General features: G+C 36.1%; 6 protein-coding genes, 1 long non-coding RNA gene and 1 pseudogene across 8 annotated transcripts; 4 read left to right on the top strand and 4 right to left on the bottom strand.

The window, feature by feature from the left end:
* Positions 1 to 9,930: 9,930 nt before the first annotated feature.
* Positions 9,931 to 13,316, top strand: LOC137708683 (SNF1-related protein kinase regulatory subunit beta-2). Its single transcript, XM_068447806.2, has 5 exons — positions 9,931 to 10,468; positions 10,680 to 10,810; positions 11,556 to 11,716; positions 11,831 to 11,993; positions 12,774 to 13,316. Exons 1-5 carry the CDS (start codon positions 10,465 to 10,467, stop codon positions 13,101 to 13,103), a joined length of 789 nt encoding a protein of 262 aa, XP_068303907.1. The 5' UTR covers positions 9,931 to 10,464; the 3' UTR covers positions 13,104 to 13,316.
* Positions 13,317 to 13,400: 84 nt separating this feature from the next.
* Positions 13,401 to 14,384, bottom strand: LOC137708682 (uncharacterized). Its single transcript, XM_068447805.2, has 3 exons — positions 14,136 to 14,384; positions 13,961 to 14,033; positions 13,401 to 13,723 (listed from the first exon to the last, which is right to left on the bottom strand). Exons 1-3 carry the CDS (start codon positions 14,302 to 14,304, stop codon positions 13,579 to 13,581), a joined length of 387 nt encoding a protein of 128 aa, XP_068303906.2. The 5' UTR covers positions 14,305 to 14,384; the 3' UTR covers positions 13,401 to 13,578.
* Positions 14,385 to 15,326: 942 nt separating this feature from the next.
* LOC137708390 (alpha-1,6-mannosyl-glycoprotein 2-beta-N-acetylglucosaminyltransferase) lies at positions 15,327 to 17,475 on the top strand. Its single transcript, XM_068447451.2, has one exon. The coding sequence runs from the start codon at positions 16,004 to 16,006 to the stop codon at positions 17,285 to 17,287; it is 1,284 nt and encodes a 427-aa protein (XP_068303552.2). The 5' UTR covers positions 15,327 to 16,003; the 3' UTR covers positions 17,288 to 17,475.
* A 4,086-nt stretch (positions 17,476 to 21,561) lies between these two features.
* Positions 21,562 to 26,169, top strand: LOC137749254 (phytochrome C-like; annotated as a pseudogene). Its single transcript, XR_015958169.1, has 4 exons — positions 21,562 to 23,905; positions 24,532 to 25,360; positions 25,575 to 25,832; positions 25,930 to 26,169. The product of XR_015958169.1 is annotated as a phytochrome C-like (transcript).
* A 1,388-nt stretch (positions 26,170 to 27,557) lies between these two features.
* Positions 27,558 to 28,580, top strand: LOC148689360 (uncharacterized). The gene is made up of 2 exons (XR_015958186.1): positions 27,558 to 27,676; positions 27,762 to 28,580. It is a non-coding gene; the product is annotated as an uncharacterized LOC148689360 (long non-coding RNA).
* An 11,811-nt stretch (positions 28,581 to 40,391) lies between these two features.
* Positions 40,392 to 42,363, bottom strand: LOC148689359 (uncharacterized). The gene is made up of 2 exons (XM_088689783.1): positions 40,885 to 42,363; positions 40,392 to 40,564 (listed from the first exon to the last, which is right to left on the bottom strand). The coding sequence occupies exons 1-2, from the start codon at positions 41,861 to 41,863 to the stop codon at positions 40,530 to 40,532; spliced, it is 1,014 nt and encodes a 337-aa protein (XP_088545909.1). The 5' UTR covers positions 41,864 to 42,363; the 3' UTR covers positions 40,392 to 40,529.
* Positions 42,364 to 42,639: 276 nt separating this feature from the next.
* Positions 42,640 to 43,588, bottom strand: LOC148689358 (uncharacterized). The gene has a single exon (XM_088689782.1). The coding sequence runs from the start codon at positions 43,432 to 43,434 to the stop codon at positions 42,802 to 42,804; it is 633 nt and encodes a 210-aa protein (XP_088545908.1). The 5' UTR covers positions 43,435 to 43,588; the 3' UTR covers positions 42,640 to 42,801.
* Positions 43,589 to 49,101: 5,513 nt separating this feature from the next.
* On the bottom strand, positions 49,102 to 50,369 carry LOC137709141 (uncharacterized). The gene has a single exon (XM_088689878.1). The coding sequence runs from the start codon at positions 49,958 to 49,960 to the stop codon at positions 49,313 to 49,315; it is 648 nt and encodes a 215-aa protein (XP_088546004.1). The 5' UTR covers positions 49,961 to 50,369; the 3' UTR covers positions 49,102 to 49,312.
* Positions 50,370 to 67,107: the final 16,738 nt, after the last annotated feature.

The raw sequence follows: 67,107 nt of genomic DNA, 5'->3' as shown, positions 1-67,107 counted from the left end.
GTACATTTGGTACATCCATCTTTGCAAGCACATTCACAGCTGAAATATGTGTTCTTGTCACTTATGCTAGATTAATGAAAGCATATGGCATGCTCTAAGCTATGTTCTGAAGGTCTAATATATCCTGCCCTTCAATTTTAGATTGAATAGTGCAAGGATCTAAATGAGACAAAGTGAGAGTCGCCTTCAGGAATGTTGACGCTCTTATCTCCCCCTAATAACAGGAAGATTGTCTCATAAAAGTGACAATCAGCAAAACGAGTAGTAAACAGATCACCTATCAAAGGTTCTAAGTAACAAATGATTGAAGGATAATCATATCCGACATAGATTTTCATCATTCGCTGAGGCCCCATTTTTGTACGTAAGGGTGGCGAAATCTGCACATAGACCTCACAATAAAAACCATGCAGATGCGATATGTCTAGCTGGTATCAAGTAACCAACTAACAGGCGCTATATGGTTGGGTCGTAACAAGCCTCAGGCAGTCCAACATAGATGCGTGCAATATTGCATGGCTCTAAGCAATGATAGAGAGCTTGGTACGTATGACCAACGATCGGACAATCATTTGTAAGCGCTTAATGAATGCCTGTCCCAAGCCGTTCTGGGTGTGAACATGGAGTACTGGATGCTTAACTTCAACCCCAACCGACATGCAATAGTCATCAAAAGTTTTAGATGTGAATTTTCCAGCATTATCCAATCGAATAGATTTGATCAGATAATCAAAGTGGTGAACCCTGAGCTTGATAACCTGAGCTAACAGTTTGGAGAATGCAGCATTCCTTGTGGACAACAAGCACATGTGTGACCAACTTGTGGATGTGTCAACTAAAACCATAAAATATCTAAATGGTCTGCATGGACAATGAATCGGTCCACAAATGTAACATCCCACATCGACCAACAGAGAGGGGGTGATGTGCCTTATATGTACATGCCCACCTCCATATAGCACGAGGCCTTTTAGGAACTCACTGACTTCAGATTCCATTGGAAACTCTGAAGTTAAGCGAATTTGGGCGAGAGCGATCCCAAGATGGGTGACCCACTGGGAATTTCTTGTCTAAGTTACTAGAAACAAAACCATAAGGGAGTGACTAGGGCCCAAAGCGGATAATATCGTGCTACAGCAAAGTCGAGATTAGGATGTAACAACAAATGTCCCCCTGAATCATTTGTAGAAAAATAGGAGGATTCAAACAAATCTTGTCATAAGAAGGCTTAATAATAAGCTTTCCCATGGAGCAAGTTTGACATGTGATTCTTGAATCAAACATAAACTTCGAGTTAGTGGATGCCTGTGTGATGATTTATGGATACGGCGCATCGTTGTTCGTCCATGGTGTCCCAAACGATCATGCCAAAGTGTAAATTCGTACGCGGTCCCAGAGGTAGGGCCGGCCACATAATGGCTTTCTATAGGGAGTATAGTCGTATGTAGACCATTCGGGATACACTCAATCTTCTCTAGAATACGATTCTGGCCATATTCGTAAGAAGTGATGCACAGAAATTCAACTCTATTTTTTTACATAGGTTTCAATGTGGTAATTATTATTTCTAATATCCTTGAAACTCAACAACGTTTTTCTGGAACGCGAACAATAGAGTGCCTCATCAATGGTTAAAATTGTACCATTGGACAACATTGTACGTGCCTTATCATATCCTTCGATCAGGTTGGATGGGTCGAATAAGGTTTTTAGAGGTGCATTCTTAGGTATGAAGTTAGTGAAATAGATGCGTTCACGCAAAATGGTTGCTCTATTTGCCAGCCAACTAACTTTCCCACTAGTCATACCTACAAATAAAAATTGATTTGAATTTGTCATATGCATATAAATTCTAAAAATAGATATCCTTTCAAAGTAATTTAAGTACTCAAGGATGGTAATTAATAAAAACTTAATATCGAAACACAAATCACCAACAAATAATCCGAACATAAAAGAAATTGTTCAAAATTAAACCAAAAGACAAATCGGCCACTACGTGGAATTCGGCCCCATTATTCTAAAATTTAACTGGAAATAGTTCATGTATAAGATTCTAATCTTCCATAGGGGTGGCATCCTCTTGAAAGTCATAAACCACCATCTTGGTACTTTCTAGTTCATCCACTTATACACAGTTTGATTCAAACTTCTTACGACAAGAATGATATTCAACTACAACTTTCTAGGAAGCACAGCAAACATATGACCAATGGTTATTTGAACCACAACAGTATCACATGTCTGCATCCATGGTTTCAGGTACTTTGCCTTTATTCTTAAAGTTTGGGGCCTTGAGAGCCAGGTTAGGGTGCTTCTGGGCTTGGTTTCCACCCTTAGATAGGCATTGGCTCTGTTGACCTTGACAGGGTGGCTTTTGGCCACCCCTACCACGCCTATGTTGGCTTTTGGGCGTTGGTTTCTGCTATAATGTGCTTCAGGCACAACAGTCGCCCCAGTAGGTCGAGCTTTATGATTTTTCATCAACAACTGATTCTGCTTTTCAGCAATAAGTAAAACAGAGATCAAATCTGAAAAATTAGTGAACTTTTGAGCCTTATATTGTTGCTGTAGGAAAATATTAGTAGCAGAGAAGGTTAAATAGGTATTCTCCCGGAGATTCTCTTCGGTCAAGGCTTCGTTACAAAACTTGAGAAGTGATTGGATTTGATAAACTTCAGAGTTATAATCATTCACAGATTTAAAGTTTTGGAAGGGCAAACGATGTCATTCATGTCTTGCTTCAGGCAAGAAGATGTCCTTTTGGTGATCAAAGCGATCAACCAAAGCAACCCAGAGTGCTCGTGGATCCTCCTTAGTAAGGTACTCAATTTACAATGCATCATGAATGTGTCTTCGGATGAAGATCATGGCAGTGACTTTCTCAGCTTCGCCAACCAGGTTGTCCGTCTCATCTTCAATGGTGGGACGCAAACTCTTTGCAGTGAAGTTGAGCTTCACATCTTGGACCCACTTAAGGTAGTTTCTTTCAAAGACCTCTAAAGCGGTGAAGTCAAGTTTGTTCAAATTCGACATGTTCTTATCACAAAATAAATGGACAAGATGTAGTTAGTGTAATGGAGAAAAAATCAATCCATTCACATAGGAGTAGAACATTCAGCTTCTAATAGACTTGTATTGGTTTAAATTTACATGAAAAAACTTTGGGTTTTCATGGGTGATGTTTTTAAAGAAAACTTCAGGTTTTCAAATATGTTTCAAAATAATTATGAACTTCAAGTTCATATAAACCCGACAATTTCTGACACAACATAAAAACAACACGAAAATAATAGGTTTCGGGTTAACACGATAACTAATCGGGTCATTATCGGGTGACCTGTTATTTATCCGTTAATAACGGGTATATACGGGGGTAACACATGGGTAACCCGTTTCAACCTGTTAAGAAAAAAATTATTTTGATAATTTTAAAGTTTAATTACTAAAAGATTTATTATAAAATAAAATAGCCATATTAATACATACAATATATTCTATATTAAATATATAGTTTTGTATTATTATTCTATATAAGTTAAAAAAAAAAAGTTTTAGTCATTATTTATTTTTATTATGAGAGTTCTTTATTATAATTACTAGGATAAATTTTACTTAACATGTTGTTGTCCAAAATTAAAATAAACTAGTACAGTATTTGTATAGGCAAGCAATGGCGTAGCCACCCACAAGGCTAAAGTGGCCTGTAGCCCAGGGAGGTTTTCTGTAAGGGTAGTGCTATCCATACACTCATTTTTACTTTTTACACACATCTCTTAATTGCCTGTTGTTCAGATCGAATGAATTGAAGATGATCACTAATTAATAAGGTTGTGTTGGAAGTAAAATGGGTTTGTGAATAGAATTATTCTTTTGTAAACTCATGCTTATAGCCTACTCAATTTCAATACAAATTATTATTTAACGTATATTTAGTAGATGAGAGGTAGTAAATAATACATTTTCTATTAAAAATTATAAATTAGTTCTATCTCCAGTCCCCCTTTATTCTATTCTTTAAAGAAAAAGATCATTTACCCTATGTAATTTAGCTTATGTGCTTCTTACTCAAGAAAAGATTAATAAAGTTCTTTAAATACACAATTAAATCCCTATCTCCTCAATTCTTGACTTTCCGTTGCAATTTTCCAATGAATGTCACCTTTGGTACGTTCTTAATCTCTTTATTTACTTATTCTTGATTTAATTAGTAGGTTAATTATTTATATGGTCCTTGAATTTATCGGTTAGGATTATGATTTTGAGAATAGTTTATATTATATTGTTGTTCATTTATATTGATTATTATATAATTTTATATAAGCAAAAAAAATAAACATATAATTTTATGGTACTATTTTTAGCTAGCCCACCCAAGAAAAAAATCTTGGCTCCACCCTTGTTGGCAAGAACTAAGAAGACATACATACAAGTATGAAAAATGTGAAAGAATATATAAACACTCGTGATTCATCATTATTCCTCCACAAGTAGATAATGGTTACACTTACATTATCGTTTAGATTTTTAAAATCCTCCAAACCCTCATGAATAATGTTTTTTATTTGAGGGCAAAATTAATAAAATTAATAATAATTATTGTAGAAGTGTAAAAAATGTAAAAAAAAATATATATATATATATATATATATATATATATATATATATATATATATATACAATCACTCATAGTGACAAGCTTTACAACTTTTATGAAGGGATCAGCTTTGAAATCCAACACTATAATCCATAAACCTTAAATTTATATTTAACCGTCAATTGTCATTTACGCTTTATTTTTCTTACTGAATTTCATTTTTAAAATTTTCTTTTTTGAAAGCATGATCATCTGGCGGATGTAAGAAGATGAACAGTTTAGATCTTTGATATCACGTTTCGATATTTACGGTTAACTGAAATATGAGTCGATGTCATATAGTTTGTAGAAACTTTATAAACATCAAGCAATATTTTCACTATCCGTAAAACTTTGAATATAATATCAACAATCTAAACCGTTCATCTTCCTGTATTTTTTAATAGATCATGTTTTCAAAAAAGAAAATCTAAAAAAAATAAAAAAAATTGATGAGAACAATGAAGCGTAAATGTAAACAACAATCAACGGTTAAATTTTGATCTATGATTTATATGATTATAGTGACGAATTTCGAAGTTAAGCTCTTCATGAAAGTTGTAAAGCTTGTCATTACGAGTGTTTATATTTTTTTTTCTATATTTTTTACACTTCTACATTAATTAAAAAACTATTAAAGACTTTACTTAAATAACAACCGTAAGATAAATGAGAGTAAATATGTACTGTTGGATTCTATTTCACTTATATTATTAGAACTTTTTGGACAAAAAAACCCTTTCTCCATTCCAATATTTTCCAATTTTATCATTTGATCAATTTAGGTAAGCGAAAATATAATTAAATGAAAATTGTGTTTTTATGTTTTGGATGTGACAATATAGTATTATGGTTTTCATTTGATTATTTATTGGTTTAAAATATATTTCTTAACGGGTAACGAGTCAAGTCATATTACCTGTTAATATTATCGGGTCGATTTCGAGTAGGGTCATTTTTACCCGTTTATTTTAACAGGTGCTACACGACATGACCCGTTAAAATATCTGATATGACACGAAAACGACATGAACACGGAAAACACGACACGAATGCCAAGTCTAGGTTCATATGTTCCTGCAAACAAACACAAATATGTATACAAAAATATGCAACAAGAAAATATGCAAATAGAACTTCAGGTCTAGAATTGTAATTAAATTAATTATTTAGACTTCGGGCCAAATTTAAAGTGTGGGTGAAAAATTATAAAACCCATAGGACCTAAAAAATAATTAGGCAATTATATTCGGGGCCCAAAATAAGGGGCCAAAGCCCTCAGGTGTGCTAATCAAATTTGTACTGTGGTCTAGGCCTAAAATTGAGTTTAGATAAACATGGGTTGATCAGGCCCCAAACAGAATTTAGGCTGCGAGCCTAGTAGTAGCAAACAGGCTGTAAGAACCCGGTTAAAAAATAAAGGCCCAGATAGGCACTGATCAGATGCAACGCGGTGCATGTGCACCGATGCACTAGTTATAGGCTGGGATCGCGTGTATGCAGAACATGGATGCACCAACACGGGGGCTGAGATCCGGTGCATCGCGAGCACAGGGACACCATAGCTCTATGGGCTGGTGTTGCGCTTTGGGTCGAGCCGTGGACTAAGGCCGCATCAGGTGAGCCTAGTCTAAACAAATTTCCATTGCAGGCCGAGAAGGCCAGCCCAATTGAGCTTGGGTTTCAACCAAAAGAACACCCCAGCTTCACTGGGTATGGTCATCAGGGACGAAGACCAGCGCTGCCGCTTCAGGCGTCCATGTTCAGGTCAAAATAACTAGGTGCGAGTCAAGGGTTTAACATGGAATTCAATTGTGTGATTGAGAAAAAGGGAAATCTCGACGTCCATAAGCCAAAAAACCCTCGGATTCGAATTTAGGGTTTTCGAATCCATAGAGATTCATACGAATCTCGGCCAAATTCAAAGTCAGCGACGATTGCAGGTCATTAAGGATGGCAGGGCATGGTTGCAGGCCATGCGTGGGACTCCGTGAAGGGCATCGGAGTTTAGCAGGTGGACGACGTCATGGGTCTGGGCTCCAAAAGCATGGAGCTTCTGGCTCCGGTGTAGGCTCGAGTCATAGGTTCTAAGAACCCTAAAAAAGAATTTCAATTTTGTTTTCAATTAATTCAATGCATATTTAATTAAATAATTTAATGAATGACCATATATAAGATCCAATTCATGGCAATATCAATTCACATAATTCAACAACTATGGATATAATGCATACACAATTTATGTAGAATCTAAAATTTGAAAAACGTAAAGTTGGGTCATGCATGGTGAATGTTCATGCTATCAGGGTTGCAAAAATATCCAGATAAAAATTGTGGTTTTGAAAGAACCTGATTGCGTAATGATATTGGTGAACTGGTTTGATGCAGAAAACTTCCACATTGAATTCCTAAGTGCAGCGGTAGGAGTGTGCTGATAACGTGTTGTGGCCTATATTTTACTGACAGGGAGATGGGGTCGGCGACATAGAGAAAATATAGAGAGAGATATGTTTGTAGGGTTGTGTAGAGGATGTGTTATTCCCCTTATGCAATGCCTTTATTTATAGTAATAAGAGAGAGAAGAAATCATTCTCCTCCAAGGAATACAAGTCATAATAGGAAAGAATAACTAGAATATATGCTTTTGTATGCCCGCACCACTCTTACACTTTTTAGTTTATAGGTATCATTTTCTAACCCAAGAAAAAGAGGTTCCTATCATTTTAAGTGCAAGTAATTTGTGACGCAAACCCACATGGGATATTTTTATATAGTCTATATAGACACTGACCCAAGGCAGCAGATTCTCTTCCTATGTCACATCTCTCCCCTTGTGTGATGCCAACACTTAACTACCAACCCATGTATATTTCTATACTTTATACTTTTAACAAAAGATATCGTCAATTCTCTCTCTCTCATAACTTTTATATTTGCTTTATTTCCTAAGGCATTCTTTGAGGGCAAAATCTCACTCTCATTAGATTCTTGCACTAATGCAATGACCCACACACACACACACACACACACACAAAGGACCCAAAAGGAAGAAATTGTAAGACTAGCATTTGTTAGCATCTGCATTTCCTTTAGCTTGTTAAAATTGAGTGGTTGAACAAAAGGAGAGATGCCCACTGCCTCCAATCTCTCATGTCTCTTTGGCTTATTAATTTAAACTGCATTGGGGGTTACTCAAATCATGCTCAACTACCACCTTAGCTATATTATAGTGGGCATATAATGGTAGATTATGAACAAGAGTCACATGGAGAGATCTAAACTTTTAGGACCATTGTTGCTAGGAAGAGTTTTTTGTGCAATAGGGTAGTGTACTCAATGTATGAGCACAAGCAACCTAAGTATGCCATATTTTTCAAAAATTTCATGTCACTGATTTAAACTTATATGATAAGTTCGTCCTTTTTTTTTATTTGAAATGGCTAAGTTGATTCCTATAGGGTTTTAGACCAATTTATAATTGTGCGTTCACAAGCCACTAATTGATACTAATCTGACATTTACCTTCAAGTTGCCATTATTAATTATAATAAATATGAGCATTGTTCTACCATAGATAGGAGAGATTTTTCAGTGTGCTTGAAACACGAGACGGAACACCACATGTGTATAATTGAAGGGACACTTCAAAAAAAAAATATATATATATATATATATATTTCCTTTAATTGTATAATGATACGTGGTGTTCCTCTCTTTTTTCTGAGCACATTAAAAAATCTCCCAAACCTATTGTACACCAATGCTCATAATAGTTATTATAATTATTAATGGCAACTTGAATGTAAATGTCAGCTTAGTATCAATTGCAATTAGTGGCTTAACTTTATTTATGAAGCCAAAGAGGAGGGTCTAACATGGTTTTTATACAGAATGGCTCTCACCCTTTGTAACCCTAGTTATACTCTTACTCTCTCTAACTCTATAGATGGACATGGAATCTACATTATTATGGTGAAGTCCATAAACAACACAAGTGGGGATGCACCAACTTTAGGTAAACCACGATATGTTGTGTTTTTGTTCATTTATATGATTTACAATCACATCTGTATTGGTTTAATAATTGGCATCAAACACGCACATAGACAACTACGGTTGCAAAGTTTTTTACGGCGATTTGTTTAACCCTATACTTGATTCTACGCATGGGACATAATTACCACCAACCAAACGTGGATTAACAAGAGCATCTTCAAATGAGAGGTCTAAAGTCAAAATCAGCAATAACAATAAAAAAAGACAGCATTAGTTTTTTCCAACCAAAATGCCAATTCTTATGTGATATGATGTGGATCGACAACAAGGGTGGTTGCTGTCAAATTTGATAGCAACTTCAAATTTTTTTTAGTGATTAATAAATGTTTTTCATCATTTTTATTATTATTTTTTGTTTTATAAATACTTATTATGATTATGAAAAATAAATGACGTAATAAATAATATTTTAAATTTAACATATTAAGTGGAGTAAAAAAAAAATATAAAAATCAAAGTGCCACTTAAACTTTTAAATTTAAATTTTATGTTTAAAATATGTTTTGAGATTGTCTGAATCCAATGGGAATGTAAGTAGGTGAAAAGCTAAATTAACCAAATCATAATGTTAATGGGGGTTTCCAAGTGGCCTCAACTATATAAGACAAGGGAGTTGAAACTCGAAGACAATTTTTTATTTTTGTTTTGATTGGGAGGCATAGTAAGAATATAATTAGACTTGGCTTTACTCTGTTAATTAAGGTTAATTTGTGTTTGGTTTGATACTAAAATGTGCTCCAACAACAGGCAGGACGTTGTCTATGTCATTCCACACGAATAAAGAGAAAGAATATGGAATTACACATATATTATCATTTTAAAATACAAAGCAAAAGAAAAAGAATGAATTCTCGATGAATGCTTTTCCTCCATCTTAATTTTTAAAGAAGATTACACATACAATGTTTCGAAATCACAGCAAAACTGTTTTATTTCTAGTTGTTTTCAGAAAAAAAAAAAAAAAAAAAAAAACTTTGACGCAATAGAAATATTACTCTTTTGTGACAAAGTCATGAGTTCAAGTTGTAAAAACATTTTTTTTTGCAATACAAATATAAGTCTGTGTACGATAAACGTTTCCCTCCTAATAGAACAAAAATAAGTGTATAAAAAAAGTAATCGTTGAATCGTGTAAGCCTCATAAGAGAACAAGAATAAGCGTCTATAAATAGTTGATCACCACTACTGCTAATAGTAGTGCATGATTGACTTTTCTTCAAGTAACTAATAACATTTTTGTTTATATTCTATGTTTTTTTTGCAGTGATAATAACAATTCCGTTGCATTGTATTTTGTAAGCAAGAGTGTTAATCCAGTAGTACCAAGCTCATGCTAAACTGTAATATCAAAATCAAACAGCTAACACAGTGCAGTGTAGTGGCAAGCTGGACTTGGCAGCTGCATCAAGTTGTATAGACGGCACAACACTACCCAACAAGGCAACGTTTTCTGTTTTTTATAACAGAAAAGCATAATTAGTTCTCCACCGTAGGATGTTCCAAACTCATTGGAGAATCAAATTTACTGCTTCTTGTCCGGTGTTTGCCTTTTCAACACTCAGAGCCAGTGATTTTAGTGAGAGAGAGAGTGAGAGAGAGAGAGACAGAGACAGAGAGAGGGGAACACAACAACTTGTGCTGTCCATTCCATTAGACATTAAAAAAAAAAAAAAATGAAAAAGGAAACCTTCATAAAAAATGTAAACTTTCATTGAGTTTCAGTCACTTCCTAATTGGGTTTCTTGTGTGGTTGCAGCCTGTTTGAAGAAGAAATGGGTAAGTCGCCAAACACAAGTCAGTCACCTCACTTGGGTTTTCATCTTTTTGCCTTTCCTGTTTGTGGGTTTGTTTGTTCTTGTTCTTGTTCTTGTTCTTTTTTTGCTTATTCCAATTCTCCATCAAAGAATATAATTATTTTTTCTTCTGTTTATCCCCTTGAATTTGTCTGAGTCAGATGAAAACTAAACTGGGTTTCCTTTGTTTTCAGTAATGGGGAATCCAAGTGGGAGTAGAGATGATGGAGAAGGTCCTCCTGGAGTTAACAACTTTGGAGAGTACTGTGATGGATATGTAGAAGAATCCATGTCTCGGAGCCCATCTCTTTTCTTCACTTCCCAGGTAAGCTCTTTTTTTTAATTCCTTTTTTTTTTTTTTTTTTTTTCAGTTTTTCAAAAATTTCATGTGTATTTGCTTTTGCTTTTTTGGCATCAGAAAATGTCTGAAGAACAGTTTTCTCAAATGGGAATCTCTATCACTTGGTTGGATGTTTGGATTGGCATTTGTAAATTGACAATATTACTGTAAGGGGGTGAAAATGGTTTGCTTTAGTTCAGTGCAATTTGTATTATTAGTTTACGGAACGAATGGGGCATCATGTATGTGATTTTCACACTTTCGTTGTCTCCTTCGACACTCCTCCCTTTTTTTGTCTCTGGAGTCGCAGGATATATTCAATCCAAAGGCTAGAAAAACTGCAAGGTGGAGTGCAGAGAAAAAGGAAGTGCGGAAATCATTTATCTTTTACTGTTTGATCTTTTAACAATCATGTGATAGATCTTTCAAGTTGAAGCAATGAACTATAGGTCAAGAATTTATTGACACTTAACAGTGTAATTAGAATAATTTGAAATTTATTCACCTGTTGTATCTGTTTCAAGAAACTGTCTCCTTCTGCTAAGGTACTACTTTCTAGTTTTTTTCTAAATAGAAAACTAATTGCAGGTGAATTTGTTCCATTTCAGATACTTGTCTTTTCTCTAGTATTTACTATTTACTGTGATGTACAAAAGGCAATCAAATTCCCCCATGCATGCCTATAAAACACACAGGGATGGAGCTCTTTAAATTTTATCTGCATTTTCAGTATCCTGGGGAACCCTTACCAAGACCTGCTGAGGCATCACCGCAACATACAGTAGTTAATCGTAATGTACACGATGAGAAATTGATGTGGACGAAGATCTCATGGAATCACGGTGGAAAGCAAGTTGCCATCACAGGATCATGGGACAATTGGGAGAGTAGGTACTAAATTATATAGCGCATTCCTTATCCAAAAATTTCCAACTTTGTTTCTGTTGTGAGCATCATTTTCGGCATCAGGCTTTGATATGAATAACTTTCATCTCCTTATATCAGGGAGCTCTTGCAGGGTAGAGGCAATGATTTCCTTACCATAAAGTTGCTTCCACCAGGTCTCTACCAGTACCTTTTGATTGTTGACGGGTGTTTGATGTGTGATCCAGACAGTCCATGGGTCTATGATAATTCGGGGAGTGCATATAACATCTTGGATTTACAGGTATTATTATGACTCATAATGTGATCTGTTTCTAGTCTATAAATGATTAAAATGTTATGTTCCTTGTACTAGTCCTCTTGCTCCCCATCCTTTTTTTCGTTATCTGTTCAGGTTTACCTTTCACTTTGGTTATAAATCAAGTTTTTAGGATGAAGTCACAGTTTATTTGAGTGAAGATCAGCCGTGTTGGGAGCAAATAAACAGCTTTTTATCATTTTAATTTCGTACCAGTGACAACGACACTGTAAACTATAAAACATTGCACTCGTTCGAGCCATTCAGTTCACCTCCATTCACTCTCTCTTGCACAGAACATGTAACGCAAAATTACCTACACCGATTTTCAGCATTTTAATGGTAAGAACCTCAACGCTACAAGCAAGCGAACTGAGTCTTCTGTATCACATTATTGGGATTTCTACTTACTTTTACTTGCACCACAGGAAGAGCTTATGAATACACACCGAACCCCTTATGATCCTAGCCTGTATTTGAACCCCAAATATTACCGAAATCTCCTAATGATAATATGTACATAATTTTCCGATTATATGTGGCATATCCAACTTTATAGTACTTGTCAGTCCATTATCAATTCGCCTTGCTGATAACGTTTCTTCCGTACTTAGCGAATGAATCAGTGTAATCTTGAGCTGCATCATGTAGGAGTGTGCTTGTTATTCTTTTTTCTCTATCTTTTGCACACTCTAGGAGTATCACTTTACATGCTTCATCATTATATTATATAAATTGATTTCACTCCTCACATGGATTATGCAGGAATGTGTTTCAGAATTGCCTCAGCATCTGGCAAAGTTCGAACCTCCTCCATCCCCACCTTCAAGCTATGACAACAGACTATTAAGCGAAGATGATTTCAGTAAACCTCCGCTGGAAGTACCCCCACAACTACAAGTAGCATTTCTAAACAAGCCATCATCCTCCAACAACGGCGACCAGCCACCAATGCCTCATCCTTCACAATTGAACCATTTGCACATCCAGAACCAAATTGGCGGCGAGTTTTTTGCACTCAGCTCTACACATAGGTTTCGTAAAAAGTTTGTCACAACGGTATTATACAAGCCACGGAGAAGAGCAAACCAGTAATTTTGCATCTTTATTTTGTGAGTAGAAAATATTTCATAGAAGTAATATTGTTTAAAAGATTGCTGTGACTTAACTGGGGTTGAGAAATAGTTAATGTAGGTAAAAAAAAAAACCATTTGGATGGTTTGCCAAAATGTAATGAACGTGTTCATTTTGTATATGATGTAGTGCTACTTTTAACAATTTATGCATAATCGAAACTCGATTTTAAAAGTTTCTTCCTTCAACTGGGCCACGCTTCGCTACCAAATATATTTACCAATAACTGCAAGTGCATTTCCCATTTACCAGCCAAGATCAGAAACAAAAGTACTCAACTGTGATTAATATATATGAGAAACTCATAACATATACCAAACATATTGGTGAAAAAAAAGACTATGCAAGCAAAACATTTGAGAACAACTCAAATGATTGAAAAACTCATGTGCTGTTGATTGCTGCTCCTCAAGCTGCAATTAATCGCTGTCGATTATCATCGAACAGGTACCTTAATCCAACCATTAGCAAAACCAATGGCCAAGATTACAAAAGGTGTTGACATGCCAAATATGATTATGTATGGAAGGGGGGTCATCATGGGATTTTCACCTTCCCTTTCTCCTGCTGTTTGCCAATACCTGCAAAATTGCATATATTAAATTCTTCTTAGTTTTTTCTTATACAAGCGATATTGGGAGATGGGAGATTCAAAACTCCAAACGTCGGTTGCAAGGGTGAATAATCTTAACCAACTGAGCTACAACCCTTTTGTTATATTTATGTTTAATTACAGTGTGATCATTCTTTAACATGTTTTATGAAGAAAAATTACCATAGATAAATTTGGTAACTGATGAAAGTGTGGGAGAACTTACTGCTCTGGTTCTTGTTCCCTGGTTATGAACTTTTTCTTCCCTGATCCCTTATTGACTTCTCCATCTCCACCACCTAACACCATTGAGAAAAACTTCAAAACTTAATGAAGTTGGAAAATTAACATTTAAATGTGAGTAAAATAAATGGGGAAAAAAAGAGAAAATATTTACTTACCTAATTCTGCATGAATCTTGAAACTGTGTGGCCTCCTCTTGTGTGAAATGGAAGTGAAAGGAGGATGTAGTGGCGGCGACGGGGTGGAGGGGGCTAGAAATGTGGTGGGAGAAAAGAGGGCCAACTTGGCTGCCATATTTGTGGGAAGAGTGAGCTCTGTGTTGGCCATCTCTTGAGCTGCACCACAAATATATGTGAGTGCTTTTGGATATGGGGTGTGGTGTGGTCACGGTGGAGACAGATAGTCAGTCATTGGTACTAACCTTATCCCACTCCTCTCCATATATGTGACCACCCAACACTCAAGTCTCGACTTCAAGTAACCCGTTTCATTTCTTATTTTGGGGTTTTTTTTTCTTACCAAGACTCGTTTGAGACTATTTTTATAAGAATCAGTGCTCATTAGCGCTTTTGTTAAAGGTTTTTTTTTTATTATAATAAACACATTAAAATCTTTATTACAAATTTTGAAAAAGCAGGTGGAATTGTTTTCTAAAGAGTCACCTGTCATGTGCTTATCTAGAAAACACTTCCATGATCTCGAAACTTTTTTAAGTTTTTCTGCCACACATAATCTATTAATATGTCATGTGTTTATCCAAAAAATACTTTTATGATTTTGAAACACTTTTAAGTTTTTCTGCCAAATATAATCATAAATTGCAATCATATAAAAGCTTGTATGAAGGTAACGTTGGAAATTTTCAAGTTCAATAAATACATATATGAATGTAAATTTGGTGTTTCAAGTGTTGTAACTTGGTTTCCATTATTTATTTGCTACCAAAATATTAATTACCAATACGTTTTAGCATTTTGGCATACCCTTTCAATTTGTTAATTTTTAACAAATGATATTATCCACACTAAGGGAGAGAGGGTGGCTCAGCCTCACAATGGACTTGCTAATGTGGTTCAAATTCGTCTTTGATGAAAATCAAATCTAAATCCTCTCACTTACAAGTAAAGAGGAATGCTACTAAACTATAGTACTAAATGACCATCAACTTAATGATACAAATGATCGTAAAAATAGATGGTAAATATAGTATCACTCTTCTACTATCTACCCCAAAAGGAAAAATACTTTACCAATTCTACCAAGTTGACAGCCATGGCCTAAATAGACCATACCTACAACCCAATTGCAATATATGTCCCATAAAACATAGTAAAACTGTCAATTACCAAATTGTTGCGGAGTTCGCAATCAAAGGCAGTTCCTTGAAATTACCGGCTTTCGATTGTGACCCGCCACCTCGCTACCCATAATAATATACAGACAAATTTCCCACTTTCAAATTCAAAGGTCTTCCTTTTGGAATTTGGAAATTTTCTTCAAGTCATCGGTCAACTGACAAATCAAAGCCGTTGATACGAAAGACTATCAACCTTTGAAATCTATCTTTGCTGCTCAAAGATTGGATTTTGACCATAAACCCTGTTTTTTTCCTCCAGTTTTCGGATGTGGGTTTTGTGATTTGATTCTTGCTTTCCGAGCTTTGATAATTCGAGTTGCAGCAAAAGGAAGCTCGAAGTTGCAGCAACTGGAAGCTCAGATTTCACTCCCATGGATGCAATTAGATCAAGTTTTGGCTGATTTGATCTCGTCGCACCGACTGTTTTGGAGGTTTTTGATCCCTACCCTTTTGATTGTTCACTCTGTTCTCAAACGGGTTGGTGCTGTTTTGAAGTTTAAATTCTTGGTTGTGCTTGTTTGAGAGAATTAAAGACTCAGTTTTCTAGCTGCAAGTATTTGGTTTTCCACTTTTTCTGCATATCTGGTTTCTGAATTCTATGAAAATATGAATGGTGTGGCTGTAACTGTCATATGAAGTGTGTTTGTTCCCATAACTGCTGTTGAATCTATGGCTATTATCAAGAAACACCGTCTAAATGATGAAGCGGCTTTTCGCCGTTTCTTGCCATTGGTTTCGATTACATTGTTAGGGGTTTTCCTGCTGATGTTCCTCCTGAGATTTAATTCAATTTCAAATTTTGTCACGCCGCCTTCGGATGATTTTGGTGAGGTATCGATAAGGAGTGGTAATCGTTCACATGTTAGGCAAATAATTAGCCTCCCTAAGCAGACTGAATTCTCACTTAAGTTGGAAAAGAGGAATCAGCTTCCCCCTAGGAACTTAGATATCTATCCAAGTCTAGCCAAGGATCACATAACTATAGTTCTTTATGTGCACAACCGGCCGCAGTATCTCAAAGTAGCTGTTGATAGTCTGTCTCAGGTTGTAGGTATAAATGAAACTTTACTGATCGTAAGTCATGATGGATACTTCGAAGAAATGAACAAGGTTGTGGAAGGGGTCAGATTTTGCCAAGTGAAACAAATTTTTGCACCTTACTCGCCCCACGTCTTTCCCAATAGCTTTCCAGGGGTTTCGCCTACAGACTGTAAGGAAAGGGATGATGCAAAAACGAAACACTGTAAGGGGACTCCTGATCAGTATGGAAACCACCGTTCTCCGAAGATTGTGTCATTAAAGCATCATTGGTGGTGGATGATGAACACAGTGTGGGATGGATTGAAGGAGACCAAGGATCACAATGGTCATATTCTTTTCATAGAGGAGGACCATTATATTTATCCCAATGCTTATCGTAACTTGCAGATACTCACAGAATTGAAGCCTCAAAAATGCCCTCATTGCTATGCTGCCAATTTAGCTCCGTGTGATGTGAATGCAAGAGGAGAAGGTTGGGATAGTTTGATTGCAGAGAGAATGGGAAACGTAGGATATACATTTAACCGGACTGTTTGGAGGAAAATTCACAAAAAGACTTCAGAATTTTGTTTCTTTGACGATTACAATTGGGATATAACAATGTGGGCAACGGTCTATCCCTCATTTGGTAATCCTGTTTTCACATTACGAGGGCCTCGGACTAGTGCAGTACACTTTGGCAGGTGTGGTTTGCACCAGGGACAGGGGGAGGCAAAAGCATGTATAGACAACGGCATGGTGAACTTTAAACTGGAGGAGATAGATAAGGTTGCAAACATCAACTCGGACTGGGAAGTGCAGGTCTTTGAGAATCAGCCAGGGTACAAAGCCGGATTCAAAGGTTGGGGAGGTTGGGGGGACAAGAGAGACCATCGGTTGTGCTTGAGTTTTGCTCAGATGTATCATTCATAGATAGACATTGCTTCTTCAGTGTCGGTATTTAGCCATCTGTTGTAACCGGTAAGATCTGGATTTCGTTTTTGTTAAGTGATAGCCAATGGCATGAGTAGCTGTGAGATGTTTTGTATCATGTTACAGATGATGTTTATGTTTGTTTCTTCAAGAATCAAAATCTTGCTCAATATAAATCATAATTTTCATTTCTTTTCTTCCATTTTCTGTTATGCTTATTACTTTTAAGGCATCTCGTAGAGGAAGTATGGGTTCAAACATGTAATCATCTGGTAATGTGGTTGAGATTGTGTGGTGGTGTGTATTCTCAAATCAACGAGAAACTCGTGGGTGTCACTAGAGATATATCCCAATGTTTCTACGGCACTCATCACTTGAGTTTGACGAGTGCAATAAGCACACGTGACAAGAAACAATGTCTCCTTAGCATTTATCAACTACACTTTCATGACTGGGAAACAAATAAATTTGATAAAAGAAACAACAATGATAACAATTGGAAGCTGGATTCTCTCCTCTTCGTCTTCTCTTTACTACACTGGAGGAGAAAGAAAATTAACGGGAAAGAATCCGGCTCCTAATATTTGACGCTTCCGATTTCCAAAGAAAAACTTGACTTGAAAGATTCTTCCCCCTCATTAGTTGACACGTGTCAAAATCCTGTGCAGTTGCGATGCATTTGGGCCATAGACACATGATATTAGGACGTTTCTAACCTTGCAAATTTGTACTTGGTTACCGGAGGAAAGGACTTGTGCCCATAATCACATGCTTTGCTGCATGTGGATTTGTAATTTTCCTTTTTTTTTTTTTTTTTTTTTTTTTTTTTTTTTAATTTTTATTTTTTTGTCTTAGTTGGAGTTCACTTGATCAATATTCAAAACAAATTCTTAGCTCTACTAACAATGTGACAATTGTAGTAAATGAAAGTATGATGATTACAATTAGTGGATTGGTAAATACAATGTGATACAATGGTGGTATCAACTGTATATAATTCATGTAACAATTAAGCAAAAATACACATACATTACTACCTTCATTATCTTTAACCAAAAAAGGATTCATAAATTTTTTTCAATTCTCAAAACAAGCAGCCATATATTAACTTCTAGAAAACTTGATATAGTCAGCTAGCTATTAATCTAATCTAGTAATACTTCTCTTCTTAGTGTTGGATCGATTTTATAGCTCAGATTCTTGCCCTAATTAATAAAAAAAGAAGTAAACTTCAAATGCCACAATACATCACTTATGCTGCTTTTGACTTTGCAACAAACATCTAATGAAAAATGCTAAAGTGACTCTCTCAAAAGTAAGACTCTCCACTATCTTATATTTTTTACACAATATTTTATATGTGAGCACGAAAATTAAAGTTAAACTATGAACTGACAAAATATCTATAGAAAATCTCATTTTAAAAGACTCTCCTTAGCATTTATTACATCATAAGTCAAAGATGCATGATGGTTTTCCGCACTGGCTGTCACCAACTGCTACTTTGCATTGTAATATGATTAACACAAAATGCAAATCCCACTAAACCCATGCAAAACTCTACTTTCCCCAGTCAAAAAGTCCACCTGATACCTATGTTGCCTCACCATAAGTATCATGCAAAACAATGGCTGCCATCTCTTCCGTTGGGTCATCCAATGGCACGTGGGGATGTGTCGGTCACTCGGACTACTCGGTTCATTCGCTCATCAATCCTACTACCCGGGCGTGGGATCTAAGATTCCTTCAACCTTTTTTGTCTTCCGAGGAAATGACTGCTATTTTGGCTACTCCTATTGGTGATCATCATTGTGATGACCGTCTTGTTTGCGGCCTTCCACCAAAAACGGGTTATATGTTGTAAGGTCTGGGTATTATTTGGCTCGGTCTCTTCATGACCCCTGGGTTGATTCTCGGCCCTCTTCTTCACATCTTCCCTGACGGCAGGTTTGGAATATTATTTGGAAATTGCGTACTCCTCCTAAACTTCGACACTTTATGTGGCGACTTGCTTCATTGCGCTCTGGCTACAATGGAGAATTTATTTAAAAGGAAATGCACTCCATCACCACAATGCCCGATCTGTAATTCTCAACCAGAATCTGTGGACCATATTCTCTTCTTCTGTCCTTGGTGGAACCTATTTGGTTTGGAGGTGTTCTTAACTATAGAATTGATCGTACTCTCATTTCTTCCTGGCTTGAGTGGTTCTCTACTATTGCGATGGTGCGATTTGGGTCGAAGAAGGAGCACTGCATTTTGCTTTCTCATGTTGCTTTTACTTGTTGGTATATTTGGAAAGCTAGATGCCAATTTCTATATAATCACTCTCCCATCAATCCTACTCAGGTCCTTTTCACCATTTCTACTTCGGCTTCAGTGTTTTTGCATGTTAATGCTCCTCAGCCTGTTTCCATTTAGGCGCTCTCAGGAGTGGCAGCCCCAGTGGTTGGTTGGTCACCCCCCACATCACCTTTCCTCAAGATTAATGTGAATGCCAGCTGGTCTTCATCATCTCGGCCTGGTTTTGTCGGAGTTGTGGTTCGTGGACCCCGAGGTCTTTTTGTTGCTGCGGCACGGTATGCCATTTTTGCTTCCAATGCCGCTACAGCAGAGGCTTTGGCTATGTTGCGAGGCTGTGAACTTGCTACTGCGCTGGGGCTTTGTCAGGTAATTTTTGAATTCGACTCGCAGGACACGATTTCATTTTTATCACATTCGTTGGATGTTGGCAGATGGGAGGCTTTTCCCACTTTATCTCGGATTAAACAGTTTGGGAAAGTTTTCCATGACTGTCGCTGGTCTTGGATTCCAAGGTCAGCCAACCAAGCGGCGGATTTCTTGGTGTCGCAACGTAATATGGAGATGAGCAATTGTGTTTGGGTCCTCAGACTTCCATCTTCGTTGGTTCATATTCTGAGTAGAGATGGCTTGCCGTGTCCCCCTTTATCTTCATGAGCAGTTCATGGGGTGACACTTGAACTTGGTTCCAGTGTCTTTCTTTTATCCCCGTTGCTGCCTTGCTTGTGTTGCTTCAGTTGTTGGCCTCGTGTTAGGCTTTCCTTGTATCTCTCTGGCTTTTTGGCCCTGGAATGCTAGTTTCTGGTTTCTTCAAAAAAAAAAAAAAAAACAATGGCTGCTTCATTTTTTAGTTTTTTTTTTTTTTTGGCAGCTCATAAAACTAAAAGAAGAAGATGATGAACAGTACAAAACTTCACCAAACCCTACTAAAAATGAAACAAAAACAAAAACTCATCCAGAAGAATTTAAAAAATAAAAAAGCTGAAATCTGTTCTTATTTAATTTTCTTTGTGAACCTCTCTCTCATGGGTGAGTCCGGAGCCGCAGAACCTGGTCGGTTTTCACGTGGCTGCCTAATCCATGCCCTGCAAATTTTGGTGGTCAGTGACACCCCATCCTTCCTCTCCCACCGCGTTTCATCTATATATATATATATATATATATATATATATATATATATATATGTTTTGGTTTTATAAGTTATTTTGTTTTCTAATTTATTTATTGAATACTGTGTGGTATTAAATTATCTTGGTGTGGGGATTTGAACTCTGTCGGAGGAGATAGGAAAGTCAACTAGCGAGTGTAAAGATACAATCTTTTTACCTCTCTGAAGAAGCTGGAACAATTTTAAGCAGTAAAAGTAATCTGGGTTCTGGTTTTTTAGTTTGTATGGAGGTTTTGTGAAAGTGTATACTAGCAACCCAACTTGGAGAAGCTCTAGGAATCATGAGGACTGAATTGTTGAATTGTAATCTTGTCTTGGCCCAAAGATAATTGATCCGGCTCATACACAAAGAAAGATCCATGCACATACTAGAGAATTCTAGCAAAGTTCAAGTTGGTGGAAGAGTCTAGAAGAATGGTGAGGATTCCACCAACATACAAGATTAGTGTAGATAATTCTAGCTTAGGAAGGTAGTGGAATTATCTAGATATCTTTAGCATGATGTTTTCATGCTTCTCCAAGGTTCCATCCATGCCTATAAAAGGAGAAGGCATCCACACCATTTGGAACAACCAAGAGAGCAAGTAGCAAGAAGTGAGAGTGTCAAGTAAGAAGAAGAAGCAACAAAGCTTCTAAGAGTGTTTGAGTGTTTCCTTTTGTACTAAGTTTGTGAGTGAATAAAAACCTTGTGTAATACTTTGAGAATTCTTTCTTTCTCTTGCCTATCAATTCCGCTGCGTTACATTTTTCTTTGTAAGATAAACCTCTCCAAGTAGTGAAGCATTTTTAAACCCCAACATGAATTACATGACCTTCTTTTCTGTGTAGTTTTTCTTGGAGTTATGGTAATTGGAGAGGGGATTGCTTTTTTGACATTGAAATGGTGGTGGGTTTCTCTCCTTTCCCACTTTCGTGATGGTTTTCGGGTCCGGAGGATTCCAATGACCAATTGTAGGTAATTTGGCTGTGGTTTTGGATTTATTTTCAGTTTTTCTATAACTTCTTGATTGTTTTTAGGAGCTCATAGTTTATTATTTCAATGTAGGGGTTGTTGAATTTTGGTTATGTGGTGTCGAATTACTTGATTTTTGCGGCTGGGGAGAATTGAACGTAGCTCTACTTGGTGAAAGAATAAAGAACACTTTGAGGGTAAGAACGTTGGAGAGATGTCGTCGCTGTCTTTGAACAAAATGAATAGTTCTAGAAGCAGCACTGTATCTGAACGGTGTTTTGATCACTATGCTTCGGTTGACTGCAATATCTCATCTTCCACTAACAATGTCCCCTCCAGCACTGTATCTGCTTATCTCCGAAATATGCAGCGAGGAAGCCTTATTCAACCATTTGGTTGCTTGATTGCTGTTGATGAGAAAAGCTTCACTGTTCTTGCCTACAGTGTAAATGCCCCGGAAATGTTGGACTTGGTCCCTCATGCTGTTCCAAATATTGAGCAGCAAGAAGCTTTGACTTTTGGAGCGGATGTGCAGACACTCTTTCGGTCCTCAGGTGCTGCTGCGTTGCAGAAAGTGGCCCAGTTTGGGGAAGTTAAATCTTCTCAATTCCATATTGGTGCATTCTAGAACCTCTGATAAGCCCTTTTATGCAATTCTGCATTGAGTTGATGTTGGCTTAGTAATAGATTTGGAACCAGTAAGTCCATCTGATGTTCAGTCACTGCGGGAGCATTGAAATCTTATAAGCTTGCTGCCCAAGCCATCTTAAAATTGCAGTCTTTGCCGAGCGGGAATTTATCATTGTTATGTGATGTTATAGTTAAGGAAGTTAGTGATTTGACGGGTTATGATCGCATAACGGTGTATAAATTTCACGGCGGTGAACACGGGGAAGTTATCTCTGAGTACCATAGACCTAACCTGGAACCTTATCTGGGTTTACATTTCCCAGCCACTGATATACCACAGGCTTCCCGATTCTTATTTATGAGGAATAAGGTTAGGATGATATGTGATTGTTTAGCCGCTCCAGTTAAAGTAATCCAGGACAAGAAATTGGCTTAACCATTGAGTCTTTGTGGATCAACATTGAGAGCTCCTCATGGTTGTCATGCACAGTATATGGAAATTGGAAAGTATGGGTTCCATTGCATCTCTTGTGATGTCTGTTACAATCAACGACAATGTTGATGAGATGGACAGTGATCAGCGGAAGGGAAGAAAATTATGGGTCTTAGTGGTTTGCCATCACACAAGCTCTAGATTTGTTCCATTCCCTTTGAGATATGCCTGTGAGTTCTTGATACAAGTTTTTGGTGTACAGATCAGCAAAGAAGTGGAGCTGGCTGCTCAGTCGAGGGAGAAACATATATTAAAAACAGACTCTGCTTTGTGACATGCTCATGAGGGATCCCCCTGTAGGGATTGTTACCCAATCGCCTAATGCGATGGATCATGTTAAGTGTGATGGAGCTGCATTGTATTACAGGAAGAAATTATGGTTACTTGGGTTTACCCTGACAGAGGCACAAATTGAGCATATTGCTGGATGGTTTCTCAAGTACCATAATTGGAGCACAGGCTTAAGTACTGATAGCCTTGTGTGATGGCTTGTGTGATGGTTATCTAGGTGCTTCAGCTCTTGGCGATGAAGTTTGGGGAATGGCTGCCATTAAGATTACCTCAAAGGATTTTCTGTTTTGGTTTCGGTCCCACACTGCAAAGGAAATCAAATGGGGTGGATTAAAACATGATCCTGATGACAAGGATGATGGAAGAAAAATGCATCCAAGGTCATCACTCAATGCTTTTCTGGAGGTGGTTAAGTGGTGAACCGTACCTTGGGAAGATATTGAAATGAATGTCATCCATTCTTTACAGCTGATACTGAGAGGATCATTACCAGACGAGCCTGTGGATGATTCCAAAGTGATTGTGAAGGCTCCATCAGTTGATGATAGGATACAGAGAGTGGATGAACTGCGCATTGTCACAAATGAATTGGTTCGACTTATTTAGACAGCTGTAGTTCCCATTTTTCCTGTTGATGTCTCTGGTACTATAAATGGGTGGAATACGAAAGCATCTGAACAAACAGGATTAGCTGTTGAGCAAGCTATTGGTATGCCATTAGTTGATATTGTTGGCGATGATTGTATTGAGTGGTGAAGGACATGCTCTCATTTGCATTGCAAGGTAACACTACTATTCATCCTTTGACTCTAGAATGTTAAATCCATCATCCATGTCACTCCATTCTAGGCAAATTTTGGTTCTAAAGAAAAAATTGACACTTGACTGATTTGCGATTATATTTTTCTGGATGATAAGTAGACCAGAATAGCTGATTCAGACATGCTCAGAATCAGAATAGTCTTTGGGCCCTTTCAAAAGAAAGAAAGAAGAGTCTTTGGTCATTTGTACTGTCTTTGGTGATAAATAAACATATTGTCAGATGGATAACGGTGAATGGTTGTATAAATTGCGGTTTGGTTTTCTAATTGTTAAGAGCACTTTTTTTCTGGGATGTCTGCCTTTTATACTCCTTCAAGCTTCTGACTAAATTAATTTTCACAAAAGTCGAAGCGAATGATTCCCTTGTTGCCCAAGCTTTGATTGTGTTTGGTGTGTGGGTTGCTTCCTGACCCACACCGCTCTTTACATGAATTCCCTTTGCAACCAGTAATCTGGTTATCATTTTTTCTCATAACAAATGTGTATGAAGTTCTAATAATTCAGTAGTGTGCTTTTCGTTTACCTTATATACGTGTTCCCTTATACATTTCTTGGGTTCCTTCTCCTTATTCTGCAATTTCACTGATGTGATTGTAAAATGGCGGGTGTAGAGAAGAAAAATATTGAAATCAAACTGAAAACATTTGGTCAGCAAGAAAATAACAGTTTTGTAACCTTGGTGGTTGATTCGTGTTGTAGCCAAGAAATCAAGGAAGATGTAGTTGGGGTTTGCTTTGTAAGCGAAGATCTTACCATGGAAAAATTGGGTATGGACAAATATACCCGTTTGCTAGTGATTATGTTGGAATTGTTCGGAGGAGCCCATCTGCACTGATTCCTCCTATATTTATGACTGATGAGAAGTTTCGTTGCTTGGAGTGGAATGATGCTATCCAAAAATTGTCCGGTTTGAGAAGGGAAGAAGCAGTTGATCAGATGATCATTGGGGAAGTTATCACTGTGAAAAATTTTGGTTGTCGTGTTAAAGGTCATGATACATTAACCAAGCTTAATATTCTACTAAATGGGGTAATAACAGGCGAGGAAGTTTGTAAATTGCTTGTTGGATCAGCAGGATAATTATGTCGAAGCATTACTTTCTGCCAACAAACGAATTGATGCAGTGGGAAGGATAACTGGGGTTTTGTGCTTTTTACATGTGACTAGTCCAGAACTTATGTATGCTATGCAGATGCAGAGAGCATCAAAGCAGGTTGCAGCTGATAGTATTAAGAAACTGGCGTACGTTCGTCAAGAAATCAAAAGGCCTCTAAGTGGGATTATGCTTATGCATAATCTGATGGGGACTTCTGACTTAAAGGAGGAGCAGAAGCAGTTACTTAAGAAGAGAAGATTGTGTCAGGACCAATTGGCCAAGATTGTTGATGACACTGATCTCGAAGGTATTGAGGAATGGTATGTTGTTTTTTTCCTCTTTCAAATCGAAGACTGTTTTGCGAAATTGTGCACCCTATCAGTTTTGTTCTTTCAATATCAGATTTGTAGTGCCCATTTTTATGTTTTGAAATGTCAATAAAAGAAACTTCATAAACTTGTTTTCAGCATTGATCCTGATTCATGAGGAACTATAATCCCTTGTCATTTGCACTAATTTCAATCCTACTTGTAGCTACATGGAAATAAATTCTAGTGAGTTTAACCTCGGGGAAACTGTGGAGGTTGTCATAAATCAAGTTATGATTTTGAGTGAGGTGTCATCCATGCTCTTGTACGGGGACAATTTGAGGCTACAAGTAGTCTTGTCCGATTTCTTGACGAACGCACTCCTTTTCACCCCTGCATCCGAAGGATCGTCCATTGTGTTCAGAGTGACTCCAAAGAAGGAACGTATAGGCATGAAAATGTACATTGTTCATCTTGAGTTTCGGTAATTCTCACTTCATATTACTCAAACAGTTATGGAACCTGCCATCTGACAGCCTAAATTAAGAATGCTAACTTCAGTTGTGCGGTTAAAATTGCAGTATCACTCACCCAGCACCCGGAATTCTAGACAGGCTAATTCAAGAGAAGTTTCACAGTAGCCATCGCGTCTCAAAGGAAGGGCTAGGCCTACAAATGAACCAAAATTTGGTGAACATCATGAACGGCACTGTACGGTATCAGAGAGAAGCAGAGAAGGCATCCTTTATAATACTCATGGAATTTCCAATGGTTCACCTGATCGGCAGATGAACCTTCTGGTCTATGTATATTACACACAGAGAGGCAACACTCCCCCTGCCGTTGGCTGACGCTTAAACGGGAGTGGCATGTCCATAATTAAAAGCCTGTATCAATCAGTGTCAGACCAACAATTGTTCAGAGGCTGGAGGATACTAATTTTTTCACTGGCAAGCTCGGTAAGCTGCAATATTAATTAGAGATTTTAGAGTGAGTAATAACGTTCGCTTCAAGGTAGACACCAAGATTTTTGAAGCAAATACGGATCAAATTCACCGGAAGACTTACCAGGATCAATCTCTTTGGTCGTCGCACTTGCATCATCGTCATTCTTTATTAAAGGTTTTCGTGTTCCCTCTCTCTCTAGCCTGCACACAACATCAAGTCAAGATTTGGAGGGGTAGTCTGGGATGTTTGAATTGGTGAGGTGAAGGCAGTTTGATGCTTGGAACTTAAGTTAATTTAAGGTGTCTATGCCAACCCTTTCGTAAAAGAGAGATTCTTGTGCGCTTGATGAAATTGAACCATGCAAATATGGTCTACATAGTTCAAATTCAACCAAGTTTTATGTTGTGGCCTGAAAGTTGGACCCCCCGTTGACATACTTGCACCAAGACAAGAACTTCTCCCACACAATGTTCATATCTTCGACCGGCATTAACATGTGGACGAAGAAGCTCATGAAAAATCTAAACAATCAGTCACTTTATTGTGATTTTTACTGTGCATCAATGTATTATATATGAAAACCTGGAAATACCATCATTATAACTCGTTAGATCCAATGTTTGTGGTGTGTGGGGGGGGGGGGGGGGGGGGGGGGGGGGGGGGGGGGGAGGGGGGGGGAAGAGAGAGCAACTTATATGAAACGAGTTATTTGTCACATGGTGTAGTGATCTAATAATAAGAAGGATAATACGTAGGTACTTACTAGTGAGTGTTCACCTTTTAATTTTAACACATTGTGGCAATATAATAATAAGAAAGGATAATACTTAGGTACTCACTAGTGAGTGCTCACCTTTTAATTTTAGCACATGTTGTATTGTTTTAAAATAATGGACATGTCACTAATTTTTCTTGTGCTTTAAAAAACAAGAAACATGTGACATTTTTTAATTGGGTCAAATCAGAAAGTGAGTATATAAAATACTAGTGGTAGGGTGTATTTCTCCTTACCACCCTATTTTTGACTACTTGATGCGTTTAAATTTTTAAATTTGTGTCGCCCAGGCCTGGATCATGCTCGGAAAGCAGATACATTGTGAAGCACTTAAATTGGGACTTGATATGAATGTTACAGTGTCAAATGCTCTTCTTGCGTTATATTCCGACACTGGAGCTATACAATATTTCTTGGACATGATGCAATCTGGACTGGAACTGAATAGAGTAAAGCTTGTGAGCATTCTTTCAGCAGTTTCATCGCTCTCACTTCCGAGCTAGGCCGGCAGATTCATGTTGTAGTTTTAAAACACAATGCCATCGAGGTAATGTTTATTCAATCTTTTGAATGGACAGACGTGTCTGCAAGTGCTCTTTGAGCAGGTAAGGTTTGTTCAATCTTTCTGTGCATGTATATTCTTCAGGTTTCGATAACTGCATCATTAAGTTCTGTTTTGGGATCTTGAAGGCTGGTATTGCTGCCAACTTTGAGAATCAGACCATAGAAGGGATTGAATATATGCATATCAAGACGGGCATGCCTCTTGAAGAACATGCACGGAATATTCGTAACCTTATGCTTTCAATGTCTTGCAACACGAAATTGTACAGTGTGCAATACCCAACAACAGATTGGGCGAATGGATCCTACCTTGTGCGACACTACAAGAGATGGATGGAGAGTGTCTTGTCATTTGGATACCGGATGATGAGCATATTCACTGTTCCTGTAAGGAATTTGAGCATTTGGGGGATTTTATGCAGGCAATCCCTTCGCGTACTAGTACCGAAGAACTACTTTCAACTCCCTGAAAAATATTTTCTGCTCCGTTGGCGGCTAGAAAGTTCATTGGTTATGCTCAAATCAGCAGCGATGAGTGTGCTCAGGCCTTTCACGGGCTTGCTGATACCCTATTGACAGAGTCATTAATCTCCAAAGATTTAATTATGTTCATAGGCTCATAGCCAACTTACGAGTCTTCTCGAGCATGGTAGGAATATGCCAGTGATTGACGAAAATGCTGCAATTTCTGCAGCTACTAACATCAGTGAATCTTAGTCGCCTTTGTTCATAAGACTCAAAATCTCTGTATAAAGTGAGGTGGTATGGAAGGCATCAAATTGTAATCATTAACGTTAATAAGGTCACTCGAACATTTGTAAACAAAATTAAGAAACATGAATACAAAACATACCGACATGCTGTCAACACATTTCTAATAATTTCTGCATGAAATGAGGTGTTCTGCATTCACAATCACTGCATATGCAGATGCGACATTTCTAATTTCCTCACAATCTTGATGTTGCTAAGCTGTCCTGCTTAGATGCAGTTTCTGTCTATTTTTTTTATCATGTATTGCTGTAATGATTAAGTTCGACTATGAAATGACGTCAGTTCTTCATTAAAGAATGGACTGGTGATATGTCATTTATTACTAACAAAACATATCGACATGCTATCAACACATTTTTCAATAGTATAATGTTAATGAGTATGAAGAACAAACGTCGTGGTAAAAGAGTTATTAGATGATTGTAGAAAAGGCTGCTTCTTTGTAAATACTCTTCAATTATAGCTCAAAATTTAGCTGGTTACATCATAGTTTGAAACACACACTGACCAAGGCATGTGAACAAAGAATTTCTCGTCACTTATTATTGTAGAATGATTTGAATACGAGACATCCTCGAGCCGAATGAAGACATTATAGTACTAAACTAATGATCATGTGTCTATGACTTTATTTTTTATCAAGCCACACAAGAAAACGTCTGATTGGGGTTGTCGTGTTTAATGTCACCCTCTCCACCGTTGTGTTTAATTGCAATTTTTGTGAGTGCTTGCCTCCAAGGAAACCAAGTTAAGTGCCAACTGCCAAGTCAACTTCACTCTCATGATGCTCTCTCCGCTTTATTCATCCTTTTTTTATTCCCATCATTGTTTTCTTTTTCCTTAATTTTTTTTTTTAAGTGAAACGTGAGTCGTAATGAAATTGTATATTGTGTATGATAGTAATATCAGGTGACATGAGAATCAAATTTTATTATATATTGTGTGTGATGATAACATCAGGTGACATAAGAATTAAACCTCATTATATATTGTGTGTGACGGTAACATCAGGTGACATAAGAATTAGATGAGAATAAAGTGATTTTGATAAAATAGATAAAATATTGGTAAATGGTGACGCATAGTTAGTTGGTGGTGCAGTTTGTCTCTCTTTCTCGTGACTTATATGCTACCTCATTATATATCGTATGTGACGGTAACATTAGACAACAAGAGAGTCAGATGAGAATAAGATGATTTTGATGAAATAGATAAACTATTGATAAATGGTGATGCATGGTTAGTTGGTGGTGCAGTTTGTCTCCCTTTCTCGTGACTTACATGCTCACCTTATGAGAATGTTGTGCATCCCATATATGTAGTTAATTAAGCTCGTTATGATGTCAAGATCTCTAACCTTTGTCGGATGGTCACTCTGTGCATGCTAAATCAACACAAAAAGGCATAGAAAATATGCACACCTTGTTCCAAGCATGGACATAATTGGATAGCTCATCATGTACACATGCAACTAAAGTTTATAAAGATTGTAGCAGCAAGGTTAGATGGAGGGCGCAAAACATGATTAATTCTCCATTTAAATTGGAATATGAATTAGTACTACGATTTAGTGGTATTACTCTTCACTTATTAGTGAGAGGTTTTAAGTTTGATTCTCGTCAAAAGTAAATTTGGACCATATTATTGCTATCACATTACGAGGCTAAGCTCACCATCTCCTCATAGTATAGATAATATCGATTGTTAAAAAAAAATAGTGTTGTACTATCAGACATATATTTAAATCTTAGAAAAAATATAGTTATAAAATAGTGTTTTATTTACATGCGTTGTCGGACATATATTTAAATCTTAAATTTAGAATATAGATTTACATAATAGTGTTTTATTGTTAAAAAAAAATATAGTTATAAAATAGTGTTTTATTTACATGCGTTGTCGGACATATATTTAAATCTTAAATTTAGAATATAGATTTACATAATAGTGTTTTATTGTTAGACATATATCTAAACCGTGTATCTTGGCTAGAAACATTGTAATGAATTTATGAAAATCATAGTCGGGTAACATAAACATTTCTAATAGTCTGACAAAAAACATATTTTGGGCCATACTATTTGATCCAAATAATAAACTATTAATAACCTGACAACGTAACGAGAAAGAGAGCTTCCTAGTAGCTTGATGAAGCGGCACATATATCAATTTCCTATATATGCACACATTATTGACTGGTAGGATGTCTCTTATATAAGGTATGATCAGACTAATTTGAACTCTTGCTTGACTTGGGACTGTTTGCTAGAGAGTAATTGTCTGCTTCTGAAAGGCCTGGAAGCCGAAAGAGTCAAGTGAGCAATTGCTTGGTATCTTCTTCAAAAGCTGGATAAACTTGGACAAACATAAAGCAACAACAAGAATCAAACATATCCTTAAAAATAAAAATAAAAGAAACATAAAAATAAAAAAATAAAAACAATGGAAAAAAGGTAAAACCGAGGATATTTTTGTTATATTTGTTTTTTTCTGAATGCAACTTTATACCTTTTCTTCTATCTAAATGAAGGATTTCTTTAGGATTCGTGACATTTTGTTACTTGTTGCAACTTGCAATTTAGAATATGTAGTGGGATATGATTATGCATACTTTTTCATGTCTTTTTCCAATCTCCAACCATTTTTTTAATGTGGACTTGATTTGCTTCACACAATTTGATTTTATTTTACGGAATATCAGGAAAAAAGAAAAAAAGAAATTTGTTTTTTTTTTGTCATTGTTTTGACAGGACCTTTGGTTGGACCTTTGGACGTTACCAATCACTTATACACATTCCTCATCCAGAACAATGGCGGCCCAAACTCGTGCACTAATTGCTAAAGTTGAGGTAGCTTCTGAACATATAGACAACGATGGTAAGGCTTTGAAAGTTTCTGCATCTGTTACAAATAATACATGAAAAATTGATTCCGGTGCTACTGAACATATGACTTGTGAATCTAGACAGGTACAAATCCTAAAACCATCCACCAAAACCGTTATGAGTGTTGCCAATGGTAATGTTGTTCCCATTATTGGGGAAGGCACTGTCTCCCTTTCTGATACCCTTAATCTTGATTCCATACTTGTTGTTCCTTCTCTTGACTATAATTTATTATCAGTTGCTCAAATAAATGTCACCCTACATTGCTGTGTGATTTTTTGGCCTTTTTTTTGTGTTTTTAAGGATATTCGGACTCGTAAGACGATCAGTTATTTACAGAGGTTGTTTCCTAGCCTATTCGTTAAGCATAATGTTTCTAGCTTTAAATGTGGTGTTTGTGAATTGGCTAAAAGTCATCGAACTTCATTTCCATCCAGTATGACTAAAAGTTCTATTCCTTTTATGATAATCCATTCTGATGTTTAGGGACCATCTAAAACTGCTACATTTGGTGGGCTCATTGGTTCGTTACTTTTATTGATGATTGCACACGTATGACGTGGGTTTGTTTGATGAAGTCCAAAAGTGAAGTTACTTCTTTGTTTCAGCGATTTCACAAAATTGTGCAAGTACAATATAAGTCACAAATACAGGTTCTTAGGAGTGATAATGGTGGCGAGTACGTGAACAATGAGCTTCGTGCCTTTCTTGATCATCATGGTATTGTTCATCAAATTACATGTCCAAACACTCCCCAACAAAATGGAGTTGCAAAACGTAAGAATCGTCAGCTTTTAGAAGTTGTTCGTGCTTCCTTGCTTGAGGCTTGTCTTCCGTTGTCCTACTGGGGTGAAGCTCTCACTTCTGCTGCATATCTCATTAATCGTGTTCCCTCTCGATCGGTTAATTTTCAGACACCATTTTAGGCTCTCTCCTCACATGTCGATGCTCCTACAGTCCTCAATCTCCCACCTCACATGTTTGGTTGTGTGGCATTTGTTCATCTTCATACGCAGCAGATGAGCAAGCTTGAACCTCGAGCCTTGCGGTGTGTGTTTGTGGGGTATGCCTCCAATCAAAAAGGATACCGATGTTATCACCCTCCGACAAAAAAGTTATTCGTCACTATGGATGTTGCATTTCATGAGAACGATATGTACTTTGCCAATCTCAAGTCTTCACTACATGGGGAGAATCAGACAGAAGTTCAAACTCTTGATTATAGTATTCCGGATACGGTTGTTGTGAATGATTTGGATTCAAGTGGTGATGTTTCGGAAACAAGTGGTGACCATTCACAAGAAAATAACATTGTGAATGACTTGGAATTAAGTGGTAATGTCTTGGAGACAAGTGGTGATCATTCACATGAAAATAACGTTGAAAACCTTGAAAGAGACGAGCCTACGTCACCAGATAGCTCACTGCCAACTTTCGCACCACTAGCTTCTTCGTCGCCCTCACAGTTGCCCTCGCCATCTTTGAGCCCCAGTAACCATAATCAATCGCCTTCGATTCCGAATGCACCACCACCACCACCATCTCGTCTCCCTAACCATGTTAACCGAGGTATTCCTAAACCCACTTACGAAGCTGATCCTAAGTGCAAAACTAGGTATCCTGTGAATAAACCCAACCCTAAGTCTAATTTGTTATACCTGTTAAGTAATTATGTGTCTATTAGTTACCTGTCAGATTCAAATAAGTCATTTGTGTATCAATTATCTACTTTATCTATTCATAACAGTGTGCAGGAGGCTTTAGCTGATCCACGTTGGCAAGCAGCAATGAACGAAGAGTTGAATGCCCAGAAGAAAGAAAGGATTGTAGAAAAGATTAGACAGCAAGGAGACTCGCGCTTTAGCCGCTTCATCTGAAGTGAATGAGGGCTTACAGAAGTCACAGCACCAGAAAGTGACAATAGACAAATCAACAAAAATGCAAGAAAAAGAGGAAACTGTACATCAAGCCCTGTATAGCGGGACAGAGAAAAGAAATGGTACTGACCCAATGGCTTATGCTCGCCCGAAATATCGTAGAAGAAGTTGTATTTATGTTGTTTTTCAAAACAACTTCCGGCAACACCCTCTGTCGCCGTTACAGAAAGGCTCCCTTCCCTTTTTGCAAAGAAAGGTCGAAGACGCAGGCATCAACGAATGCAAACAGGTGGAACGCCCACGGCTTCGAGATAAGGAGTTCAAAATGAAATTCCGAAGTCTTTGAAGAAGAATGCTACTTGGGAGATCATAGACTTGCCAACTGGTAAGAAACATGTGGGATGCAAATGGGTTTATATTGTGAAGTACAAAGCTGATGGGACGGTGGATCGCTTCAAAGCAAGACTAGTAGCAAAAGGATACCCTTAAAAATATGGAATCGACTACACAGATACATTTGCACCTGTGGCCAAGATTAACACAATTCGTGTTTTGTTGCCCTTGGCTGCAAATCTTAATTGGCCCTTACAACAATTCGATGTGAAGAATGCCTTCTTGCATGGAGATTTGACAGAAGAGATTTATATGGATCTTCTACCAGGGTGTAATACCCCAGATGAATACAAAAGAAAGGTGTGCAGGTTGAAGAAATTCTTGTATGGTTTGAACCAGTCCCCTCGAGCATGATTTGGAAGATTCACAAAAGCAATGAGAGCATTTGGTTACAAACAAAGTAATTCTGATCATACTTTGTTCTTGAAAAGACGAAATGGGAAGCTTACCGCACTTATTGTGTATATAGATGATATGGTGGTAATAGGAAATGATCTGGAAGAACGTGCGGCCTTACAAAAATACTTGTCTGCTGAATTTGAGATGAAAAACCTTGGATCCCTGAAATATTTTCTAGGGATTGAGGTATCGAGAAGCAATTCGGGAATTTTCTTGTCATAGAGAAAGTACATTATTGATTTGTTACATGAAACTGGCATGTCTGCTTATCAGCCAGTATCTACACCATTAGAGGAATGATTAAAGCTTTGTGTTAATCCTAATCAAGTACCAGTTGACAAAGGGAGATACCAGAGGTTAGTAGGTCGGTTAATGTACTTAGCACACACAAGAAGCTTATGCCTTGAGTTTAGTGAGTCAATACATGCATGATCCTGGAGAACAACATATGAATGCAGTGATGAGGATTTTGCGATATTTGAATGGAAGTCCAGGAAAAGGGATTTTGTTTAAAAGAAATAATCATCTTGGAGTTGAAGGTTATACTGATGCAGATTGGGCAGGTTCAGTTGATGGTAGGCGCTCAACATCAGGTTACTTTACATTTGTTGGGGGTAACTTGGTTACATGGAGGAGTAAGAAATAGAATATGGTTGCTTGTTCCAGTGCAGAAGCCGAATACAGAGAAATGGCACTTGGGATTTGTGAAGTTTTGTGGCTTAAACTTCTATTACAGGATTTGGGTATAAAAATTGATCAGCCTATGAAATTATTTTGTGACAATAAAGCTGCCCGTGACATTGCACATAATCCAGTATAACATGATCGAACGAAACATGTTAAAGTTGACAGATTCTTTATCAAGGAAAAATTGGAAGGAAAAATAATTGAAGTACCATCAATAAGAATGGAGGATCAATTGGCAGATATTCTCACGAAAGCTGTTTCAAGTCATAAGTTTTCAAGTTTCTTAGACAAGTTAGGCATGAGTGACATACATGCACCAACTTGAGGGGGAGTGTTGACAAATCAATCAGATTTCAATGGGAACAAATCCCTAATTATTTGTATACTTAGTTTTCATGTATTTGCCTAGTTAGGAAGTCAACTCCAATTTATAAGGAGCTGATTGTGCATATCAATTGTATATATTTTCTCCTTCCCGTATCAATTCAATACACAATTATTTCATTCAAGCATTCTCCTCTTATCAGCCATTTTATTATTAGAGGTGAAGTTTGTTAGAGAATTATTAAGCCTCAAAAGCTTACAGTTGTTACATAAATAAGTTAACAATGTATATCAAGTTAAAACTGTTTGTCACGAGAAGAGACAAACATACATAAAATTGCAAAAAGCTATAATACGTCAAACAAAATTACTTATGATGATCTCTCCCCATTTTTCCATCTTTTTTTATTCCCATCATTGTTTTCTTTTTCCCCAATTTTTTTTAAAGTGAAACGTGAGTAGTAATGAAATTGTATATTGTGTATGATAGTAGTATCAGGTGACATGATAATCAAATTTTATTATATATTATGTGTGATGATAACATCCAGTGACATAAAAATTAAACCTCATTATATATTATGTATATATTGTGTGTGACAGTAACATCAGGTGACATGAGAATTAGAAGAGAATAAAGTGATTTTGATAAAATAGATAAAATATTGGTAAATGGTGATGCATAGTTAGTTGGTGGTGCAATTTGTCTCTTTTTCTTGTGACTTATATGCTACCTCATTATATATTGTATGTGACGGTAACATTAGGCAACGAGAAAGTCAGATGAATAAAAACGATTTTGATGAAATAGATAAAATATTGGTAAATGGTGATGCAGAGTTAGTTGGTGGTGCAGTTTGTCTCCCTTTCTCGTGACTTACATGCTCACCTTATGAGAATGTTGTGCATCCCATTATATATGCACTTAATTAAGCTCGTTACGATGTCAAGATCTCTAACCGTTGTCGGATGGTCACTCGGTGCATGCTAAATCAACACAAAAAAGCATAGAAAATATGCACACCTTGTTCCAAGCATGGACATAATTGGACAGCTCATCATGTACACATGCAACTAAAGTTTATAAAGATTGTAGCAACGAGGTTCGATGGAAGGCGCAAAACATGATTAATTCTCCATTTAAATTAGAATTTGGATTAGCACTACGATTTAATGGTATTCTTCTTCACTTGTTAGTGAGAAGTCTTAGGTTTGACTCTCGCCAAAGGCAAATTTAGACCATATTATTGCCAGCCCATTATGAGGCTAAGCTCACCTCCTCCCCCTAGTGTAGATAATATCGATTGTTGAAAAAAATAGTGTTGTATTATTGGACATATATTTAAATCTTAATTTGGAATATAGTTATAAAATAGCGTTTTACTTACATACGTTGTCGAACATATATTTAAATCTTAAATTTAGAATATAGATTTATATAATAGTGTTTTATTGTCAGACATATATCTAAAACGTGTATATTGGCAAGAAACATTGTAATGAATTTATGAAAATCATAGTCGGGTAATATAAACATTTCTAGTAGTCTAACAAAAAACATATTTTAGACCATACTATTTGATCCAAATAATAAACTATTCATAATCTGACAACATAACGAGAAAGAGTGCTTCCTAGTAACTTGATGAAGCGGCACATATATCAATTTCCTATATATGCACACATTATTGACTGGTGGGATGTCTCTTATATAAGGTATGATCAGACTAATTTGAACTCTTGCTTGACTTGGACTGTTTGCTAGAGAGTAATTGTCTGCTTCTGAAAGACCTGGAAACCAAAAGAGTCAAGTGAGCAATTGCTTGGTATCTTCTTCAAAGCTGGATAAACATTGGACAAACATAAAGCAAGAACAAGAATCAAACATATCCTTTAAAAAAATAAAATAAAAAAATAAAAAAAAAAATAAAAAAAATAAAAACAATGGAAAAAAGGTGAAATCGAGGATACTTTTGTTATATTTGTTCTTTTCTGAATGCAACTTTATACCTTTTCTTCTATCTAAATGAAGGATTTTTTCTGGATTCGTGACAGTTTGTTATTTGTTGCAACTTGCAACTTAGAATGTGTAGTGGGATATGATTATGAATACTTTTTTCAAGTCTTTCTCCAATCTCCAACCATTTTTTTAATGTGGACTTGATTTGCTTCACACAATTTGAGTTGCTTCACACAATTTGATTTTATTTTACGGAATGAAGTTTGTTAGAGAATTATTAAGCCTCAAAAGCTTATAGTTATTGCAGAAATAAATTGACAATGTATATCAAGTTAAGACAGACATACATAAGATTGCAAAAAGCTATGATATGTCAAACAAAATTAAACGGATGGTCATATCTAGAAAAAAATATCAGTTCATGCCAAAATAGAGTTAATTTCTTGATCTATTCATCTCCCAATCGGAGGATTTATATAGGAATACAAGCAATGATGATCAGGTATGAAACCAGTACAAGAAGTCATAAAAAACTGCTATGAAACTACTATATTAATTACAATGGATTTCACCTAATTCTTTAGCCAACAATGGCTGCTTCTTTAGTCAATAATGGCTGGATAAGTCTACAATGGCTGGCTGCTTAAGTCTACAATGGCTGGCTGCTTCAGTTAACACTCCCCCTCAAGTTGGTGCATAAATATCTCGAATGCCCAACTTGCTGAGTGAAAGATGGAAAATCCTACTTGACCCTGCCTTTGTTAAAATATCTGCTAGCTGGTCATCACTCTTCACATAAGGCAAGTTAATGGTACCATCAACCAACCTTTCCTTAATAAAGTGCCTATCCACTTCAACATGTTTAGTACGATCATGTTGAACTGGATTATGAGCAATGCTGATGGCGGCTTTGTTATCACAATAAAGATTTGATGGCTTTGTAGAATTGAAACCCAATTCTCTCAACAAAATCTTGAGCCATAACAATTCTTGCACGCCGTGTGCCATACCTCTAAATTCAGCTTCAGCACTGGATCTAGCCACTACATGTTGCTTCTTACTGCGCCAAGTAACTAGATTTCCTCCAACAAATGTAAAGTATCCAGAAGTCGATCTGCGATCAGTTACTGACCCAGCCCAATCTGCATCAGTGTATCCTTCAACTTCTTGATGTCCATTATTGGAAAACATCAAGCCTTTTCCAGGAGCAGACTTCAAATACCTGAGAATGCGTTGTACAGCATCCATGTGGGCTTCACTTGGCCTATGCATAAATTGACTCACCACACTTACAGCATAGGCTATGTCAGGTCGTGTATGAGACAAATAAATCAACCTCCCAACTAATCTTTGGTATCTTTCCTTGTTAGCCGAAACTTGATCAGGATAGTCTCCTAATCTATGGTTTTGCTCAATTGGTGTGTCTGCAGGTTTACAAGCTAACATCCCAGTCTCAGTTAATAAGTCTATAACATATTTCTTTTGAGAAAGAAAAATGCCATGCTTAAGAAATAAGGTATGGTCAGCCTGAGTTTGCTTGAACCCATAATTTCTCATGGATTGAGCGAACCTGCCAAACCATGCCCTTGGTGATTGCTTCAATCCATACAAGGACTTTCTCAACCTGCATACTTTGCCAATATCACAAGTGGTAGTGAATCCAGGAGGAAGATCCATGTATACCTCTTCATCCAAGTCTCCATGTAGAAATGCATTTTTCACATCAAACTGTCGTAGAGGCCACCCCAGATTTGCTGCCAATGACATAAGAACCCTAATAGTGTTGATCTTTGCTACCGGCGCAAATGTCTCTTGATAATCAATGCCATAGGTTTGAGTATAACCTTTGGCTACCAATCTGGCCTTGTACCTCTCCACTGAACCATCAGCTTTATGCTTTACTGTGAACACCCATCTACACCCAACAGGTTTCTTGCCTTCAGGAAGTTTAACCAGTTCCCAAGTGGAGTTTTTTCGAAGAGCTTCCATCTCTTCAATCATAGCTTTTTTCCATTTTGGATTTTTAAGAGCATCCTGTAACTTATTAGGAATTGAGACTGATGACAATTGGTTTGCAAAAGCTATATAAGAGTCTGACAAGCGATGAGATGAAACAAAATTAGATATGGGATATTGAATACCCTTTGTAGAAGAATAACCATAACGAACAGGGGGTATCCCTCGATTTTCTCGAATAGGATAACGAGAAACAGACTCATGATGTGGTTCATTTGGATCAGCACTTAAAACAGACTCATGATTGGACTCATCAAATATAGTAGGCTGAAGAGAAGGAGAATGAGTGGTTACCTCAGGATAATTCGTATGAGTAGCAGCTGATTGGTCAGAGAGTTGGTCAATGAGGGGATCTATATGTGGGTGGTCTATCTCATCAGCACCTTTTTCTTTTTCTTTTCCTTTATCTCCCCTTTTTCTTGTCCTCTCATATACCTTCAATATTTTTCCACTCTTTGCCTCATCATTAGGCAAGTTTGGACCATCACCGGCATCAGACAAGTGTTCATCCGAAGAATGCATACCACCAATGTCAAGTGGCCACTGCTCTTCCTCCTTACTCCCCATCTCCCCCTGAAGAGAAGTGACCGAATCTCCCTCTGAAAAATAAGCCTCTTGTTCCTGAAAGGTAACATCCATAGAGACAAAAATTTTCCCATTGGGAGGATAGTAACATCGATACCCTTTCTGAGTAGCAGAATACCCAATAAACATACATTTGATGGCTCGAGGATCCAACTTATCACGATTTTGCATGTGGACATGAACATAGCAGACACAACCAAACACTTTTGGAGGAATATGAAGGAGTGAAGGAAGAGAATGATACTGGGAAAGGGTTTGGATAGGTGTTTGAAATTGGAGAACACGTGATGGCATGCGATTGATAAGAAAAACAGCTGTGTGAATGGCATCACCCCAAAAACGTTTAGGAACATGCATAGCAAAACATAAAGATCTAGCCACATCCAAGAGGTGACGATTTTTACGTTCTGCTATACCGTTCTGTTGAGGAGTATGTGGACAAGATGTTTGATGAATGATACCTTCTTGTTGAAAAAATGTTCCAAGTCCATAATTCAAATACTCTTTCCCATTGTCAGATCGAACTACTTGAATTTTAGCATTAAATTGGGTTTGAATCATTTGATGAAATATTGGAAAAACAGACATAACCTCACTCTTATTTTTTAGTAAGTATACCCAAGAAACTCGAGTGCAGTCATCAATGAAAGAGACAAAGTATTTAGCACCAGTATGAGTAGGAATATGAAATGGTCCCCAAACATCAGAATGAATAAGAGAGAAAGGAACATCACTTTTATTGGAGCTTAAAGGAAATGAGACACGATGATTTTTAGAAAAGATGCAAGTTTCACAATGGAAATTAGAAACCTTGACTTTAGAAAATAAAGAAGGGAATAGATATTGCAGGTACTGAAAGGAAGGATGTCCCAATCTTTTGTGCCATAACCAAATTTTTTCAGAAGCTTCAAATTGTTTAGCTTCCACTTGACAACTGTAACTTGTCTTCTCACAATCTGGTGGTAAGTCCAAGTAGTATAGACCTCCCCTCTCTCTACCATGACCAATCAACGCTTTCGTTCGAATATCCTGAAACCAACAATGAGTAGGAGAAAAGATGGCAAGACAGTTTAGTTGATTTGTGAGTTTACCAATAGAAAGCAAATTGTGAGAAAGATTAGGAACATGTAAAACAGATGAGAGAGATAGGCATGGTGTTAATGAGATGGAGCCTGCTCCAAGCACTGGAGTGGAAATACCATTAGCAACTTTAACGGTATTTAAAGGTGGAGTAGTGTGAGAAGCAAACCATGAAGAGTTATTGGTCATATGGTCAGAAGCCCCCGAATCAATGATCCAAGGTTTATTTGGAGCACCAAATGTGGTGTTCAAGGCAAAACCAAAGTTACCTGCGTCGACTAAGGAAGTGGAAGCAGTAGTAGGAGAAACTGAGTGAGCAGATTGATCTACTCGAGGCACGGAAGGCGTTGGTGTAGACAGGTGTGCTTGTGATCCAACAATGCTTTTCTTTTGATTTTCCTTCTTTTGAACCCACCAATCAGGATATCCATGCAACTTAAAGCAAGTGTCTCTAGTATGCTTATCCTTGTCACAATAAGTACACTTCCTTGTATCAGTAGCTTTAGATCCCCCTGATCGAGAATTCGAGACTCCACGGGGAAATCGAGACGGAGCAGCTACCATGGCTGATCCTTCCACTTGTGGGCCAACCAACATAATGGTTTGCCTACTTGCTTCAGCATTCACAAGAGCATAAGCAGCACGAACAGATGGCAAAGGTGTTTGAGTCAAAACTTGACTGCGAACATGATCTAAATGAGGATCAAGGCCAGCCAGAAAATCATACAATCTTTCTTCTGAAATTTCTGTCTCTCGAGCAGCAACATCATCAGCACATTTCAATTTTCCAGGACGTAAGAAATCTATTTCTTGCCATGTTTGCTGGAGTTTACCATAATATGCAGATAAAGGCTCACCATTCTGGCGAGTCGCCAGTGCTTGACGGCGAAGTTCATATAATTTTGATGCATCTTTTTCAATTGAGTAAGTTTGGGTAACAGCATCCCAAACATCTTTTGCAGTGGAGAGTCGGAGAAAAATGGCCCGCAAATCTCTAGTCATAGAGTTGAGAAGCCAAGATTGAACCATGGCATTCTCTTCCTCCCATATAGCATACGATGCATCGGCTTCTGCTGGTGCCTTCTTTTTTCCACTGACATAAGACCATTTGCCTCTGCCAGTGATGTAGATGCGGACACTTTGGGACCACGAGGAATAGTTGGACCCATCCAACTTGTCTGGGGTGATATGCAGAGACATATCATTTTGTGTAACAGCAGCTGAAACAGTGGTCTTGGAGTCACCCATTACTACTGCAACAAATTCTCTTTATTGAAACAATAGAGTCTCACTGAGAGGGATGCAGGAACAAAATGCAAGGAGGAAGAGGCAATGGCACGGGTTTGTTGGGTGATTCCAACGGGTATGGTTTATAGGGTATGGGGTAGTATTTAAAATTTTGGGTTTATAGGGTGTGGGTTCGTGGAGATATTGCAAATGGACAGAAGATGGGTAGAGATGCAGCGGAATGTATATGGTTAACAAGCTCAATATGGGTAGTGATGTTGGCAGATATGGCCAAAGAGAGATTGGATTCGTATGAAAGTAGAAGGCCTGCTATTCTGCAGGTCTTATGGGGTAGATGGCAGTAGTGCCAGTAGGTTAATTAGAATAGAAACTCCTTTTGGATCAGAATGGCTCTGATACCATGCCAAAATAGAGTTAATTTCTTGATCTATTCATCTCCCAATCGGAGGATTTATATAGGAATACAAGCAATGATGATCAGGTATGAAACCAGTACAAGAAGTCATACAAAACTGCTATGAAACTACTATATTAATTACAATGGATTTCACCTAATTCTTTAGCCAACAATGGCTGCTTCTTTAGTCAATAATGGCTGGATAAGTCTACAATGGCTGGCTGCTTAAGTCTACAATAGCTGGCTGCTTCAGTTAACAGTTCACTCCATGGCCTTAGTTACAAGGGCTGATAGTTGCAAAATTAGGTAAACACCATGTTATGGTTTCAACATAAAATTTTTAGTCCTATACGCAAACACATATCAGCTGCATCATTGATTAATATGAGGGTAAAAGAGATTATTGGATGGTATTTATACACAAGTCAAACAATAATACAGAAGAAATATAACCCAAAAATTCATCAAGTCACAAGAAAAAAAGTAGTCCTTTATAATTAACAAAACTAGGTTGTAAGTTCTTTTAATCTCACTGACAATATCACAACATGATTGACTGTTGGACTTGAAGTTTTATTCCTTCTTTCATTCTCCTAATAAAATCATCACACTTCTTGTTCAACTCCTCTGCACTCAGCACTTCATTCCCTTCCTCTTCATACAAATCATGATCGTCCACCCCAACAAAATTGTTTCTGCAGCATTCATCTTCTTCCTTTACTGTAATGAAAACCCTTTTTTCATCTTCTCTCACTTTCACTTGCTCGATTTCGACGTTGACAACTCCTTCCTTTGGTTTTGGTGCTTTTGTTGCCTTAGTTTCTGCCAATTCAGCTGCTTTTTGCCGGGATTCGATACTCTTGGGAACATGTTCTTCATTGTTGAGATTAGAGCTCCCTGGTGGAGAAGTCCCAATGAGACCAGAGTTCTTCACAATGAACACCACAAGTCCATTGCAAAGTAAAAACATGTAGTTCTTATCCAAAGTGTAGCTGAACAAGTTTACAGAAGATGTGAAGGAATTGAAGGAGTGGAGAAAAAAAGAGATCAAAGAAGAGTAGGAGAGTAAGGCTGAAAACACTGAGACTGAGAACAAAAGCTTGATCACTTTGCGGGATTGGTTGAAATTGAATTGGCTTGCGGATTGGATGCTTGAAATCTTGATATAATCCATGGTTTCTGAGAAAAAAAATTCCAAGCGTTTTCCGAAAACGTTAGGATGGTGCACGAATACGTTCAAATCGGATCGTACGATTGAAACAGAGCTGCAAATGTTTTCTCAGATGTGCTTTAGGCTCTGCACTTGACAAAGAAATTAAGCTTTTGGGGTGCTTTATAGAAGTTCAGAAGTGTGAATACAATAATTTTTAGGGTGTGTGAACAGCGAACTTATTTAATATATTTTTCAGTGGTACCCTTCATGGAAAGGGTCCCAAATCAGTCAACTACCAGTTTAATATTTATTTTTTATGACTACGAGCAAGACTTTAAATCAATATCTTTCCAAAAACAAAAATGAATTATTATGGTTATTCTTTTAGATGTCTTTTTACTAATGAGATCAATTTGTATGATACATGTATATTGTTACAATGATAGTCTGTACTAATAATATAAGAATTCGTAAAGTAAAACTAACATATATCATATATTATTAGTACAGAACATTATCGTAACAGTGTATTCGATCATACACATTCTTCTCATTAAGGCCAAATAGTTTAGGTTTGTCTTTCAATTTTTGCTATAGAGGATACATCTTGTTAGGTAGTAGCTTTCTATATTGGTAAAAGTTGGCATATGTGTACGCATGCATGCAATCCAAGTGGGCGAAAATGAGATGGAAAAGGAAGAGGATGAGGATGAGGAGCGTAGAAGAAGAGATGATGAAGCAAGAAGCCAAAGAGTCTCACATTCCCGTCGAGTCATCCAAGTTATAGCTCAGATCTCCAAGCCTAGCCATTCCCCAAACATTGATAGAAGCAGGCAACGACGAGGTACGGATCTCTTGGACGATTATTTTGTTTGTAACAGCGCATTCCCTGATACATACCTTAGGCATCATTTTAGAATAGAATGACATTTGTTCAACAAAATCACGATTGCTGTTTGCAACCATGATTCTTACTTTGTACAAAAGAATGATGCTTTTGGTGTTATGGGCCTCATTCCTGAGCAAAAAATTACTACTGTATTGCGGATGCTTGCATATGGAGTATCTGCAGACCAAGTGGATGAGATAGCGAAAATGGGGAAATCAACTATTCTTGAGTCCCTAATGACGTTTTGCTTTGCAATCAAATTTATCTACACCATAGAGTACCTCCGAAAACCTACTAAGATGGACTTGCAAAGGCTTCTGAAGAAAGCCAAAATGCGAGGTTTTCCTGTGATGATTGGAAGCATTGACTATATGCACTGGACCTAGAAAAACTGTCCAAGTGCATGGTAAGGAGCTTATGGGAAAAGAAAATGAGCAAAAAGTATCATTTTGGAGGCAGTGGCATCATTTGATACATGGATTTGACACGCTTTTTTTGGTAATCCGGGAGCTCAAAATGACCTCAATGTCCTTGCCCAATCCCTAGTGTTCAATGATGTCCTGTAAGGAAAAGCACCAAGAGTCACGTACTGGGTCAACGGACGTAAGAACCACAGGCCATACTACCTAGCAGACAGCATTTACCTAAGGTGGTCATCGTTTGTCAAAACAGTACCGCGTCCACGAAGTACAAAGGAAAAACACTTTTCAAGCTATCAAGAGGGGGTGTAAGAAGGATATGGAGCGTTGTTTTGGTATTTTCCAAGCTCATTAGGCGATTGTCAAAGGTGCTGCCAGAATGTTTGATTTAGAGTCACTTCGATCCATCATGATGACGTGCATCATTCTTCACAAAATAATTGTGGAAGATGAGTATAATTATGATGCCGTTGATGAATATGAGCCAGACACGATGAACAATTCCAGAACACAAATATATTGTGTTCATGATGCCACCGAAGAACCGGTGCAACACGAGCCATTACAAAGAAATGGACGTTACAATGAAAGGCTTATTCAATGATATACTTCACTTCAAAACGCATATATTCACAATGCCCGGCAAATTGACTTGATAAAACACCAGTGGGAATTGAAATAAGCTCAAGAAACTTAAGTTCATTTAGTGTGTTTGTTTTTATTTGGTGTGTTTATTTTTATTTGGTGTGTTTATTTAATTTTATTTGGTGTATTTTTTAAGTTCATTTAGTGAGTTTTTGTTTATTTGGTGTGTTTGTAATTTTATTTGGTATGTTTATGTAATTTTATTTGGTGTGTTTATGTCCTTTGAATAAAGATTCTCTTAGTTTAAATAAATTACCAAATTAAATAAATATACTCTTAGTTTAAATAAAGTACTAAATTCAATAAATTGGAAACAACATAAAGTACTTTATTCAATAAATAAGAAATTACAACCCAAAGTGATTGGAAAATTATGGACTCCGATTAAAAACAAATTCCCTAGTCCCTTGTGAATGGAAAATCATCACCTAACCAATTTGTGGGGCTAGGACCATCTCCTCTTGCTCTCGCTTCTCTTGCACGCCTCATTAGCACCACGTCCGCTTTCTCCGAGCTCCAAAAATATTTAGAATTCGGAGACATCGCATCTACAGGCTCCTTCATAATGTCATGATCTTGTTGAGCCCTTCTTTCTTCTTTAAGCTCTTCCCTTTCTTGCCTAAGTAGCTCTCTTTCTCTCTCATTAACTTGAAATAATCTCTCAGCAGCTGCAGCTTTTGCCTGCTCTCTAGCCTTATTAGCCTCAAATTTAGCCATTTCCCGCGCCAAAGTCAATTCACCTTGGCGAGCAAGTTCTTCCATATATTTTGCATAATCATTCTTGGAAGCACTACATTTTCTCTTTGAAGCCTTCTTACCTTGAGGCCTAATTGAATAACGGGTCAACCTCGACCCTTGTTCAAGGGTCACTTTCGACACTTGTTATGTGTCGCTTTCATGAACATGCAAGTCATGATCGGGCGTAGAGTGATGATCAGGCGTAGAATGTAGAGGGGTGTTGTTCATGACAATTTCTGGACCGATAGGCACAACTCTGAATTTAAGACAATCTTTGACAATATTCCAACATTCCCACCGGGTGAATGATTTGTTTTTGTTTTTGGTTTTGGCATTATATCAAGCTTGTGCTTGAAGTGTCTACACAATGTGGGAGAAGAAATAATTATAATCAAAGTAGCTAATGTAAATTTGGGTATAGTACAAACAAATAAATAATATATTGTTACCTGATCCGCAAAATTTTCTCCACTTCGAATATTACTACTAACTTGTGCCAAGGCGTCTCTCCAATAACTAAACGATTAGCTGAGTATTCTCCAACAACTGGACATCGATTCTTTGGTTCTTTTCCCACCAATTTTCTCAAGAAAAAGGGTATGAATAAGACTCCACATTTCTCGCAACTGCATCTCATTACTTGTAATCGGATCATGAGTGACTTCAACCCAGCTAGAACACAACGTAACATCTTCAATAAGCGTCCAATTCGTACCTGCATCATTAGTCATTTTGTTGGAAACCAATTGGATTGAAACTTTGAGAGAAAGATTGGAATGTGGTTGAAAGTATTTGAGAAAATATGAAATTGTGGTGTAAGGTAGAAGATAATAAGAAGGTATTTATAGAAAGGTAAAATCATTTTTTTTTTAACTTTTTTCGGATTTTTTTTTTAATTTTTTACATTTTTTATTACTTAATTAATTTCTGTCGTTGGATTAAAAAAAATTGAAATCCAACCCTCCAAATTGTACCACGTGGCACAACGGTAGTATATCTAATTCTTTTTCCTTTTTTTCTTATTTTTAAAGACGAATAACGTGAACCGTTGATCTGAAATCCACCGGATGATATTGTGCCACGTCATCTAGTCGTTGGGGGGGAGGTTTGAATATTTTTTTATTGTTGGAAATCTAACGGTCCAAAAAATTTATCCGTTGAAATCCAACAAATGAGAATGTGCCACGTGCCCCCATAAACGGTAACATTTCAGACCTCTGGACCGCGGGCCCCACCGACTGAATAGCTGTCTGTGACGTGCCCCCACGTGCACGTGTGCGACACGCGCTTAATGCAAATTTTTTAATAACGTGGTTGACGTCACCCTGACGTCAACCTTGCATCATCCAGCCTCAGGCGCTCGGGTCTACGATTCGACCCCGCCCTCTCACTCGGGCCCCCCCTCAGCCTAATCGTCCGCATGTGCAGGAGTAAGGAGTTAGAGCAATTGGGTAGGAAATTTAGCCAGTCCACCGAGCTATTGAATACGGTGGAGTTGCTCGGTTGACCTCTGGTCACTCGGTTTAGGAAGCAGCAAGTAGACAAAACCTTATGGTTTGTTCAATTATTATTTTTGAGATTAATAATTTGGAGCAGTTGAATGAATCTTTAAATGTGAAAACGTCTGGAGGGGTATTGAACATCATTGAGTGTTCACATTGTGTGACACTTGGATTTGCCACGTGTTAATCCCAGGTGTTTATTTACTGGGGATTTTCATAATTTAAATAAGAAATTTTATTTGAACTCATGCAATTTATTTCTACACCTAAATTACTCTTTTCATCCATATTATTTTTTATTAAAGAATTAATATATCTTTAAACTCAAATTTATTACTTAAATTATCCTCTCAAACACAATTCAAAATATAAAATTATCTTTACATTCGTTTCCTTTATAAAATAACATTTCTAATTGAATAAAATAATCTCGAATACACCAACGAGAAAGAGTATCATGCCACAACCAAAACAAATCATTATACCAGGCACAAGAAATAGATAAAAAAACCCAAGCTCATCAATTTTTAAACCACGATTCTCGTCAAATTCTCTTTGTAAGGATTTCGGAGATCCTCAAATCACATTCGTTCATCGTATATCATGCGGTCAAAAATTATTGTAAATTTTTTATTTAAAATTGAATATAAACAGTACATAACAAAAACTGACCGCACGATATACGATGAACAAATGTGCTTGAAAAATCCGGCGAGGATACTCCCTAGGATTTTTTGATCGATTCCTGACTTTTGGTTATTTGTTGCAACTTTCAACTTAGAATGTGTACTGGGAAATATATGTATACTTTTCCAAGTCCCTTCCCAATCTCCAACTATTTATTTTAGGGAATTTTAACGAAAAGCTCCTAGTGCTGTTCATTTTTATGAAAAATCATATTTTTACACTAAAAAATCAATCCTAATACTATTCACTTTACTCTTTATTTTGTCTTTATCATTAAAACTCAAAGTTTTCAAACTCTTTTCATTAGTTTTTCTTTTATTTTAAGAGTAATTTTACACTTATCACCTATTTCTCTTTAATAGAGATAGAGCCCCCAATGCATATAAGTCCTATCTTTATTAAAAAGATGATATAAATGATGGTAAACATAGATAGTAAGAATATCATTTTTGTTATTTTAATGGGGGACTCGATTTGCTTCACACAATTTGATTTAATTTTTACGGAATATCAGCCATTTACTATTAGAGGTGAAGTTTCTTAGAGAATTACTAATCCCCAAAAGCTTAACATTGTTATGGAAATAGGTTAACAATCTAGATCAACTAAAACTCACTATTATAAGTTCATCTTACACATGGATAGATAGACATACATAAGACGGTAAAGAGTTATGATATCATGTTAAACAAAATTAGATGTGTAGTCATGTCTAGGAAAAATATCAATTCATGCAATGGCCTTAATTACACAGGCTGGTAGAGCAAAATTTAGTATAAACACCATATTTATGGTTTCAACATCACATTTCAAGTCCTATACGCGAACACATTTCAGCTAAAAATTGCATCATTGTTTCATATGAGGGTAAAATAGATTATTGGATGGTATTTATACACAATTCAAACAATAGCACAGAAGAAACAACAACAACAAAAAAATCCATCGAGTCACAAAGAAAGTAGTCTTTCAGAATTAACAAAACTAGGTTGTTAGTTCTTTTATTCTCACTGACAATATCAAAACGTGATTGGCTGTTGTTGGGCTTCAAGTCTAATTCCTTCTTTCATTCTCCTAATAAAATCATCACACTTCTTGTTCAACTCCTCCGCACTCAGCACTTCAATCCCTTCCTCTTCATACATATCATGATCGTCCAGAACAAAATTGTTTCTGCAGCATTCATCTTCTTCCTCCACTGTAATCAAAACCCTTTTCTCTTCTTCCTCTGAGACCAATATTTCATCTTCTCTTACTTTCGTTTGTTCCATTTCGACGTTGCTAACTTCTTCCTTAGCTTGTGGTGCTTCTGTTACCTTAGTTTCTTCCAATTCAGCTGCTTTTCGCCCGGATTCGATGCTCTTGGGAACATGATCATTATTGTTGAGATTAGAGCTCTCCCGTGGAGAAGTTCCAGCGAGACCAGAGTTCTTCACAATGAACACCAGAAGTCCATTGCAAAGCAAAAACACGTATTTCTTATCAAAAGTGTAGCTGAAAAAATTTACAGAAGATGTGAAGGAATTGAAAGAGTGGAGAGAAAAAGGGATCAAAGAAGAGTAGGAGAGTAAGACTGAAAACACTGAGACTGAGAGTAAAAACTTGATCACTTTGTGGGATTGTTTGAAACTGAACTGGTTTATTGCAGAAATCTTCAGATAATCCATAGTTACTGAGAAAACACTCAAAGCATTTTCCGAAAACGCTATGGATGGTACACGAATATGTTCAAATCAGATCGTAGGATTGAAACAGAGCTGCAAATATTTTCTGAGAGGCCCGGTGAGCTTTTGGTTTTGCACTTGACAAGGAAGTGAAGCTTTTTGGGCGCTTTATATAACTTAAGAATTGTGAATACAATATTTTTTTTGGTGTGTGTGAACTTATTTAATATTTTATTTGCAGTGGTACCCTTCAGAAACCCCAAATCAGTTCACCATTTTAATATTTGTTTTTTATGACTAAGACTTCAAGTCAATGGTCTTTCCAAAAACAAAAATGAGATTTTATGGTGATTGTTCTAGATGTCTTATTGCTTACCTCGATAAGTAGAGCAATTTGTGTTACACATGTATATTATTACAGTAACGGTTTGTGTCAATAATATAAAGATATAAGAAGTGAAATTAACATGTTATTATATTATTGGCATGAAACACTACTGTAACAGTGTACTGATGTAGTACAAATCATTTTTTATTAAGGCCAAAAAGTTTAGGTTTGTGTTTGAAATTCAGTATACAGGATACATCTTGTTAGGTAGTAGTTTTCTACATAAGGTTGTTAAAATGTTTTTTCACCTACATATAAAATGTTTGAACTAAAATATGTTTGGATTTAAAGAGGTGGTTTAATTTAATTAGTTTGTGTATGGAGATGGCTAGTAATTTCAAGGGTTAATTTTTAGGGAGTTTTAACGAAAAGTCCGCGGTACTGTTCACTTTAACGAAAAACCACATTTTTACACTAAAAAGTCAAACATGGTACTATTCACTTTACCCTTTATTTTGTCCTTATCGTTAAAACTTAAAGTTTTCAAACCTTTTCATTAGTTTTCCTTAATTTTTAATATGGCGCGTTGAATTTTTATTTTGGTTCAAGTTGGCATATGTGTAAGCATGTATGCAATGGAAGCAACTAATCATGTCAATGGATAAGAACATGAAACCATTCCTTAGTTCCCAATTTCTGAAAATTTTTTAGAGAAATGCTAAAGATTCTCTCTAAAAAAATGTGAGACTCTTTATGAATTTTCTATCATTTTATGTTTTTTACACAGTATTTTATAATATTAATATGGAAATTGATATTAAACTGTGAAGTGATAAAGAATTTATAGAGAGTCCTACTTTAAAAAAATCTCTTTAACATTTCTAAACTTTTTATGGCATGTTGGGAGAAGTCTCCTTTAGGGGTGGTTCGGTATGGGATCCCATACCGAAACCCTTGTCCCGATTCCCAAACTGAAATTTTTGGGAATCCCAAATTCAATACCAATCCCAAACCAAATTTTCGGGAATCCCAATTTTCGGGAATCCCGAAATAATTTCGGGATTTCGGGACAAATCGGGAATCCCGAAATGTTTTTGGGCTTTTGGACTAAAATTTGACATATTATGTTTTTGGGCTAAAATTAAGTTTCAATCTACCCACTACCCATTTGTGCACAAAGTTTTTGGGCTAATGCCATCTCACCCCACATTCCAACTTAGATTCCTCCTCCACATAGTTGTAATTAAATGAAAATTTTGGCGGCGCCCATGTCTGAAATAACAACTATATTGTGTACTCGAAAACAAAAGAAAAAAATTTGAGCTCAACTAATTGCATGCCCTGTACCCACCTTGTCCGTGTATATATATACAATATATGTATACTGATATGTTCATGCATGCATAATGGTCTTTGCTCCTTTGTTTCCTTGATTTGCCTAGGTATGCAGGAAACTAATATCCACATATTAATCACACTAGTGGCTAGGTATGCAGGAAACTAATATCCAAAGATTAATCACACTAGTGGCTAGGTATGCAGGAAACTAATATCCAAAGATTAATCACATTAGTTGAGACAACTGGAATATAGAAACAAACAAATTGAACAAACAAACATTAGTTATTTAGTTGAGACAAAGATTAATCACACTAGTGGCTACCAATACCATTAATTAAAAAATAATTCTCTTATAATTAAAAAATAATATATATATAATATTTATTTCTATTCGGTATGGGAATACCGAAAAAATGGAGATGTAATCCCGAATCCCATACCGAAAATTTCGGTTTGGTTCGGGATGACATACCGAAATTTTCGGGAATTTTGGTTTGGGATTTTTTTGGTTTGGGATCGGGATTTTTTCGGTTTGGTTTGGGATTTTTGGGATTTTTTTCCAGCCCTAGTCTCCTTAGCATTTTTCAAATTTTTATAGTACGTTCGGAGAAGAACTTTACTGTTTCATGCAACTTTAAAATCGGTGTTGAAATTGCATTAAATTTTTTATATTAATGGACTACCCAACCATTTCAAGGCTATTATTAAAACATTACAAATGTCCTTCAAATTGCATCTTAGCTATTTTTCAAGTCTCTATAAAAAATTTCTTGTTCATTCCTAACAAATTTAGTCTAAGTTTCTTAAAATTTTAAAATTCTTTATTCAAACACCTAATTATAGATTTTCTAAAAAAATGTCATTGACACATTTAAAAAGTTACTTTACACTTTTATATGCAAGTGATATTAAAGAATGGGAAATATAGACGTCAGTGTAAATTTATCTTTTAACGTTCGAGCTACGAGGCCGTTGCAGTCTCATTCTGTTTTTCACTAGTAACATTTGGATAAAAAAAAAAAAAAAAACTCATGTTCTAGATTGGTTAATTGTGGGAATGGGAAGGCATTAAGCCCTAATCATTTGCTTAATCGGTGATCACTTAATGTTTGGATGTCAACTTAATACTTTAGGATTGACTTAGATGTTAGGGTTGACCTCTGATAACTCGGTTTAGGAGTAGTAAGTAGCCAAAACCTTATGGTTTATTCAATTATTATTTTCGAGACTACAATTTGGAGTTCAAATACGCAGTAAACACCTAACAGTGTTTATGTAGTTGAATGAATCTTACTATGTGAAAACATCTGGAGGGGGTGTTGAACATAATTTAGTGTTCACATTGTGTAATAATTGGATTTGCCATGTGTTAATCCCAAGTCTTTATTTATTGGGGATTTTCTATAGTAATCCAAATTATTTAGGAACAAAGTCAAACTTCCAGTATTATAGTTATGCAAAAATTATTTTTAAATGAATAGTGTCATGTTATACTCATATATTGTCTTCAAACGAAAACGAAGGGGCTAAACATAGCCTCTCAAGAATTTATTAGTTTTAAATTTATACTTTGAATTTATTTGTTAATTTATATTTTCAAATCTAGTCATTAAATTTAAATCAATTATTGCAGCTGAAGAGCTAGGTCCAAAAAAAGGGCTAAGAGAGTGGCTACATTTGGCCAACCTAATGTCCTTTTGGCCAAATAATGGTCTTGTGAGTTTCATAAAATTTAGCACAATCATCAATTGGAGATGAATTTTAACGAATCAAACCATTTTCTGGTTTTTGAACCGTTAACGCTCTCCATCGAAGATGACTCTAGGGATGGGTTGTGGAGCTAAGGCCAGGGATGGGCTATGGGTTTTGTAGACCAAATGTCACTTCTAAAATGGGATCAACAATCCATGAAGTCTAAACCATTTTTAGGACTGATTATTTTATTAGAAAACGAAGACTGATGTTTCATTGTCCTCATCAACCTTAATCATAATCTGTTCATTTTATCGACGACTTCTCTTGATACACTTATCTATTTTTAATTTCAAAAAAGTCTCAAGTCAAATTGTTTTAAAATATTTAAACTTGAAGTTGAAAAAGAGTTGAATAAACACATTAAAGTAGTGAGATCAAATAGAGGAAGTGAATATTTGGCGGATACACTAAAAGTGGTCAACACGTCTATTTGCATTATATCTTGAACAAGAGGGTATTGTTGCTCAATACGCCACTCATGGCACTCCATCACAAAATAGTATTGCAAAAAGAAGGAATAGGGCTCTGAAAGACATGGTGAGGAGTATGTTGTCCCATTCCCAATTACTTGAGTTCTTGTGGGGAGAAGCAATTAAAACAACCAACTATATACATAATAGAGTTCCTACCAAAACAGTTCAAACTACCCCCATGAACAGGTAGAAAACCTAGCTTCAATCATTTTCATAGTTGGGGCTGCATGTGTGAAGCTAGACTTTATAATCCAAATGAAAGAAAATTGGATATGAAAGCTGCTAGATGCTACTTTGTTGGTTATGTAGAAAAGTCCAAGGGGTTTAAATTTCACTATCCGAATGCCTATACAAGGATTGTGAAATCCCGTTTTTGGATTTCACTATTGAAAACTACGTATTTGTATTAACAAGATTTTATATTATTTTTTTTAATGTATGTTAATTTAATTGAATTTAGATTTTATTTAAACTAATTACAAAGTTTGAATTTTGGCCAGTAAGAAAAAAAAAATTAGGGACCTTATGGGGTCACACTAAGTATATTTGGATAAAGCTTGATCCTACGAGCACTTAGGCGAAAATCGTTCGTGAATCGGGTTGAAATGAAGAAATTAGAGACGTTTTGGTTATTACCAAAAAAAAAAAAAAACTCTAGAAGCTGCCGGATGGCAGCAGGGGAGAGGAAGGAAAGGAGAGGCGGGAGATAAATGAAAAGGGGGAAAAGGGAGATGCCTAATCAGAAGGGAGATCAGGGAGAGAAATGAGGGAAGTGAGAAGCACCAAACCCAGACCTTTTCCCCTTTGACCCATACACCCTGACCCAACCCGCACCACTACAACAATTATCGACGGGTTTCCCGTCCATTTTTCCAACAACTCAAACCTTGCCACTACCTGAAAATGAACCATCATCTTCCCCTCTTCCATTTTCAACCAAACTTCACTAGCTTTGTCACATCCCGGCCTAGGGTCCACCACATCTTGGGCCCGCTCCACCACTGTAGCATAATATTGTCCGCTTTGGGCCCCGACTACGCCCTCATGGTTTTGTTTCTGGGAACTCACACGAGAACTTCCCAGTGTGTGGAAGTGCTCTCGCACCCTACTCGCTTAACTTCGGAGTTCCGACGAAACCCGAAGCCAGTGAGCTCCCAAAAGGCCTCGTGCTAGGTAGGGATGGGAATATACATATAAGGATCACTCCCCTGGGTGATGTGGGATGTTACAAGCTTTATCCCCGAAATTGTGAAGAACAGAACCCGTGGGTTTCGAGGACACCCAGCGGTGATTTGTCGTTTTCTGCAACCCTCCCCATCGATCCCCACCATCAAAAAACTTCCCTTGAGCTCAGAAACAATTCCCAATCATTGGTTGGAGCGTCAGAGTCGATTTGAGGACAAAGCAAGAAACGCCCAATTATAGGGTTCCATTGGGTCGAGGGTGATTTCAGGGGTTTCCCAGCCGAATTGGACTTTGACCCAAGTATGAAAATTGCTCCCCTTGACTTGTTCTACATTCCTGTGAAATTTGGTAATTTTTTGAAATAGTTGAATTTTCCGGCGAGTTGTGGCGGCGGACCATGGGCTGAGACCCCACCTGACCTTTCTAGGCTAAATTTTGATGCCCTGATTTCGTATTTAACATCCATTTAGTGAAAGTCTGATGTTTTAGTATAGTTTCGTGGTTGATCGCCTATTCGGCCGACATTTGTTTATTATATGAATTGATGATCTAACCATTAGATCGGCACCAAACTTTAATACAAAATAGTATGTAATATTTGATGACATTAGGAATTGACAGATCGAGAATCCGACGTGCGGATCATCCCAAATTGGATTTCTAAGTTGTAAAATTAAACGTTGACTGCCACTTAAATTTGTGATTGGCGGAGATTCGACCATTAGATTGTTCCGAAATTTTAGGATATTGTTCTAGAAGATAAATGAGACCCTTGGGAAGTTATAGATCGAAAATCCATGGGTGGATGTTCCATATTGGCTTGTATAGGATCGTGGACCCCACCTTTGACAGAGACTTGACTTTTGGTCAATATGTTACGAATTTATCTTAAATATTAAAATCAATATTACCAGGGACTATGTAAGGTTTAGTGGGCCTATATTGGTTAGTGAGTTATCCCCGATAATATATACATCAATTTACGTGTATGGGACGTCATATTGTGAAATATGTGTGTTTATTTATCTTCTTAATAATGTGAATGATAAGTATGATAAATGTTATGACAAAGTGATCCTAGAATCTTATTAGAAGTATTCTGTAGAACTTATATGCTTGTGTGACATATTAGTCAGTGGCCATTAGAAGATGATGGTGTAGGTGACTACATTGTAACTCATAGGGGTTGATGTTGCAACTATATTTGACACAGCCTCGGCTCTTCCAACGACGATTCCAGCACCGATCAATGAGTTCGTTTCTCTGACCCGTCTCATTCTTTGATGGGTTGCATACACATTTCTGGCAACTAGTTCGATTACAGGTGCCCGACTCTTGAGATCCACCAACGACGCGTTGATCTTCTTAATTTTATGTGTCGTTTGAAGACGAAATGCAAGCGGATTCGAGAGTGAAGAAATTGAGTACCTTTTTCTTGATACGGTCTTTAATTTCTAGTTTATGCCGGACAACTTCGTAGTTGATTTCATCCAAGACATCGTCAGCGTCATTGGCTACGTCGTTAAGTTCCTCCGCCCACTCTGCCACTGCAGGACCCACTGATTCCTTAGCAGGAGCATCAAGGACGACAATTTGAATCTGGGATAATGTTTCGTGCAGGATGCGTAGTGGTTTCCGAAGCCCCCAAGCAAGTGTCAGTGGTTCAGTGGTAAGTGAAGCCGCCTTCGCAAGTATTCCCTCAGCAGAAAAACTGCCCAGAAATACGTCCTTCATCGTTGTTCCGTCAGTACACAAACAAAGAGCTAGCAGATTTCTCTGGTAATTAAAAGGTGGTAAAATGACAGGACAAATAGCATGCACAGAGAGCTGTAGCTTTGAAACATTTGTAATGGCGGGGTGCTATTAAGTCAATGTTCAGATCATATCCATATAATATAATTATTGCATTTAAACGTTCCAGATCACGTCATCATATAATACAATTATTGCACTTAATTTCTTAGGTAGGAAGGTGCCTTGCAGTTGTAAGCAATTAGATCTGGTGACCTTAAAAAATGGCTAGGTCAACGAAGCACTACGTGGTAAAAATGGAATAGAAGTGATAAAGATTAAGTCATAGGCTCATAGTTGGTTATCTAGTAGTCGATTTCTTCGACATATATGAATAGTTAACGTTTTTTCAAATAAATGATTTTTTCAGTTGATTATATATTTGCAAGACAAAAGAATAACGATTCAAATTATGGTGTTTTTACAGCCAAATAGTTTGTCATCACGTAAAGAGAAATGACTGAACATGTAAAAAGCAGGCATTATTTTTAATTAGTCAATTGAAATGCACTCACTTGCGCCAATATGCATTTTTCATCTCATAGCTATTTTGGAGTCTTTAATGAAAAGTGATATTCACACATTCATTTTTACATCTCACACGTCTTATTAATATTTAGTCACTGATTTTTTTGATTCATTTGATTTGATAACTGAAAATTTAAGAAAAATGTGTTAAAAATGAAAATAAACGTGTGGATGTAACTACATTTTTTTTATTTACGTAATCTATTATATGAAAAGATAAGAAAAAGTTAGATAAACTAAGTTGAAAAAAAAAAAACAAAAACAAAAACAATATTTGAGAGAAAGGAGACTGATTCTCCATCACATGACTGTCAACTTTATATATTTGAAAGAAAAAAAACCTTGTTTACTTTGGAATTAATTACATCCTTGTGACTATTAAACTGTTGAATACACTTATCGTGACAAGTTTATAAAAAATGTCTAGTGTAATTGTGCAAGTTATTTTATTTACTTTGAAAAAGACCAAGGAGGTATTCGAACTTGTTAATTGAAACATGTGCATGGCTGGCAGCAAAGCTGGAATTAGCAGTTTCTGTTCATCGGTTAACTCCCAGGCCTCAAACTATCAATGTAGACTGCCCAGAACTTCTTCATGAAGGTTGTTTCAAATTGTTTATACTCCAACATGTTCATAGTTGGTGCCAATCTAATTTATGTAGTAAATTCCCAGTTTATCCCACACCAACAGATGTTCAGATACGCAGCTCATGTTTTTAGTTGAATTGTAGGGCTCAAAACGTCAACATAAAGTACTCAAATGAAAACTACTTCTTCATGACAGTTTCTCCAAATTGTGTCTAATGTAACATTGTCAAATTTGGTGATAACTTATTCACTGTAGCGTTCTGTGTGATCAAAACATTGAAGCATGTTCTGAGGAAACTACAGCATCTGGCCACTAAATGCACAAGTTGGACTTGTAGATTCTGAACGGAAGAATAGTTGAGATCGGTGAGGGGGAGTAATAACATGCAATAATTATTGACCAAACGGTAAAAGGAGGAATTCATCCATGTGTGAAGACAAGAAGTGATGAAGGTAAAATGAAAGAAGGAAAACATTCACCCACTACAAGTAAGTTGTATTTGCCAAATAATTGCAAGACTTGTACTTCCATATCTGTTATAACAGATAGGAGCTGCAGCAAACGAGAGGAGGAGAGCCAGATACTTTCACTTTGTCCCTTGTTTTATATTTCTTTCCATGTCTTCCAAACACTTTGAATTTTTGTATTTTGTTATTATGAGTGACTAAACTCCTTTAACTAAGGTTAAGGAGGAAACAATGATTATGAAACAAGTTTATGAACAACCATTGCGAAATAAGTTTATGTTCTTTATCTCTGCAATTCCCTTAGTGATCGTAATGCTATGATTCTTGCTTCAAATGGTAAAACGAAGTTGTTGTTCTTTTCATCTTTAGTGTCAGGCATTCTTGATAGTTTTGAGGCCAAATTTCATTGAACCGTGTTTGGTTTTGTAATTCAAATATTCTTCTTTCCATAGGATGCTTAGCATGCTTTGATATTATGTAGTTCAATAATTAGTTTATATGTGATGTTTTGAATTTATACCTTTAAACGAATAAGAATTTAACTATTACTAATGCTACTTTGTGAGTTAGGAATTGCTAGATAAATAAATTAGGAATTTATGGATTAATGAGTGAAATCAGATACTTTGGTTAATACTATCATTTATTTTCTTTACCAATTTCATATTCATATGATTAGTTTGCCCAACAAAACAACTTTTCTCCAACTAGGTTAGTATTAAGTTAATTTGCGTTTGATTAGTTTTCCATTATTTATATACAATCTCTATAAATTCAACATCGTACTTACACTCATCTATATTTCAATAGATTTGTGTGCTTGCATTTAAAACATACCAATTTTTGGCACAACAGAGTTCATATTCTCAACACAAACTTTAACCATTTTCAAGTGTGAACAATATCTGTAGTCAAGTGTTAACAATATTGAATGTTGTTACATGTTAACGAAAGGTCCTGCAAAATTGTTGGCCCAAATAGTCAAAACCTGAGCCCAAACCTAGCTGTTCTTATTCTCAAATCAAAACCCAAATAAGATTTGGGGCACAAATAGTGAGAATCTGACCGACTAGGGATTGGACACCAGCAATTGTCTCCAGACACCCAACCTCCACTTTTTTGGTCTTTATTTTCCACTTTTGTTCCTAAAATCAAAAATTAAAAAACTAAAAACATAGAAAATAAATGCATGCAGTCCAAATTTATGAGTGGTTCCAGGGACAGGAGTGGAGCTAGCTAGGATTCGTGTTTAAAATAACAATGTAAGTAGAAATATTGATATGTAAATTTATGAAAATATACATGGATATCAATATATATATATATATATATATCGTTATCGATGTTTTTGATAGAAATTATGAAAATTTATGATGGGGTAAAAATATCAACTCATTGAGATTTAATTGAAATTAGAGAAAAAATTTACCAAAAATAATTCAACAGTTCGAAATCTGCAATAGATTTCAACAAAAATTTTGTAGTGAACAGGTAAGTATCATCGATATTCATTAATTTTTCTATATTTATCGTTATAGGGTGAAGTTTGCATTCCACCCTTTCCTATATCAAACATTGATTTTTTAAATATTTCAACAAAAATATCGATAATTTCGTGAATATTTTAAACATTAACCAGGATTATTTGATCGGGACCCAAATTTTAGCCTTTGGTTGTAAATGACTTTATCATCTTATACACAAGAGGGCCAAACCTAAAGCTTACTTGTAAAAATCTCTGGTTATTATTACGTATTTTTTCATATGATAGATGGGGAGGGGTCAAAGGCCATTTCAGTCCTAACCTCGGCTTTGCCGCCTTTAAGGGCTGCTCAACTGTATTTATTATCTATCTAAGAAATGAGAAATTTTTTATTGTAATCAGAACAAGAGTGGTACATCATATGTTTTTATAGAAATTGTTAGAAATTTATTTTTTAATTTATTAACTTTTTAACACACATATCTTACAATTTGTATAATAATACTCTATGTACCGATTACAATGAAAATTTTCTCTTTAAGAATCATATCTCACGAAGTTCTAGGGTAAAAACTCAAAACATTTTTGAATAGAAACAACGTACAACAATTCTTCAAGTTTAGTCGATTGATTTATTCTGAATTTATACGTGAAGCATTTCATTGAACATTTAGTGAGACAATGATGTCGATGGTTGTCAACATATGCACAACAATGATATTGAGGCCTATCGAGCATCACTTGCTAAAATTTGCCAGAAAATATTTCATCTTATACTTGATAAGCACTGAGTTTGGTACCAGCCTGCCATTTGATTATTTGAAGAACCTTTAGAGTTAGTTGAAAAGAAAGTGATTTCCGTGCACTTATTTTTTGATGCACTCTTGTTTACTTCTAAGTTCTAACTTGTTTCTTTATTCATTTTTGTGTTTTATTTTTATCTTTTAGACTAAACAAGGAATTAGCTTAGATGCTCATTGAATGAGGAGGCAGTCCTCCTCATAATGCTTTATCATCGATTTATAAAACTTTGTGTTTATGTTTATCATCACTCATATTATAAATCATTATGTAAGAATCATTTCTATAAAAAGTCATTAAAAATGAGATTATTTAGTCATCGACTTGTATTAAGACAAATAATCAGATACAGTAAAATCATTACAAACCGTCTCTTCATTTACTACAATTGATTGACTAAACAACCTTAATTTTAATTAATTTTTCACATAAATGGTCTTTACAAAATAATTGGCAATACAAATGATATTGTTTATAAATGCGAAATTCCGTAAATCAATAACAGTAAATATTAAAGAAAAACTCCTCAATTTTAAATAGCCAAGCATTCCTCTAAATAAATCTAAAAAGAAATGTAAGCATGCATAATTTAAAAGAAGAGTAGAAAAATCATTTCCATACGAGAATGACTTTGATAGCATTGATAATGAATGAATGATAGGGAGTTTGTTTAACCAAAGAGAAATGATAGGGGTCTCTCTCAAAATAGGATTTATATGTATTATTTACAATTTCATAGTTTAACGTTAATTTTTATATTAATATTATAAAATATTAAAAAAAAAAACATAAAATAACAGAATTTATAAAATGTCTCGATTTTACGAGAGTCTTCTTAACGTATGAAAACAAAAGAAGGCAAGGTGGGGCCCCTGACCATGGAAGGTCCATATTTATGATAGGGTTGACAGAAGGATGAATAAATTTTTCTGAAATGTGAAGCAGAAGGGCATGCAGAAGGAAGCAGAAGCCAGGCCAGCCAGTGATGGGCTCTATCTCTCTCTCTCTCTCTCTCTCTCTACCTGTGGCTGTGTGAGGAGAGAGAGAGGGGTGAGGATATATGGTTATGATAGTTACAGACTGACTATGGCAGGAACCCTACGAACACTAGTATATCTATTACCTGACAATTATAGCAGTAGCTGCCTACTCTCCTACTCTAGCTATTTTCATCCGTATTTTTTTCCAAACCTTTTAGAGAGAGAGAGAGATACAGACAGAGGAGAGAGAGAGAGGGGAGTTGTACTTTGCTAAAAAAGATCTTTCAGTTATATTCCATCGAGACAGGGCTAGGTGATTAGACACGAGCATGCCATTCTAGTCAAAAAGCACTCTCCTGTCTTTCCTCTGGCCCCATGACCTTTCCTCTTCTTCTTCCCCACGCGCTTATCCTCTGCGTCTTTGCACGCCCACTCTTTTTGTTCCCTTCTTTTCGCTTTCACATGGATATATGATTTAGGTTTGAGAAAAACTTGTCACCTCAATATATTTGTGAGAGTTTTAATAAAATATTTCTGGTATTTTTCATTTTTAACAAAAAAAATTATATTTTTACATTTTTCTTATATTATTCACTTCATTTTTATTTGTTATTTTTCATTAAAATTAAAATATTTTTTTAACTTTTTGTTAGTTTTCTTTATTTTTTTTGTGACCAATTTATAGTATTTCTTTATGCTAATCGTTCATATAATAAATTATTATGTAAAATTTTATTTTATAAAAAATTAATTAAAAATAAGATCATTCATCCATTAAACTGTGTAAAATCAAATGAACAGATTTATATACGTATTATAAAGCGTTTATTTATTTTTTTGAATTAATTGACTAAATAATCGTAGTTTTAATCTATTTTTTGTAGAGATGAATTTAACCGAGTGATTTATAATCTGAACTTTTGGTTACAATGACGAAGTTCTGTAAATAAGCCACAAAATATTTTGAGGAGAAACTTTTCCTCAAACTTAAGGAGCCAAACTCCTGTTTTTAGGTTAGGCAACATATGTTTGTTCTTTCTTTTTCACAATACGATATGAGTCTAAACATAGTCGTTTTTGAAATTTCAAGAGTCATGCGCAAAAATTATAAATAGAACACTTTTGTTCTATCACAATAAATAAGTCCCGATTACATAATCTCACAAAAACATATACTAAAACAGTAGAAAAAATTATCATATATTAGTATCATAAATAAACGAAATTATATAACTAAAATATGTGATCGAATCTACAAAATTATGTGGACATGTAAAAGAGTCGGGAAACAAAACAAAATGATGAATAATAAAGTAGACACTAGAAATACTAATCCAAAGTGGATAAACACAAGACCTAAAGACAGCCTTTAATCTTTAGCAAAAAAAATAATGATTTTAAAGCCTTAATATCTTTATCTCTTTCCATTATCTCTGCCCAAACAAGGAACTAAATAATCAAGAAAATTATAGGAGGCTGTATTGGCGAGGTTCAACGCTGAATAGCTATCCAAAAGAAAAACCGAGTGGAAGTCCGAGGACTTTTCGAGCCCTACTCGAGAGTTAACCAATGTAATCGTATATTATGACACATGATGTATGTATTTGGAAAGTAACCCAGTACACCACGTACATATGTTAAGAATATTCTCTCAAAATGAGATTCTCGGTCACTTTATAATTTAAAGTTAATTCTTGTGATAACACTATAAATTATTATGTCAAAAACATGAAATGATAGAGAGTCTACATAAAGATCCACTTTTAAGAGAGTTTGCTTAGCATCTCTTTGAAATATAAGTGAAGAGAGGATCAATTTTTCAGTGTCTTTCTACTTTTATTATACAAGTAATGTACTTTCAAACAGCATGCAAGTTATGCATGGTACATCGATCGTCAATCATCTCCTAATATATAGTTGTGGTGGTCATTGTACAAAGAATGGCGGACACAGTTTCACGCTTCCCTTAATTAATGTTTTCGGCACCTACAAAACTTTGTATCATCACAAGTTCCTTGAATCTCTAAAGATCTTTTTCAAATTTTCAACTCCAACTCGAGTACAGCAGCACATATTGCAAGCAAGCTACTCATTAGATATTAAGAAAACCGCTCAACAATTGGATACAAAGTTTTCTTTGATCTAGAAGAGATGGAATTCGATTACAGAATTGGATATGGATGGATCATCCTGAATTAAAAGGTTTCACTTTTTTGACTAATCAGATTACCAAAATATTCATGAACACATAAGATACAATTAAATATGTTTGAGAAGAAACGTTCGAACTTGAAACATCTTTTAATATTAAGAAGAAATATACCACTGCACTACAATGATAGTTTGTTTATCACAAAACTAACCTTCACTTTTCTAAAACACAGAAATATAAAATTCCATCCAAAACCCAAATTTCGTGTATCTTCCTTTCTCTCTTAGCTTCTCAAAAGCTCACAACTCACAAGTTCATCACATCACATTTTGAGTCCATCGTTAATATTCATAACTTTTTTCCCTCTTTGACGTATCTATAAATTCATAACCTCTATTGATTCAAGGGCACTAATTTTTCAACTCCCACGGTTTAGATGTTTAATCATTGTCACCTAATTTTTCTTTTGCTGATATTTCTTATGTTTCTCTGTGCTTTTGCCCCTCAAGTTTGTTGATGATTTGATTTTGCTTACTACGTACAATAATGCAAGAGAAAAAATATGTTAGCACAAATAGAACACCATTAAGGATGGAATAGTAATTAAAGTTTAATTTGATGAATCACGAATAATTTATTTATATATTTTACGCTATGAACTACAAAATACCTTTTATTCATCGGATGAATACAGTGGTTGATGTTTTTCTATTATATATTACGTGACTTCATACGAATACGCAATTATTATTACGCACTAATATGAAGTAACAAATTTGAATAATAAAATTCATCGATCATCAAGGACTTGGAATTAACTTAACCTATTAGTTATTAATATGAGCAGGGGTTTCCAGTACAGCAACACCAGTTGCTACTTACTACCGCCGTTCTAAAATCTTCACCTAGCGCCGTTTAGGTCCCGCCTAGACGTTAGGTGACTGGTTACTGCTCTCATTAACAGTATGCGTTTGAAAATTAAGAAATGGCTTTTAGACCCTGCCTAGGCTCAACTTAGCCACCCGGCCACCCACCTAGACCCGTCTAGTCATCCGCCTAGGTCGCAACTCCCATTTAGACAAAAAACTGATAACTTTCATTTTGCATTTTATTTTTTAAATAAAATGTAAGAGACTTGTTGAATACTTGGATGAATACTCATTATATGTTCTAATACTTTATAATCTATATGTCATTTTATTTTGTAATTTATGTATCCTAATATAATTATGTATCTTTTTTCAAAAATAAACAAACACTTAATTAATTTACTTAAATCTATCTTATCCGCCTAAACGCTACAGTCCAGCCGTCGCCCGACTAGCGTCTACTTCTTTTAGAACCTTTCTTATTACTACTCACAACTCCCTAATAAGAACGCTATTTTTTTTTGGTCAATAATAAGAACGCTATTTACCAAGCACTCCTTACAAAAACATAAACATCCTCGAGAGAAAGAAAGAAAAAAAAAAAAAAAAAAAAAATTCTTGGTTTCTTTCCGAAACAGTGAGGCATTTTGTTGCTTTTGTTTTTGAAAAACTGGCAATGCCCATTTTATTGACAAACATCTGCAACTGATACAGATGCAGGGAGACCAAAAGGGACCAAAGAGAGCTAGGGCTACCCTGTAAAATCCAGGGTTAATCCATAAACCCAGCGGTTTCAGAAAGCCGTCTTTGCAGGTTGGGAACCACATCACCACCCACCCGGGGGACGGGGGCGATGATTAAGCCATCTCCAACCAAATGGTTCAAAGGATCAAAAATAACTCGAAAATCGTATCCAACCGAGGGTTAGGCCAGAGAGCTCGTGGAATCTGAGAGGACCCCACGAAATCTAAAAAGGCTGGAGGGCTAGCTGCATGGCCAGAAAAATCATTATTCCTGTCGGTTATAACCGACAAGAATCTTTAAGCTAAAATTGCAATGGCTAGCTGACGTCAGCTAGCCGTTACATTTGATTTTTTTTTTTTTTACAGTTTTATTATTATTTTTTATTTACAAAATTTTTCCTATAATTTCTATTTCACAAAATTTGTTTCATATTTTTTTAAAATTATATATTTTTTTTTCCTATAACTTCCTAAGCCATTATACAACATTAAATTAAATTAAGTAACATGAAACAACATTAAATAACGTTAACCAAAATTCAAATTATACAACATAAAAAAAACATTTAACAACATGAAACTTAAACAATATTTTTAAAAACATTTAACAACATAAAACTTAAACGCTTACTCTATGCTTCTTTTGGCCCAAAGATGTGCAACAAGATCCTGTTGTAGATACTTATTTGTGGCACGAGAACGTATCATTCTATAGACTCGTGTACTCATTTATAGAGATACTATCAGTTCTTTGATTGAAAGGCAAATTAGGCCCATCGTATATTTTTGCACGAGCCCTTCTTGACCTATTTGGATCTTCTTGGTCGTCATTAAACTCTCCATAATTAGCCGTTGAATTTGAATTTAAGTTGTAGTTTTTAAATAATAAATTATGTTTGGCCCTATGGCCCTCGATTGGAGACGGATGCAAATATGGTCCTATACTGTTCTTTAAAATATTAATTTCTTGGAGGGTCAAAGGGTTAAAACGAGCCATCTGGCCAACCCTCGGTTGGAGATGGCCTTAGGTCGGTCCCGGCCACTTAGACTATTTCCAAGAGATGTAAAGCCTTGAGTGGAATATCATGTAATCAAATTTGAAGGTAAGAGTAAGTTTCAACCGATATGTCAATTCTAGGTGGATTGACATATAAGTTTTTATATGTCAAATTTGATATATGAGAAAAAGTGATGTCAAATAATTTTAATTATTTTATTGTGTGGGTCCTATTAAAGCATAAATTATAGATTTTGAAAATTTATTTTAATTTATTTCTTTTTAAAATAGATCCTACAAATATCGTTTATAACAAAAAAAACGTATTGGTTGGAAAAAGAGAAAATCTGACACTGTCACATTTACCATCAAATTAACATTTGACATTTATTTTTTAACATCTCTATTGGAGATGCTCTTATTAACTCATAAAACCAACAAAAAATTCTGTATTATCTCATAAATTGATTGTCTTCAAATATATTATGTCATAAATTGAGAATCTTTACTTTCAATTTATAACGCTGAAGTGAATTTTACGTTTCTATATTATCCCATGCACTTACATTGAATATATAAGAAGAATCAATGGATAAAAATAAGAAGATAAGTGCGGAAGATAAAATCATTATTGGTTAGTCTAGCATTAGTATTTTGTTGTTAAAGAA

This window comes from Pyrus communis, chromosome 17 (assembly GCF_041283825.1).
Source record: "Pyrus communis isolate YQ-2024b chromosome 17, ASM4128382v1, whole genome shotgun sequence".
Taxonomy (NCBI): Eukaryota; Viridiplantae; Streptophyta; class Magnoliopsida; order Rosales; family Rosaceae; genus Pyrus; species Pyrus communis.
This window is presented reverse-complemented; position numbering and strand designations above follow the sequence as displayed.

Coding starts and splice junctions, on each gene's coding strand:
- LOC137709141 (XM_088689878.1), bottom strand. CDS start 49,960: ATGGATTATCTGAAGATTTCTGCAATAAACCAGTTCAGTTTCAAACAA.
- LOC137708683 (XM_068447806.2), top strand. Junction 11,717..11,830: donor TGGGACAATTGGGAGAGTAG/GTACTAAATTAT, acceptor TCCTTATATCAG/GGAGCTCTTGCAGGGTAGAG. Junction 11,994..12,773: donor ATAACATCTTGGATTTACAG/GTATTATTATGA, acceptor TGGATTATGCAG/GAATGTGTTTCAGAATTGCC.
- LOC148689359 (XM_088689783.1), bottom strand. CDS start 41,863: ATGGGTGACTCCAAGACCACTGTTTCAGCTGCTGTTACACAAAATGAT. Junction 40,565..40,884: donor CACTTCCTTAGTCGACGCAG/GTAACTTTGGTT, acceptor TGTTGGTTTCAG/GATATTCGAACGAAAGCGTT.
- LOC137708390 (XM_068447451.2), top strand. CDS start 16,004: ATGGCTATTATCAAGAAACACCGTCTAAATGATGAAGCGGCTTTTCGC.
- LOC137708682 (XM_068447805.2), bottom strand. CDS start 14,304: ATGGCCAACACAGAGCTCACTCTTCCCACAAATATGGCAGCCAAGTTG. Junction 14,034..14,135: donor CAAGATTCATGCAGAATTAG/GTAAGTAAATAT, acceptor CAATGGTGTTAG/GTGGTGGAGATGGAGAAGTC. Junction 13,724..13,960: donor AGGGAACAAGAACCAGAGCA/GTAAGTTCTCCC, acceptor GCAATTTTGCAG/GTATTGGCAAACAGCAGGAG.
- LOC148689358 (XM_088689782.1), bottom strand. CDS start 43,434: ATGGATTATATCAAGATTTCAAGCATCCAATCCGCAAGCCAATTCAAT.